Below are 52,276 nucleotides of genomic sequence, written 5' to 3'. Positions count from 1 at the left end.
TCTACAGACTCGTGTACCACAGTTTGTGTATCTGTTTCTTTCTCTCTTCTTTAAGAACATGGTTTGTATTGGTGTAAAATCACAGTGTGTTGGGTTTATGAGACAGGGATTCACTGATTTACAACCCCCCAAACCTTGTGTCCCTAATAAGACACTTGAAACAACACAATGTCTCTGCCTTAACAATCACAAGGACTGGTTGCATAACTGGGACCAAATATCTACAGATCTTGTCCTCTTCATATCCACGTCCAGCAGAAACACATGCAACTTAAATTTTTTTTACCTGTGGGTATGGTTGAACTTTTGGACCAGCCTGCCACCATCGGCAAGTCTGATCTGAATGTTAGTGACGGGCTGGGAGGGGTCGAGGGTCACTGAGGCACTGGCTTGGGCCTCGTTGGCAGCTTGGTCCTGCTGGGAGGTGGGCGGAGCTGAAATCAACTCTGGTGTGGCGCTGGAGAGAAAAGGGCAAAAAAAAACCAAACATGACCAAAGTGAACAGAAGTTATGAATGCAAAACATACACAACGTATACTTTAAATACATGAATGTCCACATCTGAAGAATAAAGTAGCTACTGATTTGGTTTGCAGTTATTTTCCAAACATTTGTCTGAAACACTTTAGTTTGGGTTTTGCTTTTCCATTTGCTGCTTGCTGATCGATTTTACTGAGGTTGTATTCAATCAAACATTTAACTATTCAAATTACATGCTCCTGCAGTCCTGTGGACAGCAGACGATTTTATGGCCTGAGGAAAAGGTTTTTAGCTTGAGATTGTATTATTTTCAGATAATCACCGGCCTATAAACCACAACAATGTTCTGGAAACTGATAAAAGTATTAAATATCCCCATCCACAAATAAATAAAGAAAATCAAATAGTGAGAATTTCGATATATATTACAGACTTCTTCCAGGAAATAACTTTGGATGAGAAGATTTTCCAAGCTTCGACAGTCGTGGGTTATTTAATTTTGCTGTGGTACGTTCAAGATTAATGATACAGATAAGACATCGTATCCAGAATGATTCCATACAAATGTCAGGATTGAACCATTGCTTTGGAATTGTCTTCTTTGTACTTACCGTCAACATGCATGACTTATGCAGGTTATTAGTAACCTTGGAGTTTCTATGACCCATAGAAACCAGTAATTCATCCAGATGATTCATGATAACTTGAAAAACGAGGCAGACTGGTTCACTGGCCTTTATATGAATGAAGCTTGCACTGAGCTCAGTCAGTGCTTTTTTAAAAACCATACAATAGACACAATACAGCTACAATGTTAAATCAAACGTCATCCTCACCTCCCCAGCTTCTGTCCTTCACCGTCAAAGGCTTTGAAGGCCATCCTGGGCTTGGTAAAGTCCTCATCTCTGTGGTCCTCCATGTCTAGGTTGACTTGGCCCCCTCGAGACCGCTGTCTCAGCTCAAGAGGAATCTCCCTGTGGGATGAGGATGAACGGGTGAGTGTGGAACTAACATTCATCAGGACATAAGACGAGCCGAAAAGCAAATTACTGAAATTGCAAACAAATAATAGATTTCAGCTAATCTCACCCTCTTCTGATCGCTTCAAGGAAGTTGGCATTTCCAGGATCATCGTAGCTTCTGAGTTCACCGTTATCCAGACTGAAACCGGTCTTCCACAGCTTAAGCACCACATGTACCTAACACACACACACACACACACACACACACACACAGTTTGAGACTGACAGACAGATTGGTGAGGCACTGAATGAGACGCTGTACCCACCCGTTGCTCTGAAGAGACCCGAGCTGTCCACTCACAATTCAACCTACGTTCCTAGCCTTAACTAGTCACAAAGTCACAGATACAAGCATCAGAAATTATTTTTCTTTAAAGGCTGGTTGGGTGGAGCAGAGGTGCAGCTCCTCCACAAAGAAAAGGGAGCCAGCTGAGATGGTTTGGGCCTCTGACTAGGATGCTTCCTAAAGGCCTCCTAGGTTAGGTGTATGATTTGCATTATCAATGCAGTTAAATATAGTTATTCTAACAAATCTAGTGATGATTTCTTAGAATAACGCTCTAAAATCAGCTCCTTTTATTTCGTACTGTTGGTGCTGCTGAAACATGCATTTATATACTTTCAGGCAAACTGTGCTCTGCAGAGTGCATTCAGGCTTGATACATAATTGCAGCATATTTGCCACAGAGTGCCTGTAATAGTGCAACATCCCTGCAGGATTTGTCTGGTCTTAGTGGCTAAAGAGACCTCTACTCTGCCTACATATTCTCTCAGATTTATGGGCTACTTTTAGAGCCAATATACTTTTTGAAATACTCTCAGAACAACAACTTAAGTGCATCATGCCTTTCAGCACTGGTATGCTTTGTGAGATGGCCGTGAGTGCAGTTTATATAACAAAGCAACAAAACAAACATCTCGGTGTTATGTGACTCTACTCATCAGGACACTCTTTAGGATTTGATTAATGATTAGTTGGATTCCTGGAACAGGATTGATCACCCTTCATCTGTTACTGTCTTGTTTTATTGCTATAAACGTAAGAGCCCCAGGCTTTGATTGACTGAAGTCTACCTTGGAGCAGATTCAGAAACACAGGACAGGAAACAATGCAAGGACTGAATTACCCACAAAAAGAAAGAAAATAATCTACACTCACATCCTGCTGCCTGTTGGAAGCTTGCCTCTCACCAGCCACATAAGTTGACTCCTCCTCAGGGGCTGCTCCTAGCCTGTAACCTCCGCCAACAAACGCCTAGAACAAAAAGTACAATCAGAACAGAGTAACTGATTTACAGACACAAAAGAAATCTGCTAACAGGAGCAACATAGAAGAGAAGGAGCCTGTCATGGACAGCTGTTCACAGCAGCTATACTTCACCTTAGCTTTGCTGGGCTCCCCCAGTCCTCTCCCGCTGCGGTCCAAAGGCACAGCTCCGTGTTCCTTCGCCCCCTTGAATAGATCCTCTACCACTTCATTGGAGCTCTTTTTCTTAGGAGGTCCCACAATCTGTTGCCCACTGCGCTCTGATCCTCCTGCAAAAAACCTGAGAGGGTGGGAATAGAGCTAGTTAGAAGTCTTTTATAAACAGAACAACAGCCACTCTGGGGAAAGAGAGAGAATAGTGTTCTACAGGGTCGCATGTCACAGTGTGAGAGTGAGGATAATAAAGCCATAATTGCAAAATAAAGGTTGAAAAACAACAGTGTTTCTGTGCAAAAACTAAAGTCCTTGTCCTTTGTGCCCAATAAAGACTGTTTACAGTGAGTCTCTTGTCTTGCTGATGGACAACTGGCCGCAGTAATCCTTGTTCTGTGCTGCAACCTTTATAAGCTTGGCACAGCACAGGATCTGGTCGGAGTGGTCCTCCAGCTCACAGTTGGTGTCTAGAGCAAAGGTACTGACCACAAGTAAAATAATTGCAGATGGTTCTGTTCTCTTGGAGGTATGACAAATAAACTAAGTCTATTGGTGTATGGATAGTATGTGTGTTTACGTGTGATTTTTAGGAGTAAGCTTATTTGGGTAGACTAAAAAACACATTTAGTGATTTATCTTTACTTTTTCATCCACCTGAGAACACAAGGCAACTGACTGATTATTCAACAGTCTCCTGGCTTTTATTTTGAAAGTCAACTTGCTGCTAACCAGCTAGCTCTGGTCTTTCCTGTCTATCCTTTTCCTTACAAACAGGCTAGTCAGGTAACTCCTACATCTTGGACTATAAAGTGTACATGGTTTTATTTAATAATTTGTAGGAGGATCACCACAGGAAAGACAAGTTCAGAATCTTTCAGACAGATCTCAACTGTGTGTAGAAAACTGAATAAAGCCTTCATGGTGGATCTACAGGGGGAAAAAATCAATTCTGAAACCAACTGAGAAGAAGGGAGAAAAGTGCTTAGATCTAGAAACAATGAATGGACTACAGACCATTCAGCACAGTAACTGTATGAGTGAGAAAAGCAACCATATGTTAGAACTTATTCAAGGGTGTTGGACTGGCTTCATGTGACAACCTGATAGAGTGGAAAGTTGTAATCAAAGCTAAAGGTACAAACATTTAACAATCGCAAATTTAAAGCACTTTTCTCAATGTGTCTTTTCATAGCTTTAAAGTTTTGATACATAATGAAGAAAATAGGCAAAAGAAAATGGAACATCTCTACTGAGTAGTCCTTTGCAGCGTATCAGCTGTTTGGACAACAAAGAAATAAGATGAGCATACAGTTGCACTGGAGACGGGTGTCTGGGTAGCCAACTATGTGCACATTGTTCTAGTAGTCAGGCAGCAAGACAAACAATGTAACCAGACTTGAAAACTGCACAATCTACAGTGCTGCATTATATAATTCTTATGCATGTTAAAGTGTGTCGCCTGGATGGAAACAAACTTAAAAATGATAGACATGAAACGAAACTGACAACAGGTGTGCTGTGGAGGCAACAACAAGACAACAACAAAGAGGGAAAGCTTTTGCAGACCAATGCTCTCTTCTTATCCCTCCTAACTGTTTTTATTTTCTAAAGCTGGTGTCATAGTAGCATGTGACTGTACTGACAGCTCCTTAAGGTTGCACAGGTAGTCCTGTAGACTGACTTGTCAAGAAGTTCTCAAGAAATACGGCACCATTTCTACAACAGGTACTGTCTCATGCTACCATAGAAGATAATACTACTAACAAAAGGAAAACTACAGAAAACAATTAACATCAGAGGTAAAGAGAGAGCAGCTGCTGTAAAACCATTCCCTGGTCTTGTTGTTGTCTGTATACTGCACCTGTTGTGAATGTCGTTTGCACCAAAGTCAGTAAAATGGATTCACAATGGTTTACACTTCCTAACTGGATCAACTGATATCCCTGAAGTTGAACTGACTTTGATTAATACAGCAATGTGTGAATGTCCCTTCACTCATTTTGAGCTGTGTACATATTGAAATAAAGACACTCCCCCCTCCTCCAAACTATCCCAGAAGCCACTGTGCACTGAGAAACAGAACCAGAAGAAATGTTAATTATAAATGACATCATTACTGACTCTGGAATAAAATGCTGTGTTCTTTAGCTCTGTTTGCTTGGATGAAATGAAAAATGACTATGAAGGTTATCAGTACCCCCACACGGTCCCCTTAACAACTAGTCCACTGCACTGATCCAGCAGCAGAATCTGTTGACACAGCAGGAAAGCGACCAGCTCCCAGAGAATGAGGTGTTACCAAAAATAGTTTGGTGCATTCTGGAACCACGCCAGCTAGGTGTGACTTTGTACCATCCATCCACAGCTCAAACAGACAGCAACATCTGTCACACCCATTCTGAAAGGCCTCCGGCACAAAAAGGTATTCACCTCCTTTGCTCGTAATTATCTATTTGAGTATTATACTGAGACACACTGAAGCTTTTCTGTAACTCAGCCTAAGAGAGCGGTGGTCTTATTTCCACACACTCACTGAAGATAAACAGACAAGAGGGAAGCACACTTACCTTTGGCCTTCCTCTTCATCACTCTCATCCTCTGCTTCATGCATTAGATCTCTGAAGGAGGTCACTCTGGGCTGACTACTGGACGATACAATTGTATAAATACATGTACAAGTGTCCTGTACTTAAACAAAAACGTCCCTCTTATAATTGTGCCATTACATTGTGATTAAAGCACTGACAGGCTGGATGGAGACTATACCTGGGGCCTGCGGATCGGGACACCGAGGAGCCTCCCTCAGGCTGGGGAAGTGTCACTATGTCATCATCGGCTCCGTCTTCAAAGAAGCTGGCAAGTGCAAGCTGAGGATGCAAAACGAGCATGCAAATGTGACAGCACGAAGCAGACAGTAAGATAATATCTGACGAGCTCCAGATGCTACAGTACACCGCTCCGGTAACACGTCAGTCAAGAGCTCACGTCAAACATTCTCGAGGATTAAGCGATTTAGCCACAGTTTCACTGACTTATTTTGTCTTTGTACACTGACGACGCTGGTACAGTGAAGAAACTGCCCATGTCTGTGTTATCTTACAGTATCAGACCACGCAAATACCCCACACACACACACACGTTATTCTCCCATGGAGCAGCCCATACGACCCGGGAAGGTGGCTACTAATAATAACCATTTTATTTAGCGTTGCATGCTAACGCTAGCTAGCATGAGTCAATAGGTTTACGGCAGACCAGCTTAGACAACACTTAATGGACAATCTTCTTTATGATAACACAGCAGTAGTTACCGCACGCGTGACGCTATCAGCTGACTAACAGCACGCGTGAATTGTTGCTGATGATAAGAAGCAGTCCGGCCATTGTCAAAGGGTGACTTGCACAAATTACCGGCAAAACCCGGCTAACGTTAGCCGTCGAGCTACTGGTCTGGCACCTGCCCGGTAACCTGAGTTTCCTTCATAGGGTCTTTCATACAGTCCACCGCAGCTCCATGGAAGATCACAGAAAAGCCGTACCTGCAGATTCCAGCCGGCAGACTCCAGGAAAAAACGGGCCCTCTCCTCATCCACATCAGTAACAGCGACGAACTCCCTCACTGACTCCTCTTGGTTCGCCATTTTGATTCGCTCCTTCAATAACTCGTCCGCCTCCACCTGAAGAAACTAGCAACAGATGATGGTTCCTATCCTGTTACAAACCAGACAGGAAGCAATTGTTAAACACATCACAGTCAAAAAAGAAAAAAGTGGTTTCAAACTGTATTTTATTATTTTTTCAACGAGTATCGACAGCTCTCATAATTTTGAACACAGTGTATTTTTTATTACAATTTTCTGCGTTGTTAACATGATTTTAACCACTTGGTGGCGACATACCCACAGGTTAAACTGAGCAGTAACTCATTAGCGTTACACTATATATATATATAAAGAAGTCTATAAATTTAACTGTGTTGGATTATACATTTGCATTTGGTTCAGTTCCAACTGGGGACACAAATCCCTTTTGGAGTTACATCAGAAAGAGTATCTGGTGTAAAGGCTGCCTGCTGGGCTGACCCCTTGTGACAAGCGAGTTGCTGGGAGAGAGAAAGAGAAAAGATCACCTCTTATTTTAAACAGACTATAACAACTTTCTAGCTTTTCTTCAGGCCCTGTCAGGGTTTTCATCTCATTTTGTCTCGTTAATCTGATTCCATTCCAACAAACTCTGACACATCAATGTGGGAACTTTTAAGCCCCTATCTCTAGTTTATATTTTTATGCAAGTGCTCCGTGAAACAAATGCTGACTGAAATGTCAAACACCCTCACCTCTGGCAGAACTGCTCCAGGAAACATGTTCCTCTGATTCCAGTATGATAAGCAGATGGTGAGAATATTCCCATGGGTGATAGGCTACCTTTGTATTCCAATAAAGTGTCTGATCGCAGGCTGGTCAGATGGCACAAAGCAATCCACATTCAGACAGATTTGGACCGTCTTAATTTTTTTCTGGGGTGGGGGGGTGGGGGGGGGGGGGGGGGGGGACATGGGTTGGTGGGGTTATTTGTGCCATGTGCTCTTCGTTGTTTGATCTTCAAGGCTAATTAATCTGTAGTGAAGTGAGAAAACCCTGCTGTCACATTGGTGAAGCACAACACCCACCATCCCCCAACAGACGCAGACAAAAGATGGAGATAAATAAAGGAAAAATACAGTGAGGAAGTTTAAGAGGCTGTGATCATATAGTTCCCCCTTTGGATGTTTTTAGCTTCAGGCTCTGCGTAACGAGGCAACAGCACCCAGATTCAAAGCAAGAGAGGGAATGATATCAGGAAGAGAGTGAAGTGTAAACCTGCAGACCAATGGAAGAAAAACAAGAAAAATCACATGCACATGATGTATAAAGTGAAAAAGGAACAAAACTAGAAGTAGTTGTTATCATGTCCTAAAGCCTGTCACACACCAACACACACTAGAGTCAGCTTCAACCCATGTCACGGCTTGACATCAGTGAATCTTGCCTCAGGAAATCCTGAAGGCGTGAGTGTTGATTTATGTGTGTGTTTATGGTCCCATGAGATTGGAGGCTGATGTTGTCGAAGTGTAATGTTACAGTGAGCCTACAGTTGCAAAATGTTAGAAGTAGACGGCAGACTTTAGATGTCAGCTGAAGTTAACTGGAATGTCACTGGAAGCGTCTGATGAACTGACGGACAGAAAACGTGACCTCCTCCCCTCCTGTGAATAGTAAATACATAGTGAAATGTAAATAGTGTTTTCACCTTTAAGGTTCAGTGGGACTGGCACCACACTGATATACAAGAAAATTAAGGGTTTTAACGTGTTTCTAATGTTGTAAGAGATTACTTTTAAGACATGGTATTTGCCTAACCAAGTAGTTTTGGTGGTTAAACAGACAGAACTAAAATCTCCTGGACAAGATTTCAATGTGTTTGTGTGTGTCATTCCCCGTTAGTGCAGATGGTTTTAGGCTTTTATAGTGGAAAGATTATTTTAGCAACACTTGAGATTGTTAAGATAGTTAAGATAGATAATAAGAACACACAACAAATATTACAAATATGTGTCATACACCAAAATAGTAGTGGACTCTAGAGCAGTGCAGACAAATTAAAAGTTTGAGAGATTTATTAAATAATGACAAAGAAATACTGGAGGAGATGTCAGCTACGAGACTTCCTGGGGACCGTTTGGCTTATGAGGACTGGAACCACTGAGAGAGAGGAAGAGGCAGGTTGGCTCAGGTTAACCTACAGACAAGACTTCCACAGCATTGTCCCAGAGGGTTTTACTTAATTCAATTCTATTTTATTTGTACAGCGCCAAATCACAACAACAGTCGCCTCAAGGCGCTTTATATTGTAAGGTAGACCCTACAATAATACATACAGAGAAAAACTCAACAATCATATGACGCCCTATGAGCAAGCACTTTGGCGACAGTGGGAAGGAAAAACTCCCTTTTAACAGCAAGAAACCTCCGCAGAACCAGGCTCGGGGAGGGGCGGGGCCATCTGCCGCGACCGGTTGGGGAGAGAGAAGGAAGACAGGATAAAAGACATGCTGTGGAAGAGAGACAGAGATTAATAACAAGTATGGCTGATCTGGGGAGGATACTTGGAAGGGAAGCACTGATCTGTTTTGTGCCAGGGCAGACAGGTGAGTAGATGCGGTAATTCTCTGACGGATTCCAAAGAGAATGGACCAGCTAGATGAGAACAGGTAAGTTGGGCCACACAAGGAACACTGGGAGACAAGGAAATTGAGACTTTAGTTTGAAGGTTTGTGAAAAAACAAGAAAGTCACAGAGGAGCCTGATGACCACTCTAAGGAGGCAGACAATCAGATACTGGATGCTGGAGCTGGACCTTAAGTGCTGAAAATAAGACTGACAAACAACAGTGTGGCGGCTGAAAAACGGGACTCCATCCTCAGGCACATCTTCTTCTTCCTCCTAGCGTTTTTCCCGCTCGGTTGCAGGGTCCGCTTTTCTGCAAAGTCGTCTCCACTTGGGTCGGTCAAGGGCGTCGCTCAGATCGGCTTCGATCTTCTTCACGTCGTCCTTGATTCGGTCCATCCATCTCCGCTTTGGTCTGCCTCTAGGTCGACGTCCTTGGGGGCTGAGCCGTAGTGCTGTTCTCACCACTGAGTTCTCATCGCTCCGTACCACATGTCCGTACCACCGCAGCCTCGCTTCTTGCATCTTATCTGTGATTGGCGCGATTCCCATCCTCTTTCTAACGTCGGTGTTCATGATGTGGTCCCATCGTGTTAGGCCTAGGCACCATCGCAGCATCCGCATTTCCATCGTGTGAAGGGCTTGTTCGTGCTTTCCGGTGGCTGGCCAGCACTCGGATCCATAGAGGGCGACGGGGCGCACTACACTCTTGTAGATCTTTGACTTGAGGCGATTGGGCATTCTTCGGTCACACAGGACGCCGGTGACTTGGCGCCATTTCATCCACGCTGCGTTGATCCTGGCTCGTACATCTAGTAGGATATCGCCGTCATTGCTGATCATCGATCCGAGGTATTTGAAATGAGGTACTTTCGCCAGATCTTCTCCATCGACGCTGATCGTGCCGTCGGTCTGGGGGCCAGCCTCTAAGTATTCGGTCTTGTTGGTGTTGAGCCTCAGGCACATCATCACCTGCTTAACCCAACTTCCAACCTACTTGTTGAAAGTGGAATACCAAAACAGCAATGGGACCAGTGCAGGACCATGACTATATAATTGTTTAGCTGGAGGACCTTCTGGAGAAAATAAAAGATTTAGAGATTTGCTACCTGAAATGCATGTGTAATTTTTTATAACGACTACAATTCAGTAGCCTACTCTCTACTTAATTGTGGAATGGTAAATTCATGACCTTGCCTTAAAGGGGACATGAAACGCTACACATATAAAGGCTAATTTACACCATTGAGCCCTACTCTCAAAAACTGAAATCGATGTAGCTCTGTAAAGTTTTAAGAACATGTTCAGCACCATCTTCTGTCAGTAAGAAATGTGGTTGGTTGCAGTTAATAGACACTAGTTTATGTTAGCTAACTAGTGACAGAATCGGTAACTCAGGGGAAAATAAGGACACTACAACTGAAAATCTGTTTAAGGAGATCACATTTGTGCTGCAGCAATGAGTTTTATGTTAAGAAACAGAGGACACACTGTCCACTTTTACTGCCTGTCTCTGTAACTCTCTGTCTCAGTGGCTGTTCGCTGTTTGGCTAGTTGCACTCAAACAAGAAAATCCAGCTATTTGTGATGCAGTATATCCTCGGCTTCTTAGCATAAAACTCAAACACAAAACTGTTGCAACCAGGGACACCACAGAAGTGATCCCTTGAGCTGATTTTTGGTTGTAGTTTCCTTATTATTATTATTATTATTATTATTATTATTATTATTATTATTATTATTATTATTATTATTATTATTATTATTATTATTATTATTATCCAACAATATTCCAGTTCTAATCTAACATATATCATATATGTTGGCTGTTTCTCTTGCTCCCACTCTTTATGCTAACTGATGCTACTCTCTCCTGGCTCCCCCTCGGCATACAATGCATAGTTATAAAAGTGGTATCCGTTTTTTCATATTTTGTACAAGAATGCTAAATATAGTATTTCTCTGAATTTAAAAGTATGAAAATTGTAGTTTGTTTTATGATGTATTTAACATTAGTAGATATGATTAGAGAGTAGATAAATTAGATATGATTTCAGGTTCTATTGTGATAAAGTTACCATAGGATTATAGTTTCTGTTCATATATGTGCAATAGCATGATAATCTTAATATTGTATCTTTCAGTTTTTCTTATTAGAGGTAAAAAAACACCTTCCTATTATAGGACACAGTAATTTAATTTTGAACTGCCTTCAGGAGGTCAGTATCCAGCAGAGCGTAAAAGAAAGCTGCTGTTTGAGGTTTGTTAGTCCAAGCGTACATAAACCTAGAGGCCCCTGAACTTCCCTCCACCTCCCTGCCACTCACTCTTCTAAATCATGTACAAGTTGCACAATCGCAATTACCAGTGGTGTCATGTCATAAAAGAACCACAGCATAGAACAACTCAAGACTTAGTGAAGGTCTACAATCTTCAGGAGAGCACCAAATAAGTGATGGCTACTTTTGAAGACTATGCCATAGAAATTCAAGGATTTATTATACTTACCACTTAACTCTTGACTGGTACCAACTTGTATCAGTACATATTTCAATAATTCGTTGTGTTCCTGCTCTTTATTCATCCTCCACCTGCCTTAATATTGTCAAGCATAGCAATATGCTCATTTGTCTTTAGGCAGGGAGTAGCTAATAGTAACAATTGCAGGCTAAAAGGTCAAGGCCTTGTGTTAACTGCCCTGTTAAAGGTCAGCAGAGTCACAAACAATTCATTCTGCAGAGAGGAATCCTGCAACAAAGGAAGCATATATGTGCAACAAGGTGATGCTGGGGATATGTCATAAAATAAATAAAAATCACTATAATTTCCAATCAAACTGGTAATTTCTGCTTCGATAGACACACACCATGTGTCATAAGCTTTTATTGTAATCTGATATTATGTGTAACACATTATTTAAAGTTTACTTTAAAAAAATTAAAAAGTTTAATTTAAAGTTTATTTTAAAAAATGTTCTAAAAACACTGGGATTCTGTATAAAATGTCAATAAAACAAAATTTAAGGGTTAAAATCCACATTTTATTCATAATAAAGCAGGGAAAACATGTCACTGTTTTCTATGTTCTATGGTGAATAAAATATTTGCACATTTACAGATCATTGTATTCTGTTTCCACAGCATGCCAACCCTTTTGGAATTGAAGGCGTATCCATGTTATATTCTGTAATAACAAAGCAGAGGATTCTTGTACCCCTCTAAAAGTTAGTACACTTATATCGATGTCATCCCCAGCGGTGGTTTTTCATCTGTTGTAAGCACCAGTGCATTCACAGTGCCACACTGGTATTTCCCTTTGGGAGAATTTTTAATCCCAGCAGACAGACGTCATAGAAGTCCAGGTGAAGTCAGACCTAACAATGGCTGCCCTGAGGGTCTCTGTCAGCACGAGCTTTTCTTCCCACCTATCATGAGTCTAACCATAATTACAAACTGACAGAGCTATTTCTAAGAATCTGGCTAATACATTATTGGGATGTCACTGACATCATGCGCTAAAGTCACTGAGTGCTGGTGACTCAGGAACCATAGAAGTAGCACTTGTGGTTGTTACATGAACAAAAGTAGTGCTGCCACACAGACTGAACTACGTGTGTCACTTTAAAGCAAAGCATTCCAACTCCTGCATTCAAAAATGGAACGACAATTTCCGAATATTTGATGTCTTGCACCACTTACATACATATTTGCTATGTTTTGGTTCCCTTCTTCTACGACTTTGTTAGCACATAGAGGTGCGTGGTTTCCAGAGTCATTATGTGAGAGTGTAAACGAAAAGGAAATAAAACAGCGGACATACTTTTTGCTACAATACTTCATGCTAAAAACTAACCAAAAGCCTTTATAGGCTCATTTTTCAACGTCACCAACAGACATTTGATTTTAGCTGTAAATTATTGCAACAATAATTGTGTTCCAGCAGTGCTTACAACTTTTTTTTAAGTCTCCCTAGAAAAAAGTCTGGTATGCTCAAAAGATGTGTCCTTAATTTGTTTAAGTTTTGTCTATTTGTGTGTGTTTTGTCGTTGCACCGAGCTCTCGGGGCCTTCTTTGGATTTCTGGTGGACAGACATGCACAGGAGACTAGACTTGCTCAGTATGTGTTAGATGATTGATAACATTTTTTCCACATCCACTTACAAGGTGCTAAGTATTATCCAAGTGTTTGCGTTAAAGGATTTGTGGATTTCCACTACTTTTTTAAAGAGAAGTTGCCAATGTGAACAAGATTTTCACTCTCCACCACTGAGTTTTCCCTTGAGTTTCGTGGGCAGGGCGGATATCCACACATTATTATCTCCGTTTTTTTTGTTGTCTTTTTTGTCTTTTGCTTCTGCCCATGAGGCTGTGTAGCCTGCACAAGATAAACAGTTTGGTATCAGCAGGAAGAAGGAAAGAGGAAGGGCCTTATTATCTTCGTAGCCATTATATTGTTACTTTTTCCTCTTTCTCCACGGGTGCATCTCTGCATGTGCAGATACTTGAAAACTGCCTGTCTGTGCGTCCAAAAGACCAAAACCAGAGCCAGCTCCATTTTTATCTCCGTGGCAGCAGACAATCACCTGATAAAGTTGGCAGAACCGGGTCTGCAGGGATGAGACAGAAGCTTCTGACCTACATATGACAAGAAGTGTAAATTGCATTAGGTTAAAGGGTGTGCATATTGTAGCAGATCATAGAGTACATAAATCAGTGTACAGCAGCAGGGAGGTCACTCTGGCTGTAGGCACTGCAATGCTGTGAAGAGGGCCACTAAAAGGGATACAGTCCATTCTCTTATTACCCCAGCATGCAGTCATGAATCTGGCTGCCGCTCTCTCGACTGCCAGAGAGAGATTTACTACAGCCAGGATGCTTTCCTCTGCCTCCTCCTCCTCTGTTTTCTCTATTCTTCCTTTATTTTCAAACCTCGGTCTCTTCCTTTTCCCCTCTTCCCTTCCCTGACACCTTTTTCCTCCCTCAATTTCCTCTCTTTCACCCCCCCCCCCCCCCCCACACACACACACACACACACACACACACAGCCCAGTGTCACCAAGGGTCAAACACCCGCTGCATCACATTGTAACTTGGGGACACACACTGACACAGCAGTGAACACGTTTTAATTAAACCCCACAGTGATTTACAGTTCACACAACAGCTGTAAAGCTGAAGGCTGCAACTGATGCAGAGTTCAAAAGAATATATATGTTGTTTATTAAATAGATTTATTTAATGTTGTTTCTGGTGCATTCTCAGGTCAGATTCTAAACAATGTATTATAGCTCACATTCAATACCTGCGTTCATGCAACCACCTTGAAATGTAAACACTTGTTGTAGAGATAAGATCCTTCTCTAAAAATGATCACGCAACTGCTTTTTAATGCTACTCTGTCGTGGATTATATATGAGACTTTGCATAAGAGTGACACAGCTTCCATGTCTGAAAGGTGGAGCCATAAGTGCCTTATTATTAAATAAAACACAATTTTCATTTTTCAATTAATAGTCCTAAACAGAGAAGGTTAAGGCTGGCCCTGTGATTTCTTGTGGTTTCTCAGTCAGACCCCACACTCTCCTGTCAGGTCCACTTTCAAATGATCACAATGGTGTCTGCAGCTTTTGAGTTCACTAAGATGCTACACTAAGCAATAGGATATGCCACAGTGACTACATTGATTTCTTGATTTACGGTTGAGATTATTTAGTATTACAAAGTAGTTATTCAGTTGTGATTATTTATACGGTAGATGAATGGAAAATGGTTCAGCCAACATTTTGTTGTTCTGTCTGCTAAATGTTTTATGGTGCATGTTGTGCATCCATAGTAAAATTAAGCTTCCCTTCGATGACAAAAATGTTGAACATACCAAGGGACACTGCTTATATACGCATGCCTGCTGAAAAGCAACATATTTGGATATTTATTTGTGTGTTATGTTTCACTTATCATATATTTTCTCCAATCTCCAAATCCGTTATAGATGTTTGGCGTCTAGGATGTGAATGTCTAAAGGACATCTTAGGAGGATACAAACTCTGGGGCACATTGCTGGCTGACCTAATTACACTATCTGTTCATGTGGAGACAACAGTGTGTTTACATTTTTGAGGATGTGGATAGCTTTCCGTTTTGCACGTGTTAGCAGCAACCATGATAAATTGGTCTGTGTTCCCAAGTTCTGGGACTGCAGAAACTGACAAGAAGCAGTATTCTGTGTAGTGCACAGTATTCTGGTGGCATGCACATTTAGTTTACATTGTTTTATCAAAAATTTATGTAAGTTGCTGGGGGTGGACCTGGTTTAAAGGTACAGCAAGTAATTTTTTTTTTGGGGGGGGGGTAAAAATGTTGTACTCATAAATATATATTGATTACTGTGTAATTACATCTTCCAACAAATTAATGGATTAATGAACATAGAATTAAACTATTAAATATACACAAGAAGAGGCACTGTTTTGTGGAAGCCACCCTGATGTCTATCTTGAATGGGTATCCCTGTTCTGCCTAATCATGTTTCATGTATCTTGCTAGAGGCTGGCCACATACAAAGTATGCCTTTAAATTACTTGTTTACAAACAGCTATTTCAAATTGCATATGACCAATTAGGATTTGGACGTAGATATTTTCATCATCTCTTTCTCACTATGTCTATCTACTCTGCTTCTTCATCTCTCTCCTCCTTCATTCCCTCCTCATCCTCTTCCTCACCTCAAATTTCATCTCCTGTACTGAAATCAGGGCTCTAGTACACAGAAACATTCATAAACACGCTTACTTATTCCCAATTTTGTCGCAATTGCTTCTTGTCAGTAGATTAGACCCTCCCATCTCCGGACTGCTGACAACAAGCTGGCTAAACAACAACAGCAACAGCTGTTTATAAGCTAACATTATGCCAACTAATGTTAGGTTCTGGTATTCATGCAGAGAGGAAAACGGGGTGTAAGGAGTCAAGAGATGTACAAAACCAGCAGGGACAAGTTAATGGTGAACAGGAGAAAACAGACTATCTGGAGGAGTAGTTAGCACTGAGGGCCAAAGTAAAGAGCCAACAACAATAGACTTTTTTTTCCCACTCACATATGAAACGTGAGGAGGACAATGTGAGTCACAAACAACGTTTGAGTGTTTCAGCTGCATGCTGAGTGCAGACCCACACATCATCAGTTCATAAAGCTCAGTCAGCTGAACCACCTGATCCATCGCCTTTGGAGCTTGACGCCAGTCTCCAAGTTGGTCTCAGAGTAAGTCATTCAGCACTTCATTGTGTTACTATGTCACAATGCCTCTTTTTCAGGTGTTCACTTGCATAAACATACATTTATAAGTGCTCTCTATAAGTCAACATCATCATCTATATATATTGCTAAAAGTGTGTTCAAGGTTCTGTATTATTCAATTTGCATTCTAATGTCCATTGGTGTATAGGATTGTTATTTATATTTACGGTATATGCAATTTATTATTAGTAGTAGTAGTACATGTGCCGGTGTACCGGCGTCCTGCAGGTTTTAAATATGGGTCAACACACCTGAATCAAATGATGAGTTCATTACCAAGGCTCTGGAGAACTTCAAGATATGTTGAGGAGGTAATTTAGCTATTGAAATCAGCTGTGTTGGATCAAGGACACATTTAAAACGTGCAGGGCACCCTTGCTTTACTGCTATGTCCTCCCCACAGAAGGAGAAACAAGTGAGAGTGAGTTCTACACACTCAGTGTGAGGATGGAATGAAGAGTTTAGGACGGAGCCAAAGTTTAGGCACTGCTCTCACAGCTCTGAGCTATCCACCCAAAGTGCTAATTATGCACTCGTTCTGATAACATCTCCCTCTGTCATTCCAAATAAACAAACTCTTGTAGAAGCTTTTTGTCAGCATTGCATTTACTGCAATTTTTCTTTCTTGAAGTAGAAAAAAGACCACATTTTTGAAAATGACACCTGTACCTGCACGTCGTTTGACAGCTCGGAAAAATGACAATTCTACTTTTGCTTAACCATTAAGAAAGACTTAGCAAAACATAATAGAACCCAAGTGGGTCTACAGTATTATGACCCACTGGGAAAACATTCAACTGTCATGCACGATACTCAGTTTTTTGGGGTTTTTTTTTTTTTTTTTTTACCACACTCCAACAGTGTCTGCGCCATACCTGAGATATAGGTGTATTGTTCCTTTAATGCCAAGAACAAAAAAGGAATAAGTAAGTAAATTTCAAAATTAAAAAAAAGAAAGGATCTTGGCACAAGCATCCTTTTTTCATTCAAATTTGCTTGTTTTAGTGTTTTGTTTTTGTTTTTTTTAACCAAACATGAAGGCATCATGTGGTTTTAGTTGCTTTAAAAGGAAACTTGAAATAAACAATATTTTAATGTTTATCTGTGCATTTTGGATGCAGGCACTTAGTAGTGGTAAATGTATGGAAGGCTGCATGTGCCCATATAAACAGACCCTAATGTGTGCATCCACAGTTGAATTTAAAAGGAAGTCAATGAGCCGGTGTAATCATTGGTGCAATAAAGCCCCAGGAGCTGCGTGTTGCTGTTAAAGGCTGAACCTAAATCAAATGAGGTTTGAAAAAGAAAAGAAAAGAGCCTTGAAATGAACCTTAAACCGTCAGACTCTTTGCGTGTGTTTTATTACCACACCAGACCCTTTAAATGTCCAACACTAACACTGTGTGCACTAGTACACACTCTGTTTGGGGTAATACTACATGACATTCCACTAAATGCCCCCCAGACAATCCTCCTTTCTGCAGCTTTTCGGCATTTTTATTGGTCGTGAACGAGACGAGACATCGGGGTCACCGTGGTAACCACACACTCAGCTGGTTGCAGGAGCTCATCTGGCTGCATACGGACAGCAATGTTGTGCCCAGGAGGAAACTGCCCCAGATCTCAGTCGACATTTGTCAGCCTTCAGTGTCTGCACGTCTAAGTTAGTGTACAGTGGATGTGTTTGTGGTAGGGGGAGGGGCAGGTGACTATGGTCTAGTTTATTCATGTTCATTCATGACATGAATAAAATGATAGAACGCATTAAGATTTGGGCTTTTATCATTTTTTATGATACATCATAGTTTGCTTCTGTGTGAACACGTTCATGTTCTGACAGTTTCTTTGTCAGTTTTATCTAAAGCTCTATATACTAAATTACACATGGAATGATGATGAAGGATAACTTACTCATTTTCTGCCCAAATGAGGTTTTCTAGCATGCAACACAGATGCTATGAAGTGTCCTCTTTTTCATCAGAATTAAAGATTCTCTCTTTTTTTTCTTGTGTCGTTTCATCTTCTCAGATTTTTTTGGAGGGGGATGGGGGGGTGGATTTCTGTTTCAGTCATCATGCTTTGAACAGACCTAGTTCCTCTCAGTCTACGCATGTGCTTATGCAAGCCACCGACACTGCATTGTTACACAGCGAGAGAAAAAATGGCAAAAAACAAAGCACAGAGTTGGAAAGAGATAGAATGATGAACAGGATTATACAGATGCATGGTTAGTTACAAATGATTGTCCTTGATGAATATTTGGTGAGCCAAATGATGAAATCAATTAACACCTTAGCAGCTATGCTTTCAAGTTTATATAAAAAAAACAAACCCAAACAGAAATGTAGTAACTCTCTGTGACTTCATTTACACATAAAGGTCAGTTTACATATCATTTAAGTATCATGTGAATACAAAGGAGAGTCCTCTCTGATGCTCCTGCAGTAGCTCTGTAAAGTCTGTGATAATCAGCGCTGGGAGTAAATGAGCACACTGTTACATGTTATACCATGTCCCTGTTGCTTTTGCTGCACCAAAAAAAGAAAATCCCTTTTTCATTTGGAATTTTTGCGTCCAACTGTGTTCTAGTTGATATGTTTTGCATATCAGGACATAAAACCTTAGAAGGTCTTAAAATAAGGTAAATCAGATGATTCCACAGAATCATCTTTTTTTCCCAAGTGTAGAGGTGGGGGTGGATGGAGAGACAGTCTTTGAATACACAGAGTGTGAATTTGCACCTCTTACTGACTTTTATGTGGTGTCTAGAGCTCAGCGAAGGACAAAACATCGTCTCTCTGAAATAAGGATAAAAAAAATGAAGAGTGGTGGCAGTAATAAAAACCTCCAGTCGTTATCTTGGTGAGCACATGTTCTGTAAACAAAGCCTTGAGCTCTTTCAAACAGCTCAAATTACAAACGGTGAGCTTTAAGCAATATTTTATTTTGGCTCACACTTGCAAACCTGTAAAGTAAAAACTATTTCATGGTAATATCTAAGGAGCAAAGCAAACACAGCATTCAATATATTAGAACACAGCATTACAGGACCTTCATCAGGTTGCCAAAGGACCCTGAATAAAGGTGTGTTATGTCACAGATGTGAATTAGACATTAGTTAGAGGGTTGACCTCCCATTACTGGTCACATGTCATCACGCTTTGATTTCAGGCACACACAGGTGTGCCCTTTCAGGAAAATCAGCTTCAGGGCAGAGCTTCACTTTAAACAGCCCCTCGTAAAGAAATGTTTTGTGTGTGAGGCGCAAACCAGTCAGAAAAGGCTGAGTTAAAGGGCGAGTGGCTAGTTTCAGACAGACATGAATCAAGGGCCTGCACCAAGACCCAGTGTAAGAAAAATAAAGATGATTTTGGACCAATTAATGATAAACATTTGATTGACATTTTAGATAGTTGTGAATCAGCTTCTTATCTTAAAGTCTTCACAGTATCATATCACCCAAAAAGAGCACTTTACTCTCAGATTGCTGGATTACTTGTGGTTCCTAGAGTTTCTAAAAGTCGTAGTCCTAGGTCTCTGAGCTTTTATTCTGAGTTTTGTTTTTGGACTTCTGACTTTTGGACTTCTGAGGAAGCATATCTGTAACCGGAAGGTTGCCGGTTCGATTCCCGGCCTCTCTGTCCTGGTCGTTGTGTCCTTGGGCAAGACACTTTACCCTACCGCCTACATGGTGTTGGCCAGAGGGGCCGATGGCGCGATATGGCAGCCTTGCTTCTGTCAGTCTGCCCCAGGGCAGCTGTGGCTACAACCGTAGCTTGCCTCCACCAGTGTATGAATGTGAGAGTGAATGAATAGTGGTATTGTAAAGCGCTTTGGGTGCCTTGAAAAGCGCTATATAAATCCAATCCATTATTATTATTATTATTCTTTTAGATTTAAGACATATTTATCTTTTAGCTCTGTATTTGCCTTGAGTTTATTAGTTCCTAGAGCTTCATAGTTTTGTTATTTATATTTCTAGTTTTTGGTTTATTGCATTAGTTACCTTTTTATGTACAGTCAGTCCCAGTCTCGTCTCTCTGACCTGTCTCCAGCGTCTCCTGTGGTAATCAGTCTTGTCTCTGTGTTTGTTTTGTCTCTCTGTGTCCTGTCTCTGTGGTTGTCTGGTTTCCCTGTCTTGTCTAGTTAATATGTCTTAAGACCTTTTCCCTGTGTTTTTCACTTCCTGTTCCTTTTATTATCTCTCAGTGTTTGATCCTTTGGTCCCCCCTGTCAGTCATGTCTCCTTGTCTATTTATCTCCAGTGACTGTTTCAGGTTCATATGTCTTAGTCTGGGTCTCAGTCCTACTGACTTCCTGTTTTATTCTGACAGTCCCTCATCCTGTGTGCATAACCTTCAGTTTTTGTTTCCCTGTCTCGTCAGATTCTGTTCAGCTGTGTTCCCAGGTGTGTTCACTCTACCATAATCTCCTCCTGTGTATATATTGTCATGGTGTATGTAATTTGTGTCAGTCTTTTTTGCCTCTGGTTTGTTCCAGCCTGGGTGTGTTCTTGTCTTTGCTGTTTTGCCAGCACAAATAAACACTGTGATTTAATATTTATTTCTGTCTGTCATGAGTCCTGCATTCTAGGTCCACCTGCTGCTGCCACACACCCCACTTCATGACACTAAAAGTAGAATGGGAGGCAGAGGCTTCAGTTTGCAGACCACTGTTCTGTGCAAAGAGCTCTGAGTTTGGATTCAGGAGACAGACACTTTTTCTACTTTTAAGATTAGATGTAAAACTTTCCTTTTTGATAAAGCACATAGTTAGGGCTGGATTAGGTGACCTCGAACCCTCCTTTAGTTATGGTGGAATAGACCAAGGCTGTTGGGTGCTTACAATGATGCACTCAGTGTTTCTCTTCACTAAGTTCTTTTCACTCAGTATATCTTTGTACACCACCCCGGATTTCATCATTAGTTATTATTAATCTCTGGCTCTCTCCCACAATGTAGCTTTGTCCTGCCTCCCTGCTCCCATTCCTAACCGGTCATAGCAGATGACTGCTCCTACCTGAGCCTGGCTCTGCTGGAGGTAGGAAGGATGTTTTCCTTCCTACTGTCACCAAGTGCTTGCTCACAGGGGGGCATCTAATTGCCTTGGTTTATTCCCTATTCATTTAGCACCATAGAGCGACTGTTGTGATTTGGAAGTATAAAACTGAGTTTAATTCAGTTGAATACTACCATCTCATAGCAAGAAGGCTCTGAGTTGTTGAAGGTTTTGTAGAATGGAAGAGGATAGCTATTTTATTGTCATTCAGAACATACACCAGCTGGTGCACATTACAATGAATTTTTGCATTTACTTGCCATTGGATTAATACAACATAAATAAATCTCCAATATCAAATATATATGTGTAAGAATATAAGAAAAATGTGTCTACATACAAACATAGAGGAAAAAGAAAAAAATTGTCCTTTCACTTATACTAATAAGTGCAATTTAAATTTATCTTCTAGTCTTCATTACCTTAGGTGCTTTGCTGTAGAATCATCTGCCGTGTAGTTTATAGTGCATTTCGTTGTTCCAATAAAGTTGTGCTTTGAATTTTGTATATTTTCACTGTGTGTCAAAACTGGTGGTTCAGCCTTCTAAAAAGTCTCAGCTGAGCCTTTTGTTCTATTCTCATTCAAATTAAGGGCTTTGTACATGGCAGTGTTATTCAAATGCTTACATGTATGCCAGGTCAAAAATAGCAGTGAGACACCGCGTTATTTGAGCTATTCACTTCTCACCCTCATTCAAATCAGTTTTAAGCAGGGAGAAGCAGGCTGAGAAAAGCCGGCCAAAGTTGTGCTGCAGACACTTGGTGTCAGTTACAGAGTCGGCCAGCACAGAGAAAGCGATACCCGGCCTGTGTGTGAAGATAACAAGGAGACAGAGGCACGGCACCAATCGCACATGAAAAGGATTTTGGAGGTTGAGTCGAGGTTCTTTCTCCCCGGAGTCCCCTCCACCCTCTGCCACGCACACATGTATACACACACCAGGCATCACACACTTCTTCCCTGTCTTTCACTCTCTTTCATACATACACATGTAGCTCCTGGCTGCCTCCTCCTCCTCCTCTCTGATTCTCATGAAGACAAAACAAGTCCTTGGATCCTGCGACACAATTGCTGCCGTGCTATCTTTGTACATTTCCCTGCTGTCTCCTACTTTTTTCTTTTTCTCCCAAGCTGCCTATCATCCCTCTCCCGTTCTCCCCTCCCATTTATATGCTCTTTCTCAGCTTTTTATCTTTTTCGATTTCATTAAACAAGTGCATGACAGTTCCCATCTTGTTTCAGTGTCATTCTCAATAAGTTAAGAATCGAGATAAATATAGTCTTTTCTATGTGACAACTTTTTCTACCGAGTTTGATCCCCACTTCCTCTTTTCCCTCGCCCCTGTTTCTCCTGGTGGGGTTTCCTCCAGGTCTTCCAGAGATCTGCATTATCAGACAGGAAGTAGTTGTGAGTGGCTTCCTGTCCTACATACCCAAGCCAGCATAATGGTGCCAAAGCAAAAAGGAAAAGTCAGACTGTTTATGAAATATGCAGTGGATACAGCCAAGAGCTTGTTTGAGCATAACATCAATTTTTAATTGAGGGCCTCAAGAGGCATTCTTTACTATATTTTGCTGTGCCTTATTTGGGTCTTAATGGTTTTATGTGTGTATTTATACTAGTATAATTACCCCGTGTTTTCTTAACTGCACAGAACATGGTTTGAGGGATACTAAATTAAATATTTCTGCATTCACCTCCAAATTTACTGAGAGTTAGTGTCATTTTAATGAAGGTGGGTAACAGTATTGTGTAAAACATGCAGATAAAACAGTGGTCCATTCATTCCTACAGCTGTGGGCTTTTGCAGGCGTTGACCTGTTTAGGCTCAAAGAGCCTCTACAGAGGTCTTGTAAGGGGAACCAAGAACACTCACATCCAAGATTTTGGATATTTTCCAACAGTCCTTTTTTGATAAGTTCAGTTTTTTGTTTTGTTTTTTATAAAGAATGTTTGTAACTGACCAAAGTGATCCAGATGTTTCTGTGTGATAGTTATAATAGGAGCTGTTTGAACTCTCCACATGGTAAGGAAAGGAGCTTCAATCCTTCTTTTATTACCTTCTTTACCAGACCATACTTTGTAAAACGAGAAGAGAAAATGCGTACTATAATTCATTACAATGATAAACAGAACTGACAAAGTGCCACATTTAATGTAAATGTTGATTATGTATTGATCATGTTGATTAAGGCATTTTCCATTTTATGTCATAACCTGCTAAAATATTTTGAATTTTCAACAGCAGGCTGTTAAACTGAACATGACTTCTTGCAAAAGAACATAGATTTATACAAGCTTCCTAAATCTAGATTATGAGTTATATTAGTAATTTGTTTTGCATTAGTAATGAATGCTGTTTTATTGCAGTCTTTAGGATTAATTTAATTTTATTAATTTCTTTTTAAATTTTTATTGGGGCGATCGTGGCTCAAGAGTTGGGAGTTCACCTTGTAATCGGAAGGTTGCCGGTTCGAGCCCCGGCTTGGACAGTTTCGGTCGTTGTGTCCTTGGGCAAGACACTTCACCCACTTCTGGTGGTGGTCAGAGGGCCCGGTGGCGCCAGTGTCCGGCAGCCTCGCCTCTGTCAGTGCGCCCCACACTGAAAAAAAAAGTTCTTTCAATTTACTTGATTTTATTGTGTACATCGGTCCCACATAATATGAATAAGTATGACTGACTTAATTTTCCACTTTCCCTCAAGTAATTAAAGCTTGCCAAATCAAAGTATTTTATTTACATCAGATTACTTTAAAAAATCATGTTTGATGTACTAATATTAATCTATTATCATAATATCAATGTATTGCATAATGTCAATATATTTTAATGTTTAACACCAACTTATTTTTATTTGCCAGTGGTATGCAATGATATTATGTAATGTAAACACATTGCAATTATGTTCCTGCAACACAAATTATGGCTTTAAATCCTACTTAATTTTTTCAAATGAAATATTAACTGATCATTATTGACAAAAAAGGCAAAGACTGTGAGTGCTACTGAACAGTTCACCTTTATTAAACTGTAACAGCAGTGAAAGCAGCAATTCTGCCATGAACAAGTCCAAAATCACATCCATATAAACTTGTTAACACATTTTTAAAGATAGCCTGCAGAAATAACTAAAAGAAAAAGTTAGTTTGAGAATATATTTGCAAATATTTCACAAAAAACTGACCTTAGCAGCAAATAAAAGAAAGTGCTTATAGATGATCCTGTCATCTCTTACATATAACATTTGTATTAATTACACAATTGAAAATGTAAACTAAATTAAGACTACCTGAAAAAAAGCAACACGCTTTTATGAATAAACAGATTTACACAAATATAACTTGTGTGTTATTTGACAACAGTTTCAGCTTCTGTACATGTATTTACCTGTACAAGATTTCAACTAAGTTGAGCCTTAAATGACATTGTTACATAACTAATACCAAACACCTACATGAATTTTAATCTTCATTTTAAACATGTAAGCAGGACATTAAGGTTGACTTAGAACATATTGCTAAAAATCGTCAGTAAAAATTTCTTACAACATGATACCAAAAGGAAAAATCATCCTGCATTGCAGTCACATGAGGGGAAAGCAATAAAAACATAAGCAGTATAACGTTACTGAACACAAAATGAAAAACTGCAAAGAATTGCAGAAGTGCAGTCTTTGACTTCTCAATGAAACAGATGGTTTTTGAAAGCAAGAACTTTAGAGAGTTTAGCTCCATCCAGTTCCATGAAAACCTTCTGGAAAACGTCAAAGTTGTAGCGAAGGTCCGCAGGGTAGGCAAGGTTTAATGCATACATGAGTCCAAATAGCATTATCACAGCAAATGCTACATTATCCAAAGTCTTCGCCACCCTGATGCCTGCAAGGACAACTCTTGTTCATCTGCTGAAGCTTGCTCTTTAAGAAGATAAATTCAAACAGTGGTGTCTTCAACAGTCTCACTGATGGCACGTTCTTCCATGCCCTGTAAAAAAGAAGCCATGTTAGTCATTTCATGCCAAGTAAGTAATATGACACACTGTGGAAAGTCCGAAAAAAAAGAAAAAAAAAAGGAATGAGCTTCAAAGGTTTAATACCTGGAAGAAGGCTGCAATCACTCATGCTGAAGAAATGGGCTGTCAATGGGCTGTGCCTTAACCATTTTAGGCTAATACCACAAGAACACCGTGTATGAGGCAAACCTTACCTCATGGAAATCAAATAGAGCAGGCCATCTTGCCATGAAAGCCTCCACCATTGGTGCATCACGAACACCTTCATGTCTTCTGTATGAAAAAGTCTTTTCCATCTTGAGTTTCACCAACTCTGTTACTCTTTTTTATGTCCATGTTGTGGGCTTTGACATGTCAATAGCTTTAAGAGTCCCTTTGTCTGCTACTTCTGAAACTGAGGTAAGGTTAAGAAACTCATTCCCAAACAAGGAATCCATAAACTGAAGTCTGAAACTGCCCTGAAGACAACACTGTCTCTTGACTTCAACGATGAGATCCTCAGTTGATTCAGGCGCTCCATTAGAGAGTGAGCCTTCGACAGGTTCCGTGAGCCAAAACAGTCTTTAGGACCATAGGACTCTGTAGGCAACAAAGAATTACATATCAGACATTCAGAAAGAATCATTTCAGTTTAGTTTTCATAAAGCTATCCATACCCAATACTCAAAGTTATAAAGATCAGACATAAAAAAGAAGAATTTATCTAATGAAATACATGCGACTGAACCTATTACACTTATATGAACACCTTTTATTTCTATATGCCTTTTTAAAGTCACAATGTGGACTGATCCAATCTCATAGTCAACCAATGGATAAGTATCAAGGAATTTACAGAGTGAAATGAGAGTGAATATTCTTGTGGATACTGGGCGGAGCTCAAAAGCTCTGTCGTGCTCTCTGTACCAGCCACCAAGCTCTCTGACAATGTAGAATATGCTGTGATACAATGCAGATATGGTTTTTCAGTATTCTGGCAATCCACCTGCTGCCCTTTGGGCCAGTACCATTCCATTTCTATAAGTTATGCCCTTTAATGTCACACACTGTGCAAGGTTGACCTCTAGAATGTCAGGGAATATGTACCTAATGACTTAAGCTATCTCCTCTTTAAGCAAATCCACTAGAAAGGCCGATACAGCTGAGCTCTCTAATTCAGACTTGCCAAGAGATGGGGAGTTTAGATGGTAAGCTATCATCATCTGATGTTTTGACTTCTGTAATCATAAAGGTAAAAATTCCACCATCACAAAAAACATTAATTTTAATTGAAAAAAGGTATTCCAGTCCAGAAGAGCATCAATGGTTTCTTTAAAGTACCAATCTTTCCCTCATTTATACATAATGTATAAATGAGCTCACATATGTTCTACACAAAGTAGAAAAAAAGGGGGGGGGGGGATCCTAATTTTTGTTAGGACGATGTTGGAAAATTCACAATACATCACTTAATAAGACATAGTCTGTTGAACAAACTTATCTCCTTGTAGATATCTGCTGTATTATTTGGCCGTGACCAATAGAATAGTCAAGTAAGTGACACTTCACCTAAAACAATGACTAAATGGAAAAATGATTTGGCATTTATGGGCACAGGTTCTTAAACCCACGTCTAAGGTGGCAGGATACTTATTATAACTCGAGTGCATGTCATCAGCAATAATTAAGGTATGGCACTGTGGCCCTCCCAGCTTCTGAAACTCTGACGGTTACAGCCAGACTAATTAGCCAATGTAGCCATAATAACTAGCACCAGTAACACAAACACTATTGTGCTCTCTCAGTGACGTTTTAACTTGCTAAGCCATCAAAAACGTCAGTGCTCTCTGTCACATGCATAAATTCCATATCTGACCGACAACAGCTGCTTTCTCCCGACTATGTGCAATTTGTTAATATTTTTCAGCTTTAGCCACAAAGCTAATACCAACTTTAGCTAGCACTGTAAAAACAACATGTAGATGCATTACAGATTACGTTTCATATAGCATGCACTACAACAATTCTGTGAAAACGTACCCAACTAAAACAAATGTATTTAAATTACTTACCTTCTCAGTATGCCTGACTCGGTGCCAAAGGTCGCATGTGGCTGAACAGTCTTCCAGAATCTGGCGGTCAATTGCGCTCTCCTTAAATTATGTTGTTGTCTTATTGGATAAGACTCTAGGTCGTATTATCCAATCATATTTAGTTGTTGTCTTTGAATATATTGCATCATTTCCGGTTGTGGTCAAACATGATTACAATGGTTTTAGTATTCTAATTTAGTCACTTTAAATCAATGCAAGAAAAATGAGTAGTCTCAGTATTATTTATAATCAAGTAAATGGTACTTTATTTAATCATGTAAATAAGAGAAACATGAAAAGCTTGTGTAGCATTAACTAAATTCATTTGTGCAAATTCAAAAGCCTGCCAATTCCCGTTTTTTCAGTGCAGGGTGGCGGTGGCTACAACGTAGCTTGCCATCACCAGTGTGTGAATGTGTGGGTGAATGGGTGGATGACTGGTTGTGTAAAGCACTATACAAATACAGGCCATTTACCATTTATACATGAGTTACACTGGTGCTAAAGAGAACCACAGAATCCATAAATGGTAAGATGACAGCTTTACAAAGGGCTTAAAAAAGTGCAACAAACTTGCTTTCTAGGCTGAATGAAGATCTTCTAATTTCTGATTTGACTTTCTTTTTCAGTAGAGCCACTATATCTCGTGTCAAATGGGACGAGGATGTAATACTATAAACAAGATAATAGAGTAGAGTTCAGATCGCTGCTCTGTGTTGTGTTGGCACAAGGAATTGAAGAAGAGAACTCTGGAGGAATTATATTCTTAAACTTGTTTGCAGCATTTTCAGAAAAAAACATCTACTGTAATGAAATGTATCTTCCACTCTTATCTCTATGCTAATTAAAATACTCTTACTGTGTCATGTGGATAAATGTGCACATTCTTTTGCCAGAAAATTGCGACCAAAGCCATCCAACCAAAGGACCACTTAAGCACTCATTCTGATAACATCTCTCCCTATTATGCCAAATAAACAAACATTGTTAGAAGCAACTATCACAGCAGGCAAAAAACATTGCATTAGATTGAGCACAACTTGCAGCTGACTGCAAGCAGCAAATCTTAGTAAATCACATTTGAGTGATTCATTTTAATGTTCCCCTCCTGAAAGGGAAACTCCTACAAATACGTATCCCATAACGTCAGCCGCAAAATACCCAACTTTCAGTCACAAACCTGACATGAAAAATTGGTCTGACATGGAAAATATCAGACTAAAAAGAACTAAACAGAAGCTGGTATTTTTGTATTGTATTATTCACCAGAATGTGTTGTGTAAGTCAGTGCTAAACATTAACCATGTGATTGATGTTCTAACTGAAATAGTTAAGAGCACTGAGTCACAGACAGTTTGTTGCACTTCTGATTCATTCCTGACAGAGCAGTTCCAGTTGTGTCACTGCTGGAATTATATTTTTCTCTCAAGAGAAAACCCCTCCATAGACATGCTCAGAAGATGTCTTTGTCTCTACCTTCATATGTGAACAAATAATCTCCAGATGTAAATCCTCTCCGTGACCTCCTTCACATTTCCACCTCAGACACTGCATCTTGTTTTAATTTTCATTTCAGTTGTTGAAGAATAAAAAAAACAGGCTGGATTTCTCTCACTAAACAAGAAAAAGAACTAAAACAAGGCAGATGACATAATTAGGCTACAAGCAAAATAACAATCTCACCATCTGTGAGTCGAACCTCAGATCCAGGAGGAACAATACATTTTTCATCCTGGTCACAGAAAATTGGAGCAGCTTTGGACGCCTTGAGGATATTTGAAGGTGTGTTGGAGTTTGCCCAACCAACTTACACATGTTTTGTGGACTTGGACAAGATCAGTATGAGGTTTCTGGTCTGTTGCTATGAACCATTCGGTCTGGCTGTTTGGCTTCATCAGGTGGTGGCCTCCAGCTCTCACTGGATCTATATCTCTTATATCTCTGGGCTGGGCTGGCAACACCTTGGTTTTACTCAGGATGAACCACTGGAAGAACCAGGCGCAGGGAAGGACAGTCATTACTCATGACTGGTGGGGGGTTGGGACAGGGAGACAGGACAAAAGGTACACTGTGGAAGAGAGCCAGAAGTCAATAATAACTAATGATTAAATGCTGAGAGGTGTGTATACACAGAGAGTGAGAAGAGGTGAGTAAAGCAAAAACACTCAGTGCATCATGGGAATCCCCCAGCAGCCTAGACCTATTACAGCACAACTAAGGGAGGATTCAAGATCACCTGATCCAGCACTAACTATAAACTTTATCCAAAAAGTAGTGTTTCTGTCTCCTGAACCCAAACTGAAAGCTGGTTTAGAAGAGGGGGGGCTGAAAGCTGAAGACTCATTTCTCCCAATGAAATGAAACTAATATGGGAGAAATATGCTCTCGTCTGCATTTCCTCTTCTTCATACTGTAATAGTTGTATTTTTGTGTAGTTGTTACGCTTGTTGTTACGAAAAGGTTAAGAGGAACTGCATTTTTCAGCTGTCTACACATGCTTACATTATATATGTGCTCTATGCCCATAAATGTATACATTGTATATGTTTATCCTTTAAGTCCATCTCTCTGCATTTCATATGCCTTGGTTCAGTGAGTTTTGCGTTGAGATCTGAGTGCTACCACAATGCTGATCACATACAGCTCATTGCTGACACATATGGAGGACTGATGCCACAGTATACTGTTGATTCTTGGTATTTGATCATTTGGATAACCTCCATCATTCAGTTCTTGCAAAAGCAGATTTACACCTGCCCCACTGGCAAGCAGCTCAATACAACAAAAACATGAACAAGCCTATTTGGGCAGACAGAAAAACACAGTGCACTGATACCAAGACAGAATGACATATCTGTGTGTTAATCATAGTGAATGACAGTTAAAAATGGGAAGTAAAAGAGCAAACACAGGGAGAAAAACAGGGAGGAACATCTGTGTACAAAAACAGGAAGCTTTTAGGGTTTTCAGAAGTTGCACAAACGTTGCATCTGTTGTGTGTTTGCTGTCTGGCATCAGAGATGCTGAGTGATTTAGGTCCGACAACCTGAGGCACACTCCCTGTTAGCTGGAGGGGTTGTTTTTCTGTATAGGTGCATGTGTGAGTGTGCAGAGAGCTCGCACGCTCTTGTTCTGCGTGCGCTCAGTTCTCGCACCCTTCAGCTGACGTCTAAGCCATTGCAACAGGTGACTCAGCCTCGGAGTCATTTGTGAGAAAGTGTGTGTGTGTGTGTGTGTGTGTGTGTGTGTGTGTGTGTGTGTGTGTGTGTGTGTGTGTGTGTGTTGAAGCGTAAAGTGTTTTTTGAGAGGGTGGGGGGTGGGAGGAGGGTGGAACTGGAGAGGATTTAAAGTAGTTGACAGCACAGTTAGGATGAAAAGATGAAAAGCGAAAGCTTAGAGTAACATCTATAACAAAAGCAATTCATCATCTGTATTACACTTTGAGCTTTTCTGGAGCCACTTTGGCCTATTTTTATAGGTCACAATGTAGACTCGCAGACCACAACACCACCTTGAAGACAGGACATCTGACGTCTCTATCATTCCAGTTCTGTGATTAAAAGTGACTTGCCCATTCTTATCCCGAACATGTTAATTAATGTTAACTGCTGGTGTGGCCTTGATGCACTGGGTTACATTATCAGTGAGACAAGGTTGTCACTCCCAACTCGTCTTCTTTAAACAAGGTTAATGTTACTGCTGCAACCCCTGAACCTCAATGATCTAACCCAGCTGTCCTGAGCCTTTTTTGACAGACAATATTTTAAACATTCAGTACAGTCATTGCCCCTGACCATTTTCAAAGAAATATTTTCTTCTTCTTTTTTATTAAGACACTTACCACTGACCTATGAATCATTCAAGCACAAAAAGGGACCCAACTCAAAGGATGAACCAGTGTTGTGTCTACATATAACAGACAACTTAGCAAAGAACCAATTTCACTTTTTTTGGCCCATTTCAACCCCGTGTGCATTGCATCCTTAACAAAATTGAGGAACTGCACAGGTAGAGGACAAAATAAGTGTCAAGCATTAAAAAGGTTTATAGCAGATGAACAAGTTCTTAAGAAATAGGGAAAAAATCCAGCAAAGACAAACACACCACTGATGCAGTAAAGTATATCTGGGTAGAAAAAACATACACTGGAGGATTATCAGTCATGGGTTGACCTTCCCAGACCTGAGACCTCAACATTTTGAAAGTAGTGTGGGACTGGAACAAATGCAGCCAATATCCAAAGTAGAGCTTTTGAATGTCCTTTATGAAACAACAACAATTCCTGAACACTACTTGAATAAATTACAAGCACGCTTGCCCAAGAGAGCTCAGGCTGTGTTGAAAAGTAAAGGTCGTCATACCAAATATGGACTATCAAGCTTGTTAGAAGTGTACTGATACTATTTCCACGTTTCCATGTTTCAATAAACCTATATCACACACTCCTAAGAAATGAGTCAAAGCTCAAGACTTTTGCACGGTATTGTACTTTTTTAGTGTCTCAACTAAACCAAGGAGTTTTCAGTGACTAAACGTAGCAGTATAAGTGAAAGACTAAGGCAAACATGAAACAAATCTGCACAGGAAATCATCACTTTGCCAAACAAAAAAGTCTCCTGGATCATAAAGCTGCAACTTATACCACCCTCACCCCTCCATCTACCTTATATAGATTACATAAACCTCAGAAATGAGACCGTTATCTCTCAGCGGCTGATATTACTGAAGCTGGTGTGTTAGAGGATTGACACCAAACACCACTTTGTGCACAGTGGGGAAAACATTTTGCAAGGGATGCTGAGGCTGAACCAGACCTCTGACCTCAATACTGAAGTCAGTTTTCCTATGAAAAACCAGAGACAAGACCAGCTTCAGAGACAACATCGAGGTAAAAAGACAAGGCAGAAAGCAGATGTTTGGCTCCAAAACAAACGGCTACTTGTCCTTCAAGGCTTTATTGACGTGGAGGCAGCAGAAGGAACAAGGCCTTGCAGTGTGGAGAAGATGACAACATGGCCGTCATAACATCCATTAAGTCTTTAGCTCCTTTTGGCCTGGAGGTGACCATGAGAGAACCCTGTCTCAAACCCAGACACACACATATATACACAGAAAGCAGTCAGCCACACACACCCACACCCACACATACAGACATGCACACCGTCTCCAGTGAAATTCCACACTAGGCCTGTGTGCTGCCTCAGGTTACACTGTGGTGTATGAACAGCAGCCATTCAACTGATAAGGTGCCTTAGAAAAACAAGTCAGCGATAGAAATGTTCCTGCTGGAGTGTTTTAACAAGCAGAGAGAAGAAATGTTTTGTTTGTAATACACTAATGCTTCAGGGGTGAAAAAATTTCCACGACTACACGTGTGGAGATTCAGGCCAAACCTTGTATTCATCATTGGCACACCGGCTCCTGTCAGCTGCTTTCACTTTAGTCCCCTTCCTTGGTTTGCTTCAGATTTTTGTGTATTTTTTGAATGGAACAAAAAAGCAAAAAAGGGCTCCTTCTGTTGAGGATTTTGCAAACATGGAGACACTGTGAGGTCATGAACTCATGTCAAAACTTAATGTTAACATTTTTGCTACTGCCATCTTGTTTTTTTGGTGATAGAAATAATGATATTTGGAAAAGAGGTTACTTAGTAATCAGCGAACACTAGCAGGCTGCATCCATAATCTGTATAGGTGCAATGCACACACAAATATACGTATCATTTAGTGATAGGCAACAGACTGATGGTACACTGGAACTTCACTAAACAAAACTGAAGGACAGACTTCTTAGATGGGCTGCATCACACAGCAAGTCATGTGCTTCAGAGGGCACCAACAGCACAAACACAGTCGAGACGTCCAGGTCAGTGACTCCAGCTAGCAGACTGTCAACACTACTGTAGTGTCACGTCAAATTGAACAAAATCCAAACAGGTTCAGTCTTCATACAGTTGGTGTCAACTTGCTTTTGAATGCAGTAAAGTTGGGTACTTTAACAAGGGAGTCTACTTTTGGAGGCTGCCTCTAAAGAACATTAAAAGAAAAGCAGTTTTTGACACTTTCTATAGCTTCGTTCTCCGGACCTGGAGGTTCCTGCTCGTGTGGAATACGCCCGCTTGTCCCTGCTTGTCATCTCTATGCAAATTGGTAGCTGTCCACGAGTGCAATCAATGCTTCAGTCTTCCAACGACATTTCAGGCATTTTCATCTCTTACTGTTCGTAATACCTGGCCGTGTGGTGAAAGATCGAGGTTACGCATAGAGTAGCTACCCTTCAGCATTCACACGGAGTTACACTTGTGTGAGTGAGCATATAGGGACCAAGTGAATATTAGCCATCTCTGAGGCTGTTGCATCTTAAACAAAATGTCATCTCCTTCTAACTGAGATGTCATTTTTTTTTTTTTTTTTTTAAGTGCCATTTCAACTGTTTATATTTTTACCACTGCTTTTTAACATTTCCAGTAATCAGCTTTCAGTGGTTACATGTCAGCCAGTGTTTCAGCCACATTCATCTTAATCTTTAACTGACAGTTGCCTGTATTGCTTTATTCTCACAATCTAACCTCTTTTAGCCATTCTGTGTCAGTTGAAACTTGGGTTTCAGCTTACTTAGGTAATATTGCTACCTGATCCTTGTATGCATTTTCCTACCTCTGCTAAATTATTTCCCACTATGAAGTTTATCCCTGCATCTTACGAAAGTCTATAGTAGAATCAATTCTGCAAAGACAAGTGGGCCAAAATTCCTCCACAGCGATGTCAGAGACTTATTGTCAGTTATGCAGACACTTGATTGCAGTTCTGGCTGCCAAGCGTGGTGCAACCAGTTATTAGGTTTAGGAGATAATTCCTTTTTCACACCAGCCCAGGTACGTTTGGATCGCCTTTTTCCCTAATAAATGAAATCATAATTTAAAAACTACCTTTTGTATTTACTCGATCTATGTTTGTCTAATATTAAAATTAGTTTGATGATCTGAAACATTTAAGTGGGAAAGAATATGCAAAAAAAGAAAGAAAGAAAGAAAGAAAGAAAGAAAGCAGGAACATTGCATATACCTTTTTTTGAAAGCACTGTGTAGGCCCATGTTACATGATCCATTAGGGCTGCTTGCCAACCCACAGTCTGTATAAAGGTGGAATTTTACATTACCAAAGAAAATCATTAGCTGAAATTCTAATTGACAAATCACAGATCTAAAATTAATAGTTAATAGATTACCACAGTAAATCCTACCACAATACTGTCTGTGAAGGTTCTCAGTCATGTGATTAGGTAGAGGATCATCAGGGGGTCCTTTGTCCCTCTTTGGGGGGTTACTCCCCCTGGGTTTAAATCTGGGACTCTCCACCATTTGACCTTAGAACTGAAGAAGCTTCTCGGATGAGAGGTGAAACGTCTTCAAGTAACTCAAAGAAGTCCAGATGGTTTTCTTTCCAAGCTCCTTTGACTACCACAATACTGCAAACTGCCCAGTTTATCCTGCACTCACTGTCCAATAAAAACCTTGAACAACATGGTATTATCATCTTTGGTTTTTAAAATAATTTCAGAATATGAAATATACAGATACAATATCTGATTTAGTAGTGTTTGGTTGTGTTTTGACTAAGAGAACATTTTTAAAAACTAACAGTTGTTTTGGGCTTATAGTTCTTCTCTCATGAGCTTTACTTATTTCATTGTTTCAAATAGTCAAAAAATGTTACACACAGTGAGATGTTAACCTAATCCCTCTGTTTACCATAAACTCTTCACTAGCAGCCTGCTGGATGTTAGGCTGTGTTTACAATACCAGTGAAAAAGGAAATGGCTACGAGTAATTTTTAAATGGAAAACAACAACCAAACAAACTCAAACGCACTATCTTTGGCTGCTGGACAGACATCATATGCTATGTCACACGCTAAGTATTATAGCTGAGCTGGCCTAAACAGTGAAGTGTAAAGTCATCATATGCTTCCATGTTTTCAAACACGACCAAACCCATTAAGGAACACTGCAACAGTGACTCAGCAACAATGTAATGCGTCATGACAGGCTGATTTGTAACTTTGACACTGGCGGTGTGAACACAGCACAAGAGTCCCACTCTGTCTGTCTCACAGAGACTGTCTCTCAGCCCCTTGCTTCCTGCTTCCTGCTTTCTTACTTGACAAAGTAGCAAAGCAGACAATGACATGGTGTAACTATAGAGAATGGTTACATTTCGTTCATTCCAATCTGAGTATTACTAAATTCTTCACAAGAACACACTCTCATTTCTTTAGCAGAGACTTGAATGTATGCTCATAAAGAGTGCCAGGGCTTATCTCTAAAATCAATCGGGCCTTTACATGCTTAGTACGTTGGCATGTGTCATATTTTTAGGTGAGTTTTTACCAGTTCAGTCAGGAAACAGAGTATGTGAAGAAGCAGTGATGTAAAATAGTATTTACAGAAACTGAGACGTCATACGTCTCATGCTCGCTCACAGAGAAGTGGGAATGTGGGAAAGGTACCACTGATGACTCACAGGACATTCCACAATATACCTGTGTGGAAATGCTGCTATGAATCAATGGACAGTGTTTGGGGTTTACATTAAGCCATGTGTACCATGTGGTGAAGGAGTTAACAGTTGAAAGCAGACGTGCTAAAGAGCAGACCTTCTGCGGAGACTGCTGCTTGATATATTTCAACTTTAAATTATATTTTTGTAAATCGGTTCCTGAATCGCAGATGTTCACAAGGTGTAATTTAAATCAGTGCAGCTCAAGTCATTTGAGTCAAAGCAGTCCAGTGGTGGAATATTATATACATTTATCAATGTTTTTATGTGGACATCAAACTGAGAAGTTTCTGAGCTGAGCTTGTGCCTGCCAGCAGTCTTGGTTCAATCTCTGAGCTCTAAGTGGCTTTGGTTTTGCTGCAGCAGGAAGCTATTATGTATAATATTACAGAAAACGTTTTACTCAGATTTAGACAAACTTAAAGACCAGTGTGCACAGTGCCACTGGTTCACTTGTCGACTGGCTGACAGCTGGTGGATGTCTTCTATGACCCTATTTTTATTCTCCAGTTGCTGGTGTCCCTGTAATGAGGATAAAATGTGCTACATGAGTAGCCTAACATATAAGTCCTACATATAATGTGTGTTTTTCTCTGCCTTTTTCCACCCAATTTTGAACTCACCCAATGTAGTGCCAGCTGCTTGGTCTAGTATTCAAGAGCAGATTTATGGAACATGTTTGCGTAGCTCATGAGGTAGAGCAGGTCATTTACTAATCAGAAGGTTGGTCTGCATGCCAAAGTATTCTCAGACAAAATTCTAATGCCAAGTTTCTATCTGACGCATTCATCGGTGTGAGAATGTTAGTAAGTGCTTGGGTGAATGAGGCGAGTCCAGTGCTCAACTTGAGTAGAAACGAGCTACTTATAAACCAGACCATTTTCTGAGAACTGGCTTAGAAAAGGCACACCAAGTCCAGGAAGTTGTTATAGTGACTGCATTTTGAAGTTTAAATATATATATATATATATATTTTTTTTTTTTTTTTTTGCCTGTCCCATTTGGTTCTTTAGCCATCAGAATTGTTGTCTGAAGACCAACAAGGATACCCAATGGATTTACTTTGCCAAATGGATCATCGTGGCATTGCCGTATTGGTCCATTTGGTCGATCTTTGTTTTTATTATTTATTATATTTTATTTTCAGATGTTACAGACGGGACAGACATGAGTGAGGGATAGGAAAGGGAGAAAGAAAGAGGAAGGAAAGGAAAAACAGAAGGGGAGAGGGACAGTGAGAAAGGGGGGGAGAAAAAAAATAAGAATCTCCTGGATCACCTGTTGAGAGAAGAATAGAAAACAAGCAGAAAAAAAAAACAAAGCAACATACTAAACACAACACCATCGCATTAATCTAGTTAAGTGTAAACAGCAGTAAATACTAAATATTCAATGTTTAAAATTTATAAACTGGCATTTCTACATCGCTTTTTATAATAGCAGGTATCCCAGTGTACTCCTAAAACCAGCCCCAAATCCAGATAAATGGGAAGGGTTGTGTCAGAAAGGGCATCTAGTGTAACATTTCTGCCAAATCAGACAAGCAGATAATCATGAAAGAGATTTACTTATCAGATCAGACAGCTACTGTTCCCAAAGATTAAGGAAGAGGAGAGGGGGAAGGTATGTTAGGAGGCAGTGAGAGAGAAGGAACGGGAAGAGGGTGGAGGTGAGAGTAGAAACTTTAAATGTAGGGACTTTGACTGGTAGAGGAAGAAAGCTGGCTGATATGATGGAGAGAAGGAAGGTAGATATTTTGTTTGTGCAGGACACCAGAAGGAAGGGAAGCAAGGTCAGCAGCAGGTCAGTGGACTGAAGTTGTTCTACCATGGTGGAGATAAGGAAGAAAAATGGAGTTGGGGTAATCTTTAAGGAAGAGCATGTGAATAGTGTGAAGGTGAAGAGAGTATGAAACAGGATCATGAGTGTGAAGCTTGAAATCAAAGAGATGATGCTGAATGCTGTCAGTGCATGCCCCGTAGGTTGGATGTCAGTTGGAAGAGAAAGAGGAATTTTGAAGTAAGATGGATGAACCGGTAGAGTATGTCCACAGGGGTGAGAGACGGTGATTGAAGCAGACTTTAACAGACATGTGCAGAAGATGAAGGGAACAAAGGTGATGAGCAGGTGTTGGGTAGGTAGGATTTTAAGGGGAGAAATGCAGAAGGACCATTAGCAGCGGACTTTGAGAAAAGGATGGAAATGATGTGCGTGCACATACTTTTTTTTCAATATAAAACAGGAAGTTAAGATGTTTTAATGTGCTGAAAATATTTTCAGGTAATAAGGCTGGTATGCAAAGATCACTCAGTGTGCTGTGACCAGTTTATTTAATTTAATCACCCCTCCATCTCTTTTAGTCGACTACAGCACTAGAAGACGGTCCAACTATGAGAAATATAATTTTTTACTTTCTGATTAGACGAATAACCAAAACACAGCAAAAAGGACAGCACATGCTGCATTCACATCAAGTGAATAATTTGTATCATTACTTTCCCCTGTGACAGGTAGTGTAAAGGATTACAGTGGAGCGTCAGTCGGTGACAGCCAGTGCAGGGTGGAGAACTGCTGCAGCGTTCCATGACTTTGTGCTACTGAATAAGAGGACAGGGATTAGACGACTGCAGGTTGAGTACTTGTAAGAGGATTGGTCATGTGTCCTTTAGTCTGTGGGGGAAACAAACAGATGAACAATAAACCAGCTGTAAGCCAGGAGTCAACAACAGTTTATCATAATCTGCCTTCATCTCTTCCTCGACCAACAAATTCGTCTTCTTGCCCTCACATTACACTAAAAGAGTTTTGCAAAGAATATAATCGTTGGTTTATCATAACATATGTTCTATCGCTCTTCGTTCTCTGTAACCTCCGTGGTCTTCATCTCCTGTCTCCTAAATCTCCTTCTTTCTCCTATCCAATACTCCGTTTAACCCCTGTACCCCCCAACCCCCACAGTTCTCTGGTGTGCCCAGCAGACAATATGAAAGAGGTTTACTATAATCATTACTCTAATCACCCTTTCCCCTCTGAGTACCCCCATTTCTCTTCAGTATAATGAGGAAAATTGTAGGTCATCAGGCAGAAGCCTTTGTAAGCTGAACTGTTCAAGATAGGCATTGACAAATAGAATCCCTGGAGTTTAATCCATAACATAAAAAGCACCACTATCGAGGTTTTAAACTAGAGAAATGGCAGTGTTTGCAGAGTGTAATAATAACATGACAACATCTTGAAGGGTAGAATTATTTGTTCTGCTTTTCATATTCTCATTATAATGCAAAAATAAAAAAACAGAGAGAAAGAAAGAAATAAAACAGTGCTTTCTTCATTGTATTAAACTATGTCTCAAAAATAAAATAAAAATACCAAAGACTGAGGGAATAAAAACAGACAAAATGCACACCAGACAGAGACATGTAATAGGGTACAGCTGAACTAAATTAGATACTATAAAAGGTGGGGGAAGTACAAAGGAGGCAAGTAAAACTAGAAAGCCACTGGAGAAACTAACTTTCAACATAAAGCAGGAAGTAAACTGAATGGGAGACCAAATATAAGCTGCCAAAAACAAAAACACCAAGGCAAAGACAGATGATGGGGTGGAAACACCTTCATGGACACAAAGAACAAGAAGGAAGAAAAAGGAAAAAGTAAAAGACTTATGAAAGAAACCGTGGACAACTAGAAAAACACACAGGGCTGAGATAGGTTTGATTAGATAAAGAGGTTTGATCAAAAATAAACAGGTGCAAAATGACCACTAAGACACAACACCCCCCCCCCCCAAACAAAACAAGTTCAGATGATCAAAATAACACCAAACGGCATCATTGTTCATAGTGTGACTGAAAGCTAACTTAAAGAAACACAAAACAGCTGAACAGGGATTCAAAATGACCAAAAAGAGACACAAAACAGTCACAGAGACATAATCACACAGCATAAAGATTTCACTTGTTTGTGAACTCTGGTCTGAAAACCTCGAGATGTCCTGTCCCTTATCTTTGTTGTTTTAAAACTGAATGTGATGAGAGAGGGGTGGTTCTTACAGTGCAACTCCGCACTCATTGGTTAATGGCTCGTCCATCACAAGTCATTAGCCAGTGAACATAATATGGATAATCCTCCTTTCTGGCTCCAAAATGTATAAAATTAACCTTGTGTTTTATTTAGTACAACCCGAAATGAGTGACTGAGCCTGTACAGACATCAAGAAATTGTTTACTGAGGTCAGGGCCAGGGGCTGTTTGCCCATAGACTCCAGCAAGCATTTGAACAATGGATAACTTTTGGCTGGCAGTCTTTTCTCAAAGTCTAGTCATGGTTGAAAAATAGCTTCAGTGTTGTGACTTCAGTTCGAGTTACTTACAGTTAGGTCCATATATATTTAGATACTGACACGTTTTGTCTTTTTTACCTGTTTACTGAAACGTATTGCAGTTATAGTTGTGTACTGGACATGGACATAATGTGTACACTTTCATTTGCAGGTATCCACATTTAAATTGGATGAAGGGTTTAGGAGTTTCAGCTCCTTAGCATGTGCCACCCTCTTTTTAAAGGGATCAAAGGTAATTGGGCAATTGACTCAAAGGCTATTTCATGGGCAAGTGTGGGCAATTCCTTCGTTGTGTCATTATCAATTAAGCAGCTAACTTCAGGCTTTCATTGCCAGCAAAGGGTTTTTAACGAAGTGCTTGAAATGAACATTTTAGTTTATTATTTTTTTTACTTGGCCAATTACTTTTGGGCCCCTGAAATGAAAGGAATGTGTTAAAAATGCTTTAGTTCCTCATGTTTATATCCAATCAATTTGTTCAACACTCTGAATTAAAGCTGAAAACCGGCACCTCCACTGCATCTGAGATGTTTCGTTTAAAATTCATTGGTACAGAAACAAAATGAGAAAAACACTGTCTCTGTCCAAATATTTATGGATCTAACTGTATTAAATGTCACCTCGTTGTTAGCCTTCCTACTAGGAGAATGCTTGTGTTTAAGAATTTCTCACTAAAACAAATAAATAAGAAGACATACCTCAGTGGCAACTCACAACATTTTCAAGTCCACCAGTTGCTTTTTTTCACTTGTCTATGCTAATAGCCTGCCTTAGCTGCATAGGCTAATAAAGTTGCTAGAGTTAAGAGTCAACTAGCCGACTCGGTCCAGACTTCAACAATCCACCTACTACATTTCTTTAGTATTACACCTGCTTTGAAGCTTTATCAGAATCAGAATCAGAAAGGGTTTTATTGCCAAATGTTGAGCAGGTTTACAACATCAGGAAATTGCTGCGGTACTTAGTGCAAAACATACTGTCAGACAACACTTAAATAAACATAAAAATTAAAATTAAAAGTGCTAAGTAGATAGATATATACATGAGTGCAGGTGGTGATCAGTGCAAAAATGGAATGATGCAGTGAACACAGTGTAGGGTCATGTGTTTGTGATGCGAACAGTCACATGGTTATTGTTCATGAGTCCAACAGCAGAGGGGAAGAAACTGTTCTTATGGCGAGAGGTTCTGGTGCGAATGGAGCGGAGCCTCCTGCCTGAGGGGAGCAGGTCAAACAGACTGTGTCCAGGGTGAGAAGGGTCAGCTGTGAACCGAGCTGCACGCCCCAGAGTCCTGGAGGTGTACAGGTCCTGCAGAGTCCTTATGCACTGAAAAAAATATGTTGTTGGATTTACTTAATTCAATGGTGGACATTTGTTGCACACAGATGTTTTGCTTTGGCAGCAACTTAAACCATTGAGTTAAATTAACACAATTTATTCATGTTCAATAAACCTGTGCAATTTGTGTTGATAAAATGTGACTTAAACATGTTTTGATGAAGTAATTTGAGCTCTTGGAATATTTTAATCCTTCACAATTTTCTCACGTTATCCCAACACGATTCAATAACTTTTACCCAATACTACTTGGTCACTTAAATACTACATGTTATCTTCAAATTACATTTTGCTATTATATTCTAGTATCAAATACACAATTTTCAAATGGAGGCCTTATAACAGATTGTATTGTTCTCTTCCAAGATGGTTGCTGGCATCCACCAGTAACCTTTCAAAACAACATGTCTAATTTCACTGCAGTAGGTAAAGAATTAAACTGACATTACTCCTCTACTGAATCTATATAAATCAACAGTTAAATAATGTCAGTTCTTCCATGTTCTCTGGAATCAATCGCAGCAAAGAAATTAGACTGTTTCTTTTGAAAAATGTTGGGAAAGAACAATACAAAACATTCTATTTAAGGCCTCTGACATCAAGATTCAGTTAAACAACAATTATAACTAAACAATTTGAGGTAATGTTAGTTTCCATTAACATTAAATTAGGTTACTGAATTGGCAAACACCTTCCTATTAACACTACCCATTTTACCCCAATAACTAAAGAAATTAGCACTTGCAGGTCAAAAACTTTATTCAAGAGACGCAAAAATAACATTGATACAGTGACTGTCAAAAATTACAGCACTGATCATACTGTGACATCTTGGTTCAAAACAGCACACTTAGAAATATTCAACGTTCTTTACTTCAACTGAATGAAACTGAAAATACCATTTCACACGACCCATATGGGATATTTAGACTGTATAACTGTTCACGCTACATCTCTTCACTAGTAAAAGAAAGAAAAAATACAAAGAGAAATTTAAAAATGCTGCCAAACAGACAGAGAACTTGTACAGAGCAAAAGGAAAAACAAACAACAACAAAAAACAGCTCGTCCTCATGGCAGTTGCAGAGTATATAAAAATGAACCCTGCGATCCGTTCCTGGAATTGAGCTTCAAAAATGCAGCAGAACAAGTGTGAGACTGCTCTCCGGGGGTCTAAGTGTTAAATGTCCTCTCACCTAGAGCTGGTCACCTCACATGCATAACAGTGAGCTTCGTTGCAGGAGCAGTTTTGTCTTAGTTGTGAGCTTTTCTTGAGAGCTGAGTTGCATCCAACTCCATTACCACCCATTGAATCACCTCAAAAGTGTAGCAGAGTTGTGATGGGTAACTCATGTTGAAGGAATAAAAAAGGTCCAAACAGCATGGCTACTGCAAAGGTCACGTTATCCAGATCTTGAAGAACAACATCAGAAAAGTCATTGCCTGGCGCATCTCTGGAGACAGATGTTCATTGTGGTTTTCTCAATCTGTGCAGTGGCCTCAGGCAAGTCCTGGTTAAACACAAAACATTTCTTTAAGATTCCTTTTTAAACTCATCTCTTTTGAATCTACCAGTTCTAATGTTAGAGTAATTTAAACCAATGCAAGCAACATAGTAAATAGCTATAGCCAAAGAGTGGCCTGCCATGCTGCCATTCATGGTCTAACAGAGTTTCTAAGAGAGGGTGAAAAACATAATAATTTCAAATGCTTTACATTAGTTTTTGTTAGAAAGACACCGGCCCATCAGAAATCCAGGCTATGTCACTCAGAAGATGTTAGAATTTAGACTTTCAGCCCCACAATTTGGTTAGCTGTTGGTCAGTTGGTCTTTTTTTTTTTTTTTCAAACAAAAGCTAATGTAAATACTGGTGGGATTTTCCTTTGTTCATTAGAATGACAAATTTAAAGTTTTTTCACACTGATGTGACCCCTAATACAGGGGTGGGGGTGGGGCCTCAAGGGCCGGCGGCCGAGTTCACTACCAGGCCTCATGTGAACTTCAAATTATTAAAGAGGACTACTGGTCCTAACCAGTCCAATGAGGATCAAGTGGATAACTAAATGCATTTTTAAAGGTTGCAAATCCACAATCTACTCATAAAACACTCACCATGAACTCCTGCACCAAGATGTTGCAATTGTCTTTCACACAGATGCGGAGCACTTTGATGAGGGACTCCGAGCATTAATGTCATCCTTGACTATTATAACAAAGAAAACAGAGATTTGTGAACTTTTCAGTAGCACAGAAGAAAATGATCCCAGACAAAAACTCTTGACTTTTTAAACCAGTCAACATGCAACACCAGCATCTACAAAGCAATATCAAAAGTTCCTGTTTGACATCAACTTTATGGATATATAGTTTCCAGAACATTTATTTTTAAAAAAAGATAATTTTTTCTCAGTGGGCCAGTAAATGCATGACGAAAATTATGGCATCCTTTTAGTGGAATCATTACTCACAGGTAATAGTTGACTGTTTCAATGGATGTAGCATAAAAATTTTACTGACCTAATGCAATACATATACACTTTGTAGTTAAAGAATTTTAAAGTTCTTACTGTCATTATGGCAGCTACATCCTTTAGCTTTGTGCCCTGTTCCCCCGATCACTTTGCAAACACTTTCAGCAGACTGTCAGAGAGAAACTCAGCTCCGTCAGAAACCTTGACTGTAAAGGCATGGTTGGGATGCACTGGAATGCTGCATTTTATCTGAAATGACATAAAATTATTTTGAAATAACAGCAGGCACTGTGCTTGGTTAATCAGTAATGTTTTGTTGAATAAAAACTGTGTTTCCAGATCTTATGGGATTAAAAAAAAATCCAAAGATGTTTGTTTCTGATTTGCAACCCAACAACCCACAAGTTACAACCTCATTTCAGTTCAAGTGTGCATTAATGCGAGTCCAGTAATCACCTTTCTGGCAATACATACAGGTATAAGTTAAACCTATGGCAGATTTTGGATTTCTCAGTTGTATTAATAGGGTGAGTATGCATGCACCTAATAATTATAAAAAACCCATTATAATTAAGTTACAGAAACGAAAATAGAATATACTTTCTTACCATAACACCTTGAACCCACAATCCATCAGCTGACTCCTGGTGAAATGCAGAATAGAGGTCGTCTCTCAATGTGCAGCAAAAAAAACAAAAACAAAAGGACAGCAGGTGAGGCCAGGAGGGGTAGGGATGTAAGCTAGCATAATGCCGCTGATGATATTAGCTAAAGCTGTTCAATGTCCAAAATCTCACTAACACCATGGTGCAGTAAATACACAATGTAACTGAAGAGTCAGTTGGCAAATCTATTCACACAGAAAACCAAATTATGTTATGAGTGCCTCGTAATTAGGTTTAATGTGATATTACGGCTCTTGTGCCAAAGACAAATTCAAATGAAAAAGCGCCAATTCTTTGACAACAGATAAAACAGCAAATAAGCTAACGGCTCTTTTTTAGCATGTTACATGGCGACACTCTAGACGTTTAACTACATTTGTCTGAAATATGGTAAATATTAATTCAAAAAATCAAGACATACCAAAAACGTAGAGTTGGCTGCTCGACTTGACTGAGATGGATGCCTTTTTTAAACCACGATCCAAAGCCCGCGAGATGAAATCACGCGTGGTTTCACGAGATTTAACGTTGCTATCTTATTGACTTACTTCACCTGAACATGATATGAACAATTTAATACACCCTTTCTGCATATCATGTAGTTTTTACACTATATAGTTACATTTAACTTTAAAACATGAGGCAATTGTGTTAAATACATGCAAGATGCTTACATAAATCCAAGAGATGGCCAGTCCCTTTTTTTCAGTGTGCTATGCTAAGCTGATCAGCTCCTGCCTGTAGTGCCATGTTTAACAAACGCACATGCAAATGGGTTCAGTGTTTTAATGTCATTTTTGCCAGTAAAAATATGGATTTCCATTTTTAATATCAAAGAACTGCTTTGCAGATAAAAAAAAAATGTAATAACGAGTAAAAATGATTCAAATTTCTATTCCAATTCCACATACTTGTAAGCATTTGAAGTGACAGCTAGTAAATGAAAGTGGGTCTCATCTTGTCAACAAATCAAGCTTTTCTGTAATTCAAAGGAGATGTAGATGAGTGTGTGTTTTGCTGCTGTCCCCACAGACTGAAGCTCTGTGTTGATGTTGAAAGCTGCAGAGCTTCTGTCTGGACTTGGAATTTCATCTTGTAGCATCTTTCTTTCACTCCTCAAAACTGCTACACCCTCACACAGGCATATACAGTACATTAAAGCCTTCCCCCATCTGACATGTTATGCATTAGCAGATATATTTCTTTTATGCTTATTCTCTGATATTGTTCAAACTTCTTTTCATTTTCACAACCTTCAATTTCTAGAAAAATGTTTGGGCTAAACCCTTTGACTGATAAAATCGCAGTCCTCCAAAGGCTTGACTTTCTATTTTCATGTAGCGCAAAGAAATTCACATTCTCATAAAATCCTTCCACATGGGACACATGTCCTTTTCTTTTTCTCTGTGATCCCCTCTTGTTTGACCCTCTTTGCCTTTCACACCCACAGTTTTATCTCTCTATCTTTTTTTGCCACTTCTGAAGCTGATAGTGGTAATATTCAAGAATCTTTTTTTTACCTGAGCAGTGCATGCTTGGTTTTTTTGCTCTTTCCTTTGCCTTGTCTGTTGCTCAGTTTATCCTTTACATTAGAAAAGTGTTGTTTTATTTTGTGTTACTCATTTGTTAATCTATTGATTTTCTATTGTGTTAGAGGGGAAATAGTCTAAGCAAAGATGTCCTCTTCCCAGCCATCTCCTTCACTTTATTTAGAGGGATACCAGAGGTCACCTAGAAGGATGGAAAAACCATTTTACCTGGCTCCTTATGGGTGCTTTTTTTGCCTCCCACTGTCCAAATACATGCACATTGAGAAAATCAGTGATGATGTGAGATAAATCCCTCACACACAGAAAGTGATTTGTGTTGTAAAGTTGTAAAGTTTAAATATTTAAACAGTGGATCTAAATGCCAGTTCATTGCATTTCAGTCACAGCAGTGGATATTTCCCATGGTTATTGAGAGTTATATTTACATTCTTCACCACCCACCGAGCATCTTAAAATATTGCTCCATTATACTATGTAGGAAGGCTGTCAGATATTTTGAAAGTAGAAACACAGAGCTTGCTTACCACACAAAGAAATCATAATAAAATGGAGAAAAAGCATCATTACAGTAAATGTATGTAGTTGCAGACAGCACAGTGAACATATGGCAAAACATCCCAGCTACAGGTGTACTGGTATGTGAATTCATAACAATCCAGTACATGAGGTGTAGTTTAGGATGTGATTTTTTATGTTTTTGTCTTGGTTCAACAAGTCCTGTTAGCCAGTTCTCGATAAATTTCTGTTTATGACAACATAGCACACTGGGTAAGCAGTGCTTCTCTTGCTTGCCCTTCCTGACAGAATGCCACCCCTAATAATTCTTTGTGTATTAGTTGCTGCACCAGTTCTTTGCTTACTGTTGTGATCAATCCCCCTGACAATCACAACAGTGTTGGATGGAAGAGATGCTAAACTGTGTGTCCAAAACTGAGGCACATAGCAAACTTTGATACTGGATAGCACTGTACATAGCAAGGGCTATACTAAATATTTGATGGTTTATAACATTTTTATTACAACATGCTGACATCAGCCTGTTTTTATTACAATATAATGACATCAGCTTAAAGGTCAAGGTCAGTTTCTTAGCCAAACAAGGTACCTAGGTACTAATGTCCCCAAGGACTAATTGAGTTTCACTAAGTTAAATCAGCTCGAGTTGTTATTGGTATTTACAGACAGACAAACAGAACTGATTACATTCTCCTTCCCTTGTGGGAGAGAATAAGTAGTCAACTAATAAATATTTTCAACATATTTTTTAGAGGATCCATCACTCACTTTCAGCTCTATATTTTGATTCTTGAGTCTGAAATAAGCTGTTTCAGCGCCTAATTCCTTAGAAACAGAAGGTTTGAAATCTAAAAGTAGACAAAAACTGTCTGAAACTAGATATTTAATCTGAAGCTTGAGTTTTGGTTCACGGGGGCACTGACCTCATTACTTGAGACCTTGGAGATGTTTACTTATGAGAATTCACTGAGATGTGGTTATTCTACTGCTACACCTACCATTTTTCAGACAGGCAGGTCACCCCAGTGAATGAAGAAAATACTAAAAAATACAAAGAAATAATATACTGAGTTTCATAGAAGCATATTCCCACCCCACTATCTCTTCCAAGTGCCTTTAATGCTTTCATTTTCCACCACTTTCATGCATCAGCTAAACAGCTGAAATGTGAGCTGACATCCAAGATTTTTTATTAACCAGTACTATTTGAGGTGTCTACTTTTCACATGAGAATCTTTTTTATGAGCAACCAAATTTGCCATTTTCTGCTTTTTTGATCCCCTCAGCCACATGTAAGGCCATGTGGGAAAATCATACTAATGGGGTACATACTTGTCCCTCTACTAGTGAATTCTGCAGAAAACCTACATGCATTTACTCAGTTAATATGCCAAATCTGAACAACCAGTTTCTGTTCTAAAGTCATGGGAGAGCTCGATCTTGCTAAGGGAATGCACTGTGTATTAACAACTATATTAGTGTGTCACAGTCCCTCAGCATGCATGCACAGTCAGGTCAAAGAATGTAAACAATGTTCATCAGCTGCTGCTACAGTTGCTACTCTTCTAAAAGCTGGTGCATCCATAATTCATCCACACATGCATCCAAACACACCCATGCATGTCTGAAGAAACACTTCCACACCTATCCAGACGCACAGACTCACACCGAGGGCCAGGGTTACAACCAAACTGCTTACGGCATCTCTGTTTACATATTTCATGAGTTTGCTGTGCAAGAGTGTGTCTTAAAGAGAAATGCTGCTAAATTATGAGCCCAAAGGTGGCATGTTTCAGAGATCACATGCTGAGAAAAAAAAACAGCCAAAAAGCCATGCATATATTATGTTGTCTGATTGATAGTAAGATACTGAAAGGCTCATGGGACCTTACCTCGTCAGATGTAAAAGCTTCTCAGGTCTGGCACTTAACAAGACTGTTATCTTCACATGCAAGAACCCCTGCTGTTTCATAGCATTAGCATTAGACACACATGCATACTTTTAGCCCCCTTAAAAGCCACAGTTAAGGGAAAAAAGGAAAGAGCCTCAAAATTTTGACACCTTTTGCCAACAGGACACATCGATCAGACAAAAAGAGATATAGTGGGGGACAAGGTAACATTCAGTCATTCCACCTCGTCTTCACAGGAGGCAGCTGTGCGATCGAATGCTATGGCACAAGACCACTTAGGTTAAAGGCATACCCATAATCTGTCCATCCTCTTTTCTTGCCATGTTTTAATCCCCATTTACCCTCAAATCTGCACAAAAAATTCCCAAAAAAGTGGCAAGGGAAAAAAGAATCCCATTACAGCATTTTTCCAGCAGCCACATTTTGATGGTGTTTCCTGAATAAACCAGAATCATGCAGTCAGGCCACAGCCAAAACACCTTAATAATGCACTGTTTTAGCCCCCTTCCACATATCCATGCACATACAATACACACAAACTTTCTTTTCTGTCTTGCAAAAATTCCTTGGCTCATTCTGGCGACCTAGTTTACAGCCCTCGCCTCTGAGCCACAGAGACTTGGTTCCTTTTGAAGATGCATTGAGCAGCACAGCATGACAAGCCCATTATAGAGCCGGAGGAGGAGAAACCGCTCAATTACCAACTGGCAAATCAGAAGGGAAAAGCAATGTGCGCTATTCACTTAGCCATATCAGTTTTTATGACTTAATAATAAATATTCTCAAGTGCTAGGTTACACACAATGAGTACAGTATTTTCTCTCAGCGAACGACAAACTCACACAATATTCACCAATCTCACTGGTTTGGACATTTGGACATATCATCCAGTGTGGAAACACTAGCTGATTTATCTGCTTCTGTATCAGATAAATGCACTTATGTCATTGTGTTATTGCATTTTAACTCTCACTATCAACACTCATACGCTGCAATTTCCCCAGCGCCTGATATGTTGCAAAAGTCAGCATTTGAGAGTAACAAATATGATATGATGAGTGCCAGAGTGGTTAGCCGCACACTATTGTGTCTAATTTTATACCCACAAATATGCAATCAATGCTACCATAGATAAAGAGGCGTTAGGAGTAACTTCTTTGCATAGTAGAACTGCTCTGACTTTATTCAGCACATATTAGACAATAAGCATTCAAAAACCATTTTTCTTTATAACCTTACAGAAACAACCACAATCTAACAGTCATTACTCCTTTGGAAAATTACTTTTGAAAGTAAAAACGAGCTTCAAGTCTCGTCGGGTTATCGCTTGGCCACACCAAAACATGACACAGTAAAATTACATGCACATCACAGTGATTGTCACAAAAATCAAAACAAAAATACATGTAGCCACACTGAGCCGACCGGGTAGACACAGGGACTTGTCAGGATCTGGAGGTTTGACTGGAAAGTTCCATCAGGCACCTGAGTTCCTTGGTCTCCAGCCCACCAAACTTGCTCTGGAAGAATGGCGTCACCTATTAGAGGGAGTGGAGTACCCATTCACTATCTTCACCGACTACAAGAACATTACCTACCTTAAGACAGCAAAACAACTGAACGCCCCCCAGGTGGTCCTTGTTTTTTGATTCAGATTCTCAATCTCTTTCCGTCCAGGCTCCAAGAAAACAAAGACCGACGCCCTCTCCCAGCAATACAGTCCAGATGAGGAACATCATGAACCGGCTCTGGTGCTGCCTGCTTCCTGCCAGGTGGGCTTCCTGTCTTGGAGTGTGGAAGAGACCATTCAGCAGGCCCTGGAGACAGAGCCCGACCCAGGAACGGGACCCCCGGATCGTCGTTTCATCCCTGCAGCTGCTCGCTCAGCAGTGATCAGGTGGGCCCATGCTTCTCGTTTCTCTTGTCACCCTGGAACAGGTCGCAGCATTGCTCTCCTTAAGCTCCATTTTTAGTGGAAGACCTTGGAACGGGATGTGAGGGAGTATGTTGCCGCATGTGAAATCTGTGCCCGAAGCAAGACCCGGACTCAGCGACCCTCTGGACTCCTACAACCTCTTGCCATACCTTCTCGCTCCTGGTCACACATCTCTTTGGACTTCGTGACTGGGTTGCCCCCATCCGCAGGTAAAACTGTTGTGCTTTCTGTAATAGACAGATTTTCCAAGGCCGCACACTTCATTGCTCTAAACAAACTTCCCACTGCCACAGAAACTGCTAAGCTAATGGTTGATCATGTTTTCCGGCTTCATGGAATCCCTGTAGAAATCACATCAGACAGGGGACCTCAGTTCACTTCTCAGGTCTGGAGATTGTTTTGCTCTGCCATAGGTGCTCAAGTCAATCTCAGTTCCGGTTACCACCCACAAACCAATGGTCAAACAGAGAGACTCAACCAGGAATTGGAATCCACTCTCCATTGTGTCACCCAGCCACCTGGTCTGCACACCTATCATGGGTGGAGTATGCACACAATTCTCATGTCTCAGCTTCAACTGCTCTGTCCCCATTTGAGGCTTCCCTAGGTTACCAATCTCCACTGTTTCCTACTGAGGAAGCCGAATTGGCTGTGCCCTCGGTCCAACACCAGCACTGCCGGAATGTGTGGACCCGAACACGTGAAGCCCTGAAAAAGGCATCCGCCTGCCACTGCCAATACGAGGACCGCCTTTGAACTCCAGCACCCAGATACACCCCGGGGCAGAAGGTATGGTTGGCAGGTAAGGACATTGCTCTCAAGGTGTCGTCTTGCAAACTGGCACCATGGTTCATAGGACCGTACACCATTTACTCCATTATCTCTCCCAGCGCTGTCAAACTCACTCTCCCGGCATCTCTACGGATACATCCAGTTTTTCATGTTTCCCAGATTCGAGCAGTCCACTCTAGTCCTTTGTGCCCACCTTCTGACCCTCCTCCAGCTGCCCGGCTCATCGATGGTCACCCAGCTCACACTGTCGGGAGGATCATTAATGTGTGCCAGTGTGGTAGAGGTCGCCAGTGCCTGGTCGACTGGGAGGGCTACGGTCCCAAGGAGCGCTCATGGGTTCCTCGCTCTTTTATTCTTGATCCCGCTCTGATTTCTGATTTCTACAGGTCGCAACGGAGTCTACAGCCTGGTCGGTCGCCTGGAGGCATCCGTTGAGGGAGGGGTACTGTCAGGATCTGGAGGTTTGACTGGAAAGTTCCATCAGGCACCTGAGTTCCTCGGTCTTCACCCCTGGGCGGAGCCATCACCTCTTCTACAGTCCTGCACACTTGAGGCTGATTCTGGGTAATCACGTTGAAGATTTAAGCTCCACTGAGACTCTCCTTCACCACCAGTTCGTCAACAACCTCACG

At 40.3% G+C, this 52,276-nt stretch overlaps 1 protein-coding gene and 1 long non-coding RNA gene across 4 annotated transcripts in view; both read right to left on the bottom strand.

The window, feature by feature from the left end:
• The window catches only part of nsfl1c (NSFL1 (p97) cofactor (p47)), a 7,778-nt gene extending 1,161 nt beyond the window's left edge, over window positions 1–6,617 (bottom strand). Inside the window, exons 1-8 of one of the 2 annotated variants that reach the window (XM_080898997.1) lie at window positions 6,462–6,617; window positions 5,689–5,789; window positions 5,490–5,567; window positions 2,884–3,049; window positions 2,662–2,757; window positions 1,570–1,679; window positions 1,317–1,454; window positions 287–457 (exon numbers count right to left, since the gene is read on the bottom strand). In XM_080898997.1, coding sequence (XP_080755123.1) covers window positions 287–457; window positions 1,317–1,454; window positions 1,570–1,679; window positions 2,662–2,757; window positions 2,884–3,049; window positions 5,490–5,567; window positions 5,689–5,789; window positions 6,462–6,563 — 962 coding nt within the window. In that variant the 5' untranslated portion in view covers window positions 6,564–6,617. The remainder of the gene's footprint in view (window positions 1–286; window positions 458–1,316; window positions 1,455–1,569; window positions 1,680–2,661; window positions 2,758–2,883; window positions 3,050–5,489; window positions 5,568–5,688; window positions 5,790–6,461) is intronic. The other variant, XM_080898998.1, reaches the window with a different exon arrangement.
• A 35,701-nt stretch (window positions 6,618–42,318) lies between these two features.
• On the bottom strand, window positions 42,319–45,651 carry LOC308407184. Of its 2 annotated transcripts, XR_013973633.1 has the most exons (5): window positions 45,612–45,651; window positions 44,881–45,490; window positions 44,369–44,521; window positions 43,914–44,004; window positions 42,319–43,311 (listed from the first exon to the last, which is right to left on the bottom strand). It is a non-coding gene; the product is annotated as an uncharacterized lncRNA (long non-coding RNA). The 2 variants fall into 2 exon arrangements; XR_013973634.1 differs by lacking the exon at window positions 45,612–45,651 and having other exon boundaries at window positions 42,323–43,311; window positions 44,881–45,604.
• Window positions 45,652–52,276: the final 6,625 nt, after the last annotated feature.

The sequence above is a fragment of the Rhamphochromis sp. 'chilingali' genome, assembly GCF_963969265.1.
Source record: "Rhamphochromis sp. 'chilingali' genome assembly, chromosome: 12".
Classification (NCBI taxonomy): Eukaryota; Metazoa; Chordata; class Actinopteri; order Cichliformes; family Cichlidae; genus Rhamphochromis; species Rhamphochromis sp. 'chilingali'.
This window is presented reverse-complemented; position numbering and strand designations above follow the sequence as displayed.